Source organism: Pelecanus crispus, chromosome 13 (genome assembly GCF_030463565.1).
Source record: "Pelecanus crispus isolate bPelCri1 chromosome 13, bPelCri1.pri, whole genome shotgun sequence".
NCBI classification, from domain to species: Eukaryota; Metazoa; Chordata; class Aves; order Pelecaniformes; family Pelecanidae; genus Pelecanus; species Pelecanus crispus.
Window position 1 is genome coordinate 22,975,337 of NC_134655.1, and position 55,783 is coordinate 23,031,119.

General features: G+C 46.6%; 2 protein-coding genes across 2 annotated transcripts; both read right to left on the reverse strand.

Annotated features, from left to right (window-relative positions):
• Positions 1 to 2,527: 2,527 nt before the first annotated feature.
• Positions 2,528 to 5,419, reverse strand: LOC104024650 (TLR adapter interacting with SLC15A4 on the lysosome). The gene is made up of 2 exons (XM_009479733.2): positions 5,368 to 5,419; positions 2,528 to 3,498 (listed from the first exon to the last, which is right to left on the reverse strand). The coding sequence occupies exon 2, from the start codon at positions 3,449 to 3,451 to the stop codon at positions 2,528 to 2,530; it is 924 nt and encodes a 307-aa protein (XP_009478008.2). The 5' UTR covers positions 3,452 to 3,498; positions 5,368 to 5,419.
• An 11,378-nt stretch (positions 5,420 to 16,797) lies between these two features.
• SH3BGRL (SH3 domain binding glutamate rich protein like) lies at positions 16,798 to 52,249 on the reverse strand. The gene is made up of 4 exons (XM_075720659.1): positions 52,164 to 52,249; positions 25,614 to 25,799; positions 22,237 to 22,317; positions 16,798 to 17,135 (listed from the first exon to the last, which is right to left on the reverse strand). The coding sequence occupies exons 1-4, from the start codon at positions 52,206 to 52,208 to the stop codon at positions 17,103 to 17,105; spliced, it is 345 nt and encodes a 114-aa protein (XP_075576774.1). The 5' UTR covers positions 52,209 to 52,249; the 3' UTR covers positions 16,798 to 17,102.
• Between the last annotated feature and the right edge of the window lie 3,534 nt (positions 52,250 to 55,783).

The window sequence follows — 55,783 nt, forward strand, 5'->3', positions numbered from 1 at the left end:
TTCATCTGTCTGAAAATACCCATCCTACCACAATGCTATCATGGAAAAGTCTACCTCAGACTGCAGGCCACCTGCAAAAATAACAGAAAAGATTGCAAGTTGGGTATTCAAGATGAGAAACAAGAGCAGGAATCAGATTTTCAAAGGTAGCTGAGGGAAATGAATGTCCAGCTTTCAAGGCAGTTCCAGAGGAGCAGAGTGCCCAACTTCCTACAGCTCGAAAATCAAAGTATATAAAAAGCTGGGAAACACCTCAAAGCCAGGGGTATTCTCTCTGCTCAGATGCGGAATTGGCTCGATCATTAGAGAGGCTCATTCAGACCATCTATCAGACTGGGTAGCCTTGTCGGCCAATTATTTTTTTTGTGCTTTATATTGGAGCTTTGCTCTCAAATTTGAACATGCACACCCCATTAAACCCCACATGCTTGCACCTGAATGCGTTAGACATTACGGACAGAAACGCACCGAGCCATGCACTTAATAGTTAAGTTCCACCAATCCTACAAGACATTGCAAGGCATCAGAAATGGTTAAAAATCTGAAGCTACATGGAAGTTTTGTAGTTCCCTTTCCAGACTGACACCACGTGCAGTGACGCACGCAGCGGCAGTTGCACCCTCCTCCTCCTCCTCCTCCTCCTCCTCCTCCAAAAGAAGCCCCATGCCGCCAAGATGCAGTCTTTACATAGGTACAGCTTATTAAGGGTCTGGTACACTTTTTTCTGCTCATTTCCTTCTCCATATAGGCCAAACCAGGTACAATTTTAACTCTAAGCCCCATCGTACTGTTTCTATTACAGTAAATGCAACTAATTGATAAGCTAAATTACTTAAGAGCTTCAAGGTGACTCCCTGTGAATTCAGATTTTCTCAGTGTTCTGAGGCATCCTTTCAAGCCTACTGATGTTTTCGTTATAAATGCCAGCTCAGAGATGATTTTTAAAAAAGCCCAACACCTAAAGATGCTGGATTTAAAAAAAAAAAAAACCAAGCAAAAAACCCAACAAACGACTTTGATCTCTTCAAAGGACTGATCAGATGTCAAGGGCCTTGATTTACAAACGCAAATATGTTTGCATTTGATGTATTATTACCTAGAGATCACAAGATCCTTCATATTCTCTTAGAGGGTTGACAAAGATTTTAAAAAATGCATATTATGCAGCAGAGTTTAAGAGATTAAGACAAAGGCTTGGTTTACATTAGTTGTTTCAGAGCAAGTTTCACTGAGCAGCTCTGCCTTATAACTGATCCCATCCCTACGCATTGCGTGGCATCAGAAACTGGATAAAGTGATTCAACTAGCACGTTAACGTGCATTACAGAGCTTACAATTGTACAAACATATTTTGTGGCTAGATTTTTGGATTTGGATTTCATGATTGCAAACCCAGAACGGCGGGTGTGTCAAACCGTGCCCAGGCACAGTGCAAGTACAGAGGTGGCCTTGCCAGAAGGAAACTCCCGCAGACCAGGTAAGAGTCCAAGTTATCATTTTACACTGGTGACACATAATTTCCAGTTGAAACGCTTATGGAGAAGAAGTAATAGAAAAGGAAAAAAATGGGTTTGAAAGCTAAGTAACGAAATCTCCATATCAAAATCTGCATTTAAATTTCCAAACAAAAATGAAGAAAGCTTGCACTACCTTTTAGGGAACGCTGCAGTCATCCTAGCTTGCTGAGGTTGCAGGTGCTTCATCTCCAAGGAAATAAAGGCAGAGTCCATTTACTAAAAATGCAAATGGAACATAAAATAATAACATACTGACAGAAAGCTGAGTGGATTTCATCGTAAGAGGTAAGGATTTATTTGAAAGGAAAAAATTTTTTACAGAAAATGAAATACTTTTACACTTGATCAATGATTTCACCACTGTAACATAGTCCGCCTAGGCAGTACAAACATACTCATGCAATAATATCAACATCTTCATTCATGTTTCATGTCGACACATTTCCTATGTATAATAATATATACAAAATAATCCAGAGTCCCAAACACCTCCAGCTGCTGACAAGATTTTCAAACCAAAGAAATATTTTCTCAGCCACTGTGACCAAGCTTTGCAGGAGCAAAATTTGAACCTCAATGTCCAAAACTCGGGCTTCAACTTTATAGCCCAATCCAAAGTCCAGCAAAGACAACCTGACTCTTACTTACTGGCTGGATCAGTCTCTTAGATCAAAGTTTTACCAGCACACGTCTTCATTGATTTTTGTCGCAGGAGTAAATCCGATGGTATACAAGTACAATCACTGATACAGCCAGACTCTTAGGAGGAGGACATACACATTACACAAATATGGTTGTCCAGCATTTTAGAGAGAAATTAATTTCAAATTCTATATTAGAAAAAAGAAAACAGTGACCTTTACTTCCTCCCCTAACAAAGTATGGTTTAAGCGTTAAAATATTTATTTGAAAAAGTCTGTAGTGTGTAAATGTTTTCGTTTCCCAACCTAATCCTCAGAGGGAAATATTCATATCCAAATCATATTCATCTCCTCAGCTAAGCAGATCAGTCATGAGGTGAACTGCATCCTGCAGTTCTTCTTCACGCATATTGGGTTTGAGATTTGTAAGCTTGGAGTACTAAATTCAGAGCTATACCTATTGGTAGTGTTGCACAAACTAAACAGAGCTAAAGAGTGCAAGAGCACTTCTCTGGCTTTCGACGTTTCCATATTCTGCTCCTGGGATATCTGAAAGCTTATCTGATTCAGGTTATTCCTTATCAAACTGCAGGTGAGGAGGTTTGTTACAGAACCACACCTGGTCAAGTTTTCTTCAAAGAACTGTTTATAGAGCTCCGCCACTTTTGTTTCCATGTACTTGTTGAGCACGGAGTTTGAAAGAGGCTCCTCACAAAGCACGATACTCCTTTCTCCAGCGTCATCGCCAGGCAGGGACTTCATACTTGGCTTTTTGGGATGCTCCCATGGAGGGGACTGACCTAGAGGAATATCTATGGACAGTAAAACAGGGCCATTGGGAAGTTCATCACACACATGGTCCAAAACACAACCTGAATCACATGTATGGTCCCCCACACGGTCTCCCCCAATGTGTAAGTCAGGGTAGTTTTGATAAATGCTGTTGCATGACCAGGATCTATACAAATCCATCTGTTCAGGATGTTGTTCTCTTCTGGGGATATGTAAAGGTGGTGACACGGTTCCTTTAACAAGTGTTTTCTGATCTTCTGCAGGTACCTCTTCTATGGGTCTCCACTGAGGACTGCTCCCACGTTCCATTTTGCTACTTTTAGCAGAGATCTCATCAGGCTTCTCATGTCCATCAGCAAAGCCTTTAATTTTTGGGTTGTCGACAAGTTTCTGTCTCCAGATTCCCTCTTTATCCTTTGTGGATGCATGAGATTTGCGAGGCTTATCTTGATGACAGCTTTCCTTATACACAAGTCCAGTTAAGATGCCTTCTGCCAACATGATGACAAGTGTGAGTAACAGCCTAATCACCAGAGTCCCATGTAGTCCTGTGAGTGAAAGAAAGACAGGCAGAGTACCTCAAACTTATTTGGAAAAAGAGGAATAACAACAAAAAAAAATGAACAATGTGCTTTTTATAAAGACTGCCTGTGATTTTTCTTTTTCTCTAGAACATTTCTTTTTAGTAAACAGTAAACTCGGTGCTTTTCTACAATTTTAACCTCTACACCATGTCAACAAACAAACAAAAAAATCATTCTGAAGACATAGGAAGGGCATTAACCAGGTTCCTCATCTGTAATACCGCTTCTGCTCCTAGGTATCTCTTCTGCATTGTGGCTAGTTGAGACAGATCATACTTACGAGCTGTAAAACTCAGCAAAATTATTTTACTTGTCTATGTCACTACCATCAGTTGCATATCAACTTTTTCCACTGAAAGACAACAATTTCTAAGAACTAAAGAGGTGACATAGGAAGGAAATCACAATCAAATTCAGACTTAGAGGTTGATTCTGAATTGGCCTGAGCCCTCCTGGGAGATGCCAAGGAGCTTCAAGAAATGGTGATGGTTCTTGAAGTATAAGAAAACTGCATCCAAAATGCAGTTCACATAGACAAATGTTTTTAGAGTCCCTCTTAATGATGATTTTAAAAGATATAGTTAATTTGTCTTCCCCAATAGTGGTGAGGAGTAGTATGTTTGTGTATCTACACATGAATAATTAAAAGCTAGCCAGTATGTCCCAAAATAATCTCCTTCCTTATTATTCTCAAAATAATTCCTTTTCAATTCACCTACCATTAAAAATCAAAGGGAACCTTTCCATTTAGAGCCAAGTCTGACCTAAACTCACTAAGGAAAAGATCACCGCCACTCCGCTTATGGAGGAATGGGAAAGATGAACACAACAAAATCCCTCTCTTCTTCAAATGTCTTTTTAATCTCCGCATATTTCAAGTACCTTCACACACCTCTAGTGTGCTCATGGTTTGACATAGCGGGGAGAGGCAAAGGATGAGGCAGTTTTACTGAAGAGCACATAGTACATCTCCCAAAGAACGACATACCCCAAAAACTCTACTTACATCATGGAAAGTTAAGGCTTAGAACTTTTCACAGTGCTGGCAATTTACATCAGTAGTAATGCCATGCAGGTCCCTAGATAGCTAGGTCCCTAGATAGCTCTCCACACAAACAAAACCTCTGCAAATTTCATATGATATTTGATATATAACTGGAAAGATCCTCCTCACTGAACTCATTTGCTTCTAACTATCAGCAACCAAACCATAGACTCTGGCTTATTTGTTCTGCAATGAGACTTGATACGCTGGGTCACCATTTTTTTTGTTTCTTGGGGTTTTTTTTAATCCCCATACTCCTTCCAGAAAGCTATTCTAAAACTCCAATTACTTGAGAGATGGAAATTTTCGACTTCCCTCCTAAATTTAAACATTGCCACAGTACAACCATTTGCTTTTTTTTCTTTTTCGAGGTTCTTTTTTAGCTTAAGCTCCTGGTTACATTAGCATAACTGTTTATCTACAGAATCATTTACATATGCAAAAAGTAGGACAACATTTTCTTAAGGACTTAAGGGACTTAAGGAACCAAGTGCCATTTTCGAAAGAGACGAGAGTACTTGGCAGTCTACATCTTGCTGAAAGTCAATGGAATTTGGAATGCTGCATGCCTCGTTTGCTTCTGAAAAACAGGACACAGGTACCTAGATCCTCACACGCTAAAAAATGTTGCTGTATTGCTTTGAAAACGCTCATAGTGCTAATGTAAGAAGCTAAAATACGGTAACCTTAGCAATATTGCTCTCTTTCAAATAAAGTAAGTGGGTGCCTGCATTCTCGAACAAAGCGTAAGGAGAAAAAAAAAAAAAGCACAAAAAGCGCAGACTTACCAGTCCTAGTAGGGTAAGAGAAGCAGATAACTGCATAGCCCAGGACTCTCCTACTGCAGCTGCTGTAAGAGAACAGATTCTAACATACTCTTCTTCACTGCTGTCTGTGTGGAAAAAACATAACCCTGCAATACACATGATTTAGTTCCCCCTTTTTTTTTATTTTTTTCCCCTTTTTAAAACAGAAGTGATCCCACTGGAAAAGTGCACGGTTTTTGAATACAAAGTGACAGCAAATCTAAAAGAGGATGTTAAAAAAAAAAAAAGATAAAACATTGAGACATTTCTGACTGTGGTGCAATGCTGATGAGTTGCTAACTGCCGCAATACATCATTTAAAACCAAAGACTACTCAAGGATCAGGGTGCCTCTACTTCACCAGGCTGTTCAAAATTGAAACTGAATTCCACCAAACACTTCCATCTACAGAAGTTCAGTTTTGTACTATCATCCAGCTGACTTAGAGGCAATGGTATTTACATCATTTCCCCTTTGGGAACAGCTGAATTTACAGTCTTATGTCCTCCTTCAGGAAGGGAAGAAGTCGCCAACTTCATTTCATCAAGATTTTGATGAAATATCACTTGTCTATAAAACGCGGACATGAGCAGCTGCCTCTTTGAGAGCAGCAGCCATCAGACAGCTGCGGACAGTCTTGCTCGTCACTGATCAGAGACATTTTGGGCTCAGAAACTACCTGCGTCCCAATGGCACGGCAGAGGTGCCCCCACGGTGGTTTTAGCGTGTCCTTCGCACGCAGGCTGTAGCCGAGCTCGTGCACTGAGCCACACCACTCCCCCGGCACTAGATCCAGTCCATAGACAGCTTGAAGAGTTTTCTGTTGATGCCTTTTCTAAACTTCCCTTTCCTCAGAAGGTAAAAAAAAAAAAAAAAAGCTGAATCTCAACCTAGTACTAGACAAAAGCTCTTAGACGCTGTTTAGTGTTATGATAGGAGCGAGAAACAAATATAAAACAAAACTAGAGTGTAAAGATAACATTACAGCAACATAGTGATTGCAACCCATTATTCAACATGTTTTGGCAGTAAAATAATGATGTGCCTTAGAAATGAATTAATGTAAGGTTTGAAGTAGCTATGGCCATAGAGGTCCAGTGGAGCCGCTATAGAATTATAGAATTCTTCTTCTTCCCTCCTCATCACCTATATTTCAGAAAAGTCTTCAGTTTTTATGGAGGCAGAATGAAAGCTATTTTTATTCCTACTGAATTTAGATGAAACTCATTTCATATTTAAAGGCTGTTCAAAATTATTTTCAATCATCTTCCATGCCTAATTTCTGCACGGTAGATGTGGTCGTGAGTCTTGGAGGGGACCGAGCCTCAGAGGGCACAGGGTGGTTCAAATTCCACGTAGCCGTAAACCTTGCCTCCTTCGCGGAGCTTATAACCAGCGCCAGCAGCAGCAGCCGGGGCTTTTGTGCGGCAGTTTTGACAAAACGCAAAAGTAACAGAGAGAGGGAGAGGAAGAAATCAAGTCAGGTAATTAGTCTTTGATTAAAAACAAGTCACCTTTTATTTCGGTTGTACTCAGGTGTCAAATGCGTCAACATTCAAGGAAGTTAATAACTTTCAATCAATAAGATCTTAGTAAAAAACCCCCTTATAGTCACAGAATTAAAATCAGAACGAGACAAACCTGAAGTTGTTCCAGGAGCTGAAAACAGGCGGCAGGTAGAAGAAACAGTCAGCAAGACAAGTATGCCTGGATCCCGAGGCTAACCTTAAAGCAGAATGTGTAAAGAATGAAAGAGAAATTTGACCACATCATCCAGAGATGGAAAAAATTAAATAAGACAGCATGGTGTATTACCATACACAATTACCACGTTAACTAGAGAAAGATGTAAGCAAAGTCCCTTATTTCAGCCCAGACTATGTGTTTTATGCGTATATAAACGTGAAAAAGAAGTTGACTATATTAACTGGTTTGGGTTTGTTTCTTTGGGTTTTTTTTTTCCACTCACAGCTGTTGCAAGCCTTTTGTTTTCCATTTCAAGCACCAGCACCGCTTCAACAACCCCAGCTTCTGGGAGTTTCCCAGTACCTTCCTGCACAACAGCTCCTCGATTACCCGAACGTATCTGTGTTCCAGAACATATCCGTGTGTTCCAGAACATATCTGTGTGTTCCACAACATATCCGTGTTCCAGAACGTATCTGTGTGTTCCAGAACGTATCTGTGTTCCAGAATGTATCTGTGTTCCAGAACATATCCGTGTGTTCCAGAACATATCTGTGTGTTCCAGAGCATATCCATGTTCCAGAACGTATCTGTGTGTTCCAGAACGTATCTGTGTGTTCCAGAACATATCCGTGTTCCAGAACATATCTGTGTATTCCAGAACATATGTTTTCCAGAGCATGTCTGTGTGTTCCAGAACATATCTGTGTGTTCCAGAACATATGTGTGTGTTCCAGAACATATCTGTGTTCCAGAGCGTATCCATGTGTTCAAGAACGTATCTGTGTTCCAGAACGTATGTATTCCAGAACATATCCGTGTGTTCCAGAATGTATCTGTGTATTCCAGAACATATGTTTTCCAGAACATATCTGTGTGTTCCAGAACATATCTGTGTTCCAGAACATATGTGTGTGTTCCAGAACATACCCGTGTTCCAGAACGTATGTGTTCCAGAACACATCTGTGTGTTCCAGCACACATGTGTGTTCCAGAACATGTGTGTTCCAGAACACGTGTTCCAGAACATATGTGTGTTTTCCAGAACATGTGTGTTTTCCAGAACATATCCGTGTTTTCCAGAACATACCCGTGTTCCAGAACATATCCGTGTTCCAGAACATATGTCTGTGTTCCAGAACATACCCGTGTTCCAGAACATACCCGTGTTCCAGAACACATGTTCCAGAACACATCTGTGTGTTCCAGACCACATGTGTGTTCCAGAACATATCTGTGTTCCAGAACATATCTGTGTGTTCCAGAACACATCTTTGTGTTCCAGAACATAACCGTGTTTCAGAACATATGTGTGTTTTCCAGAACATACCCATGTTCCAGAACATATGTGTTCCAGAACACACGTTCCAGAACACATATGTGTGTTCCGGAACACATGTGTGTTCCAGAACACGTGTGTTCCAGAACATATGTGTGTTCCAGAACACACCTGTCTGTTCCAGAACGTATCCGTGTTCCAGAACATATCCATGTTCCAGAACATATGTGTGTTTTCCAGAACATATCTGTGTGTTCCAGAACATATCCGTGTTTTCCAGAACATATCCATGTTCCAGAACATATGTGTGTTTTCCAGAACATGTGTGTTTTCCAGAACATATCTGTGTTTTCCAGAACATATCCGCGTGTTCCAGAACATATGTGTGTTTTCCAGAACATATCTGTGTGTTCCAGAACATATCCGTGTTCCAGAACATGTGTTCCAAAACACACCTGTGTGTTCCAGAACATATCTGTGTGTTCCAGAACGCATCTGCATGTTCCAGAACATATCCGCGGGTTCCAGAACATATCCGTGTGTTCCAGAATGTATCTGTGTATTCCAGAACATATGTTTTCCAGAACATATCTGTGTGTTCCACAACATATCCGTGTTCCAGAACATGTGTGTTCCAAAACACATCTGTGTGTTCCAGAACATATCTGCGTGTTCCAGAACATATCCGTGTTTTCCAGAACATATCCATGTTCCAGAACATATGTGTGTTTTCCAGAACATATCTGTGTGTTCCAGCATATATGTGTGTTTTCCAGAACATATCCATGTTCCAGAACATATCTGTGTGTTCCAGAACATATCTGTGTGTTCCAAAACACATCTGTGTGTTCCAAAACACATCTGTGTGTTCCAAAACACATCTGTGTTCCAGAACGTATCCGTGTTCCAGAACGTATCCGTGTTCCAGAACATACCCGTGTTCCCGAGCACATCCGTGTGTTCCAGCCGGTCGGCGCCGCCTCCTCTGCCCGAACTCCTCCAAGCGTGCTGCCGTACGACACCGGACACGGCCAGGCCGCGCAGGGCCCGCACGAACCGGGCGCACCCCAGAGGGCTCTTTCTGCAGCTGGAAACGCGCCCACCGAGCTGGGCTGCTCCCGGGTTTTTTTTTAAAGCTAAAGAAGCCGAGCCGCCCCACCCAGCGGCGGGCGGGAGGGGCGGGGGGGGCGCAGGGGCGAAGGCAACCGGTGAGGCCTCACCCCGCGGCCCGGAGCGGGGCCCCCGGCGGCACCGCCGCAGCCGGCTCAGCTGCCCGGGGACGAACGCCGGTGCTGAGCGGAGAGGCGGCCTGGGCTGGGCGGAGCGGCGATGGGCGCTGCCAGAAGGGGTGCCGGGGGGCCGGGGGGCCGGGCCGCCTGACGGAGCGCAGGGCCGCCCGCCTCCCGCCGCCCCGGCGCCGCTCCCCTCAGCCCACCGCCCGCGAGCCCCGGAGGGGGCGGGCCCCCACGCTGACTGACAAGAGGAACGGCCAATGGGGAGGGCGGGAGCGGCTGGCCGCCGCCGCTGTGTGGCTGTTGGTGGCCGGGGCGGGAGCGGGCGCCCTGCGGGGCCGGGGCGGCGGGCGGCTGAGCGGCGGCGGGGCGAGCCCCGGCCCCGGCGGCGGCCCCTCGGGTGCTCGCCGGCCTCCCGCAGGGCGGGTGAGGCGGAGGCAGGCCGCAGGCGCTGGGCGCTAAGGGGCTGCGGGGCGCGTCGGCCGGGAGGGCCGGAGGAGGCGGGCGGCGGCGGCGGGGAGGGCGGAGGAAGGGCAGGGCGGAGGGCCTGGCCCCGCGGCCGGGCCCCTCCCGCCGCCCTCCAGAGCCGCAGCCGTAGAACCACGGAATCGCTTAGGTGGGAAAGAGCTCTGAGATCAGCCGAGGGGCTCGCAGGGGGCCCAGGGCCGCTGCCTGCCCTTGCTGGGATTTGCCACCCCCGGGCTCGGCCCTAGGGCTGCACGGAAGTTAATTGGGGGTTAATTGGCAGTTAATTTGGAGTTAACGCCACGTTCGTGGTTCTGAACCGTACACCCGATCGCGTTCGGTTGGTCTAAACAAAAAAATGACTTGCCCTCCGTGGTGGGAAAGGGCTCCAAAAGGAACTGAGGTCAGGTGGGAAGTACGCTGCATTTGACAGCATATTCACGATGTTGCTCCTTTCCTTTCTTTTAAGGATTTTTGAGGTGTTACACCAAGCAATTGAACATGAAGAAGTCTCCAAGTTCCTGAAGACGTCTTCAGCAGACAAACCTGTGAGAGAAGGAATTGCTGTATATAGGGCCTATTTTGATACCTCATGAATGCAACATACTAAATACAGGTATCTTGCACACTCGGAACGCTCAGAGTACTCAGTGCTTACTACGACACCGCGCTCAGCTCCTGCAGTAAGACAGCGATTTCTGTTTCATCGCCTGAAGCTGACTTTTAGAATCCTTTTTGCACTTCCCAAAGTCTTCCCAAAAGTTTACCAATACAGTTCAAAAGTGTTAATAATAAACTGTTCAAAATTGTTAATAAAGAACTTTTCAATCTAAAACATTCTACCAAGATCATAGAATGCTTTTGGGTTGGAAGGGACCTTGAGAGATCATCGAGCCCAACCCACAAATCACAGAATACTTCTGCAGGAAACTCACTAAAAGATAATTACTTGATAATTATTTACTTGTCGAGTGGGATTATTTTGTGTAGGTAAGGCTACCTGATCTATTCAGATGGGCTTCACGCATCAGCTTTTTTCTATGCCCAGTGTAATCCCTTTCCAGAACAGGTGCAGATGCTGTCATGAGCTCTGTGAGAAAGAGGGGGGAAAAAAGGAACGTGGAAGAAATGCAGTGCCAGTACTGGGATCTGGAATGGGCTATATGGATAACGAGCAATAAGTAAATGCTTTCATTTTCCCTTTACACTTTGAATCAGCTCAGTATCAGAGGCAGGAGATGAGGAGGGGAGATGTGATCACAGAATGCCTTGACCACAGAATGCCTCTAGGCCGTACCATGCACGCTTTCCCACTCTTGTGTTTGCATCACCAAAAAACCCCTGAAAAAGCAAGACTGGCGAAAGAGGAAAACACTAAGTCAGGAAACCTTAATGGCTTGTTCCCAGGTAATGAGTTGTCTCAGTTTCTTTTTAAATCGGCTATTAAAATTTTCTTACCATAATGGGGAAAACACAGGAGAAGATGAGGTCTGATAAAGTTCTTAACACAGGTTAGCCATCAGTCTGAATCTATGACGTTAATGGATTTAAGTCAGTCCTTTGATAAAAAGAATTATGTTGTTCTTGGGAAGTCATTTCTTGCATTTCTCAAATTGTGGGCCTGAGTGCACAAGACTAGCTAATACCTTTTTGTCACGTTAAAAAAAAAAAACAAAAAACCCCAAGACAGAACAGATCTTTATATACGGTACCTGTCTATCTATTTATATATATGTGCACACACATGCACACAGTCTCCTGCCAGTAACTGAGCTGCTCAGGAGCCACTCATTTACTCACCTACTTCTGCTGACTGCAACTGTACCTCAAGTTAACCCGTTCTGGGCTTTGTCGTTGTGCAGTTAACCCGAACGGACTCTCTGCGTGAAGCCTCTCCAATAAGGGACTAGCAGGCGCCCATCTCCACGAGGCACACCTCACGTTTGTATTGCAAGGCATGTCTGGAATTTGGAATATGTGCAACACGAGCTAAGGGTCTAAGCAGACTTTGCAGAATTTTCCATGACATACAAATTAAGAATATTACCTGAGAAATGAATAAAATCCCACAGTAACTGGTAGAAAAGTTTATTATTACAGCGCACACCGTTGTAACCTGAAACAGCAAGTTCAGTAAACATTATATGCGCACATGCAATTTGGTTTTTAAACAGATTTTTGAAAACTGTTGAGCTTTACATTCATGAGTAACAACTTGGTATTTTAAGACTTTTTATAAACAAGAAAACCAGAGATTTTTCTGGGTTATACAAGTGAAGTGTATATACAGGGAAAGTAAACGTGATTAATTATAATTAGAAGTGGCGTCGGAAGCCCCTTCTCTTACCTTACGTTATGGAGCATTTTTTAAGACGCTAAAGAAGGGCAAGTGAAGCGTGAGACAAGCAATAAACACCGTTAAAAGGTATCAATCTAATTGACGGCTCTCGGTTGTGCTTCCGATGTTCAGACAGAAAAAAGTTGATCCTATAAATGGCAAGCAAGCGGCCTTCTCGCAAACCACTCCTTAAGGAATTAAGTTACTGGTTTCCTTCAGAGGATGTGAATTGAAGTCTGGGATTTGGGCAAATCCCAGTGCAGTTTAGGGGCTGAGAACGCATCTTCTGTAGCTCTACAGAAGATATGCCAGGTGGTGCAAAACTCCAGCATGTAAAGCTTAAAAGAATGTACCTGCTGGATCTACCAGGCAAATAGAGAAGGTAAAAATGAATAGTTTTAGTTGAAAAATTTATCCTACGCCGCCCTCTGGCAACACAAATATTAAACAACCCAGTTGCCCTGCTGTGAGCAGCATAAAGCTAATTAATTACACGTTGCAAAAAAAGCAGCTGAGTCTGTTTGGCAAGCTCTACAGGCACGGGGTGAAGCCGTCTGCCCTGCCTGCTTTCAATTTGTAACTGCCTCGGGGAAAAAGCGGGAAAGCAGGTTAATTGGGAAGTGCGTTCAGTGCTCTCCTAAACCCCCCAAACCTCCCAAGTCTATTTTGTGTAGGTGTATCCCAAGTAATTAAAACCCATTAGCTGCAACAGGTGCGAGACGCAACGCAGCAGACTTGACGTGCGGCAGCAGCGGACGCGTTGGGTGCACTTCATTGTACGGATCCTGTACTTTTAAAATACAGCAGCGTTTTCACCTGAAAACTCCACTGCTTTCAACTTCCAGGACCACTCCAAACCGTGAACAAAACATGCAAACAAGTCAGTTGTGTGAGAAAGCATTCTAAAACAATTTTATTGCAATGATATAAGAGTGGTTAACATGCAGGCTAAATCCTCAGTGTCTGCCTTCTACATAGGGAAAAAAAAAAGAATAAATTCAGTTCTTGTGCCCATCATTAACCTAGCACAGGTACGGGAAACAGAAAAACGGCATCTGGGCAACGCGTTACTAGCACTCCTTAATTGATGCAAGACATCTGCATCAAAATGAAGGCCAGTTTTAGATGCAGTCCCACAACAAAGAAGTATTTTCGGTATTTTTCAGTTGGTGTTGGTGCCTTGTTCCCCGGACAAAGAAATAATTCAGTCTGTCTCAACAGAGCTTTCTGAGGAATGCTGACGCAGTTTGAACGCCACCACGTGCGAGGGGGGGGGACCAGACGAGGCAAGTGACTTTTGTTTCCTAGACTTTGCAATTTTCTTGACCATCAGAAACCGGGATTGACCTTGTTTCAGAATGTTTTGGGTCACCGAACTGACAGAATTTGGCAGTGACTTTCAATTACACCTCCTCCAAAATAATGACTGTAATTCAGAAAACTTACACCTTCCTTATACAGGAAACGCAGCAAATTGGCATGTGTATAGTGACTTGTGTGTCAAATGTCTTCACAAGACTTCACTTAAAATTCTTACGTACTTACTCAAAAACCTGACCACTACTTCAGACACAGAGAAAGATTATGCCAATATTAAGAAAGAAAAATCACCTCAGTTCAGACAGATGAAATCACAGTGAACAACAAAAATTGGACACTGGATTCAAAACATAACCTAACTTCCATCCCCAAAAGAGCTTAAAAAGAAATGTCACTAAATTGCAGTAATTACTGATAAAGCTTGTTAATGAAAAAGCACAAATGCGTGTGTTAATCTTGAAGGTAAGGCAACATTAATCTACCCCTATGCATTTTGAGACTGCTTGCATTTGTAAGGACAAGCTTCAAACTGACTCCCAGGCTCCCAAATCAGAAAAGGTAAAACATGAATTAAACATCATTGGAACTAACGTGGCTCCGTGCTAGATCCTGCTCACTCGGACGTCTGTGGAAGTTTCATCAGGAGCGCTCTACGTTTACTTTGTAAATGGAAGTTTTTACTTTTATCCTGTTCCTAATTTCAGACTTCAAAACCATGAAGTGTAAGCCATTTCAGAAAGTATTTAAAAAGCGCTGCACACCTTTTACAGCATCAATGTGAAATAACCGCATGGCGATAAGCTGCAGCCTTTGCTGCTCTGTACCACCTGTTTCTCATTCTTCATAAAGCAAAGAAAATCAAAACGTGTGTGTGCAGAGCTATTAGAATGATCCTCTAACTGTAGCAAGGACTAATTATCCTCCTTAATGTCTTTTGATGCTTTTGGGGAATAAGTACATTATGTGGCGCAAAATGCATTTGAAATTACCCACACAATTTTCAAACCTGTTTCTTATCCTTCAGGGCACTTGTAATTATTTGTATTTTTTTGCAGAATACAGCCAAGAAATACAGCCTATCTCATGAGCACTGGGAGAACACACAGGTTAATATTGCACAAGGTGAATTCACCAATACGAGACACTTTAATAGATCCGCAATTCCTGTTTACTATCTTCATGATACGGCAGTGACAATAGAAAAAAAGTATTTAAACCTTAAAAAAAAAAGTCTTGCTTAATTGCAATAGTTCTTGCTATTCAAGCGTTTATTTCCTCATTTGAAAAAAATACTATATGAATCTAATGACTACTTGAACATGCAGTAAGATGCCTAATACGGTAAGCGGCGTGAACTGGTATTTTTGTATAGAAACATTAAAGGCTTTCACCCTTACACAGGTAAGGAAATGCTGTTTCTGGCCGTTTTGGCTTATTTGCAACATTGCCTGGGAATTAGCGCCTACTTCACTGAGGTGCACCGCATCTTGCACACAGACACGCAGTCGAGTCGCGCTTAGGCAGCTGTGTGATGAACTTGCCAATGGAAAGGCTGTTCATTGCTCAAATCCCTTTTTCTTTGTCAAAAGAGCCCACACAGATCACTTAAATGAGAAACACATGGCATTATTTTTTTTTTTTATCATCTGTACAGTGTCTTACAATACAAATCTTAAATATCCATTCTACAAAAGAACAAAGACAACTTTCAAAAGTGACTACAATGGCTATACTACACGATACCACCTATAATTTCCTCTGGAATTAGAAAAGACACTGCAAAATGACTGTGTAATTCAGTAACATTGTTGAGGCAACTCAGGCACTACAGTTAGTATCTGACAAGGTTTTAGATGCTGTTGCTTGTTTTCCGTATTTTAAACAATTGGATCTCCAGGTATAACTCCATCTGCATTATTAGTACTAAAATAATTTCTTGAAGTTTACACAAAATGGATGAATAAAGCACCGGGTCCTGCACTTGGGGCACAACACCCCCATGCAACACTTGGGGAAGAGGGGCTGGAAAGCTGCCCGGCCGAAAAGGACCTGGGGGTGTTGGTCGACAGCGGCTGAACATGAGCCAGCAGTGTGCCCAGGTGGCCAAGAAGGCCAACAGCATCCTGGCTTGTATCAGGAATGGTGTGGCCAGCGGGAGCAGGGCAGGGATCGTCCCCCTGTACTCGGTGCTGGTGAGGCTGCACCTCAAATACTGTGCCCAGTTTTGGGCCCCTCACTACGAGAAGGACACTGAGGGGCTGGAGCGTGTCCAGAGAAGGGCAACGGAGCTGGGGAAGGGTCTGGAGCACAGGGCTGGTGGGGAGCGGCTGAGGGAGCTGGGGGTGTTTGGTCTGGAGAAGAGGAGGCTGAGGGGAGACCTCATCACTCTCTACGACTGCCTGACAGGAGGGGGCAGTGAGGTGGGTGTTGGGCTCTTCTACCAAGTAACAAGCGATAGGACGAGAGGAAATGGCCTCAAGTTGCGTCAGGGGAGGTTTAGACTGGACATTAGGAAAAAATTCTTTACTCAAAGAGCGGTCAAGCATTGGAACAGGCTACCCAGAGAGGTGGGGGAGTCCCCATCCCTGGAGCTGTTCGAAACACGGGCAGAGGTGGCACTTTGGGACATGGTTTAGTGGGCATGGGGGTGTTGGGGTGATGGTTAGACTGATATCTTAGAGGTTCTTTCCAACCTTAATGATTTGTCGTTTTGCCCATTAAAAAATAATCCAGCCACCAAGCCAGGAAACATGAAATTAGTTATTACTCTCCTCTTACTTGGTTTAGTGTGGACTTGGTAGTGTAGGTTAATGGTTGGGCTGGATGATCTTAAAGGTCTTTTCCAACCTAAACGATTTGATGATTCTATGAATTGCCAAGACAGTTTAAACTACGTGAAAATCATTCATAGAATCACAGAACGCTTTGGGTGGGAAGGGACCTTCAGAGCCCACCCAGCCCAGCCCCTGCAGTGCCAGGGACAGCTTTAACCAGCCCAGGGTGCTCAGAGCCCCGTCCAACCTGGCCTGGGATGGTTCCAGGGATGGGGCCTCCACCGCCTCTCTAGGCAACCTGTGCCAGTGCCTCACCACCCTTGTAAAAAATTTCTTTCTTATATCCAGTCTAAATCTCCCCTCCTTTAGTTTAAAACCTTTAGTTTAAAAATCATGTCTAATTGCTTCAGTTTCCTATGCTTCCAACCCTGTAATAATACACTCCGTGCTCTCCATGTTCACATTTTCATCTTGTGTTCAAATTTGCGTTATGTACGACGAATGCTGCAAGCACCAATCAAACGTTTGAAATCACATCTACATTTCTTGAAGCAGAGATGGTTGCGCTATTTTATAAAAAGCTGTGGAAATTCCCTTTACAGAACATTTAAGGCAGTTGAAATTCATGCTTGCTGCTTTGCCAGTGCTTCAGCTTCCTGAAACAGCAGAACAGAATTACACATATTAGTACTTTATGAAAGGCGACAACTTACACATGCCTGTGTTAGGCACCAACATATGACATAAAAAAATTGCAGCCATACACGATTAAGAATTGAGCAGCACTGAACCCAACTCAAGAAAAGAGTCCCCACTGCCTACGATAACATTATAAAACAAGTCCCATAGGGTGGTGGCTTTAACTCCAATTCTAAGCTAGCTCAAGTAGGACCTGCAGGAATATTCCAACCTGTGGCAAAGACCAGTTTTGACCACAGAAGTTTAAAACAAAGGAAGAGCAGATATAATGAGTTATCCCTGATTTCATGTTAGGACACAAGAACTATTTAGAGATCTAAGATTATTTGAAGAACTATGGTTAAATGGAAAAGGAATTCTTAATTAATGAAAGTCTCCACATCAAAAAAAAAAAAAAAAGGAAAAAAAAAAAAGAGGTCTCAGCAGAGATGTAATTCACTTTCTGAACTAAACCCCACCAAATGACCAACAGCCAGCATTTAGCTTTTGCCTTCCAGAAGGGTGATCAGAGCAGCCTGCGAGTCCTTCATCAGACACAGCTCGGAGCCGCTCCAGCAGCAGACCCACCTGTGAGCTCCATCCCGGGGCCGGCAGCAGGTCCATCCTGGCAGCGGCACTGCCCCGTAAGCCCAGCTCCCCGCTGCGGGGGGAACCGCACCAGTGGGGACGTGCTCCTGCCTACCACCTGCTCTCCGTGCCCAGGGCTCCCCACCCACGCCTCTTCGAGGGACCTGGCACGGATCGGGTGCCCTTTGGCAACAGGAAAACATCCCCATGAAGCTGCTGAGATGAAGGAACAGCTGAAGCAGTTTAGCAGACGTACCAGCTAACCTCAAACAATTCTCAGCGTGTTTCAGAAGGAACATTAAAAAACAACAGCCTGCATTTTTCAGTCATCTTTCAGCCCCCGTAAAGTGGTCACAAATGGGAACAGAATCATAGAATCATAGAATGCTTTGGGTTGGAAGGGACCTTCAGAGCCCACCCAGCCCAGCCCCTGCAGTGCCAGGGACAGCTTTAACCAGAGCAGGGTGCTCACAGCCCCGTCCAGCCTGGCCTGGGATGGTTCCAGGGATGGGGCATCCACTGCCTCTCTGGGCAACCTGTGCCAGTGCCTCACCACCCTCAGTGTAAAAAACTTCTTTCTAATGTCTAGTCTAAATCTATTCTTCTTTAGTTTAAATCCGTTATTCCTTGTCCTGTCACAACAGGCCTTATTAAAAAGATTCTCCCCATCTTTCCTGTAGGCCCCTTTTAAGTATTGGAAGGTCGCAATAAGGTCTCCTCGCAGCCTTCTCTTCTCCAGGCTGAACAATCCCAACTCTTTCAGCCTGGCCTCATAGGAGAGGGGCTCCAGCCCTCGGATCATTTTGGTGGCCCTCTTCTGGACCTGCTCCAGCAGGTCCATGTCCTTCTTGTGCCGAGGGCCCAGAGCTGGGCGCAGTACTCCAGGTGGGGTCTGCCCAGAGCGGAGCAGAGGGGCAGAATCCCCTCCCTCGCCCTGCTGCCCACGCTGCTGGGGATGCAGCCCAGGATGGGGTTGGCTTTCTGGGCTGCCAGCGCACATTGCCGGCTCGTGTCCAGCTTTTCATCCACCAGCACCCCCAAGTCCTTCTCCGCAGGGCTGCTCTCAATCCCTTCATCCCCCAACCTGTGCTGATACCGGGGGTGGCCCCGTCCCAGGTGCAGGACCTTGCACTTGGCCTTGCTGAACCTCATGAGGGTCACACAGGCCCACCTCTCCAGCCTGTCCAGGTTCCTCTGGGTGACATCTCATCCTTCTGGTGTGTCAACGGCACCACTCAGCTTGGTGTTGTCTGCAAACTTGCTGAGGGTGCACAGCAAAAGGAACGCAAAAGGATTTTTTTTTCTGAAGATGGTTTCTACAAGTGTACTTTTGAGTGAAGATTAATTTAATTAACTGTTTAGCAGCAACATGGCCTACAGAAAGATGAACAGTCACAGCGCTCTCACTGCAGCACTTCAGGGTGGACAGCATGGTTTATTTTAAAGGAAAAAGTTCGACATCTGCTAACTTCAACTTTTTTGTAATGGAGTTGTTTGCTTTGGGGACTGCGTAAAAATACTGAAGATAACAGGCTCAACAATATCATTGTTAACATGAGCCAGTATGCTAAACAAATAAAAAACACGAGGAGAAAGAAGGGAATTTCCAAGAAGCCTGTAAGACTTGTAAGAGAGGGGACACAGTGGGTGACCCCAGCCCGCAGGGCAGGAAGTACCACGCATATCTCCGTTATCTCAGACGTGGTGGATCACTCTGGTTTTCCTGGCTATCTGCCCAAGCGCCTCGCATCGTGCTGCCTTTTAACGCAGGGGCGTGGGAACAGCCTTGCTCGGAGCGCTGGCTCAGGTCTGACTGCGCTCTGCTCCTCTGGCCGCACGTCGCGGGTCAAAGAGCGGAGCCAGGACGTCACCGTGCAGCCATGCTGCTCGTGCGAGGGCATCCTATCAAGTTCACGGCAGAAAAGGCAGGTGAAGAACGGAGGAAAGTTTAAAAAGGGCTACAAAGCCCTGGGGGGGGGGGGGGAAGGTGTTTGATATTCTCTAAAAGACAAGTGATTCTTTGAATGGTAACAAAGAGGAGATGGTTCCCTTGGCTTTGTAACAGCTCCATTAACCAGTCGTGGGCACTACAGAAGTGACAGTTAGCTTTTTTCCCCTTTTTCCGGGCCAGAAAATGGAGGACAAAGTACTTCTCTTCAAAACAGGCAGTGGTAAGCTGGAGAGGATTCCTGGTATTTCCTTCATCCCCAGGAAAGCAGGTACAGGTAACTCGGAGAACATGCCAACGTATTCATCTTGAAGGTGAAACTCCACTTCCTTGGGCGTGGTCCTGCAAGTTACCTGGGAAAGACTCAGCTTTTCAGATTTGACGCTATCCCTCTTCCATACTTGTCCTTATTTCTCCCTCAAGGCCCCTCACTGAGCATGCCCTCAGTCCTTAAATAATTAATCACAGCCTTTAACTCACCGAATCCTCTCCCTTTAAAACCCCTATTGCTTGAAGTGAGGATATTTAAGATAAATTGAATGCCATCCTTTCCCAGGGTTTGTAGGTCCACCTGTACTCTCAGTGCCCAAAGTGCAAACCAAAGCACCAGGGCTCAGCAAATAATTACTTGCATTTCCCATGCTCACTTCTGGGTCCTTCTTGTTTAGCATTAATACTGGAACTTTCTGTTCAGAGTCAAACAACTTTCCAGATCTCTCATGACGACATTTAATGGAGGTTTGCTGTCAAGGTCCTCTCTCGCGTTAGCACACAGGTCGATCCCAGACTCCTTCCATTTTGTGTAGCAGCCTATGCAGATGCAATGTCACTAACTACAGTATCCTATCCAAGCTGCATGCAGCTGAGCTGTAAATGCCAATTTCTGCATCCACAAATCAGTGTCTCTCCTCAGCAGCAGGCAGTCAGCTCGATCTGACATCATGTAATTGTGGGACGATACCAAAAGCCAACCCAACAGCAGAATGCACTGGGTACAAGGTCACTTATGCAGAGGTTATCTTCATCGGCTCAAATGCACCTCCCCGGCTGTAGCAAGCAATATGAAAATTCAGCAGAGTACAAATGCATTGTGCTTCTCCCTTTTAAAACTCACCTTTTCCTTAAAAAACACCCCTTAGGACAGAATTGGAGCAACTAATAGCCATGCAGATTGCTTATGCAATCTGGCAGATTAAGTCAGCAGCGATGTTCATAAACATTACAGAGACAGATGACCTGATTTGTTACGGCAGCAACTGCTCTCCAGTACCACTGCACTTCCCAAATCTCGGCCGTGAGGGGAAACACACGGGCTCTCCTGCGTCCCATGGTCTCAGGGCTGCTTTCTCACTCCTTGGCTCCATCCTGCATACTCTTTTGTGCAGCGCTGCGCAGACGTTCCAAGAAACTTAAATAAGATTTATGTGACCATCACACTGCGTGCAGGCCAGCCTCCTGACACCGGTGACGCTGGGGCATGTATCGCAGGTTTTGCTCTCTGCAATTCTCTGTATGAGGCAGAGTTTTTCCTCGCTACACCATTCACATCAGCGGAGCTACCACTAGAAATTACTTTGGCTCCCAAAACTGTTTCAATCTCACCCACAATTTGTAATGCTTAATACTGATGGATCATCATCCACCTTTAAAATTAGGTCTCTTAGTGATGTGCACAGCATGACCTTCAACTCTTACATGAATAAAGTTGAAAGGAAACGGCTTGTTTATTCATTGGAAGAAGAAAGCTGGAAGTGACCTGGAGGATCCTGCTGCTGTCAAGTGAAATGTCTCAAGCAGGCTTGTCCTATCCTATCAAAATCAAAAGAAGTCCAGCCCATTGCATCCGCAAAGCAGCAACCCAGTTTGTAATTGGCAAAGGAAAACAAGGCTTCAGATAACAAGCTGGAGGAAAAAATTACTCTGAAGCAAGACCACATTATTTCAAAACCAGCGACTCTGGTTTCAAGGTATTTTCTAGCACAAATATCTCATCAAAACTTCACAGGAATTAAGTTTTGCCACGGAATTGAAATAATTCTTTGGTTTTGTGACAATTTTTTTCAGCTAGATTTCTTGTGCATTCTTCAGTGCAAATATTAACTACTCTTTCACTTGTTCCCAGAGTGTACTAAAAAAAAAAAAAAATTCCAATGGTAAGAGACAGTTATTCCTAGTGAAGAACTTGGCCCAGCTCTTCTTTCCAAAGCAACAAAAGCTTTTCCATTAACTTAAAAAAGAGCAGGGTGGCTCTGCAGTGAGGATACCAAAAGAGCATCTGTGCTGAACACGGAGTTTTTGTGGTAGAAGGAGGGGGAGGAAGATGCCTCCAGGGAACAAAGCATCCTCCAAATAAACCAGCACATAACGACAGCGTGTTGCTGTGATGTTGAAGCCTGAAAGTCAGTCTCTGGCGAGTGAATATCAGACCAGCAGGTGTATTGACTGAGGCAACCACAGAACATGTAAATGATCCTACTATGAGCAGAGAAGAACAAGGTGTAAAATACAGGTTGTGGTTTACCGTGAGAAACGTACACACCTACCTTTGAACCAGGTGGCGCAGTCAAGCCTAAAAACGCATATACCGCGTTGTTCTCTCGAGCTTCAAAGAAAGCTTCATAGTCCTTCACCAGGGGAGTCCGGGGAGGGGAGCGGAAACAAAAGACAGAAGTATGAATCGTCAGGAAAAAAAAAAAAAAATCACAGCTCAATTCAGTGTGTTACCCAACCCGCACCAAGCAAACTGCTTCCTGTGGCTGAATGTAAAATTCAGAGCATCACCTCAGGTATTTATCGTTAGCATGGATACTATAGAAATTGTACCGTCTGAAAAGTGACAAGCTGGGGATTCCAGTATCTGTAGCAACAAGATGCTGCTGTGAGGTGCTTCCGCCTTTCCCAGAGGGCCAGCCTCCACAGCAAGGCAGCTGTCACCACCTGGCACGGATGTCCCTCCCGCAGGAACGGGCTGAGCCCGCACCTTGTCACCAGAAACGCTGACGCCCACAGGCACCATTGCTAATAACTGGTGAGCAATGGCAACTGTGCAACCGTGGGCGTTAACTCTTCAACCTGTTAAAAGTTAAACTGAAAGCTGTAAGCTGAGAGTACATCCCTTCCCATCATGTTTCCCATGAATGATTAGTCTACGCAAATGAAGGGAATCAGGTGGCACTGTTCATTGTACTCACAGCGCACTACAGTTGCTCTAAATATACACGCGGCAGCTTCCCAGGAAAATTAAGGTAAAAAACAATGAAATAATAAAAGAAATACCAGTGCTTCCTTCTCTGCCCTTTTTTATATTTGAGGCAGAACGCAGTGCTGTACAGAGTACAAACAGCACAGCTTAGTTGTCTGCTAAGTTAGGAAAGAGCAAGCAAAAAGCCCACAGTGTGGCTCAGCAACAGCAGTTGCCAAACACCGACCAAATGCACCCAGAAGATTTGTGCAAGTCCACCATCGTCCGAGTTACCACATACTTCCCTCACTCCGATTTCCAAACTTGGCACGTATCTGTCCTATGACTTTCCTTCTCTCCCTTTTCAACTGAAGCAACAGTCCCAGCTTTCTCCAGCTTTCCTGGGGAATGCGTTGGTGCAGGAGTCCTGGCTGAGACAGCCAAGGCAAGGCAGCAGCGCAGAGCAGGCTCAGGCTGGGGCTGAAGTCAGGGAGAGAGCTGCCATTAAGGGCAGGCTGCTTCGCATGCTTGTCTGGCTGGTAGGGAAAAGCCTAAGAAATGGGAAACGCTGTCTGAACACAACAGGGTGTTCAGAGCAGGGGCAGCTCCAACAAGAGGCTGTTGCAGCTGGAACAGAAGAAAGTACGGGGAACAGAGGATTCAAGCTGCCTAGAGATCAGGGATGTCAAATTACTCTTCGATTTGTACATGTAGCATTCGGGTGCTGGTTTGATAAAAATGTGTATGATTATGTTAAAGCCTCCCAGAAGCCCTTCTGTTGACAGTACTGGGGCTGCTTGATAACAAAGGGGTTGTTTATCTTGCTAGTGCATAGTCCGGCAGCCTGCATCTACCAGGAAAGGAATGCCTGTGACTAAGGAGCAGGGTTCATGCCAACTCGCACGGCATCTACAGTTACAGCCTTTCTGCTGTGCACAGGCCAATAAAAGTCAATTTGCTCACTCCTCTGCCAGTTCTGCTGCATCAGATGAAACAAACAGGGAAGTTCATGCCTGAGATGCATCAGATAAAGACATAAAGAGGTTCAAATGTGTGGACATAGAATTAACTTTTACCTTCCTGAAAGCTGAACTGTAGTAACTTGAATCCAGCTACACAAATTGACCGAACTTTGGAAGTTGAAAGTGACATCAAACCAAAATTTTGGGGATGAAATACAGCCATAGCAAGAACTGGTCTGAAGCATCTATACCCCTCTCCCCAAAATTACTGTATACAGAACTGTCATGGGTTGCAGCTGGGGATACATTAGAAGCATCTCTGATAAGCAAGCATCCAGACCTAGGTGCACACACCTTTCTCTCCCCCCGTCCCACACTACTGAATAGCAAAGCCCTGTTCTGCTGCACAGCTACAGCAATGCAGCAGAAATCTGGCAACATTTCACTGATAAAGGACAGCTGCACAGCATCCCTAAAGCTCTGGTACACCAAGGGAGAAAGGTGATACTGTTGCAACCAGACTTCCTACTGGTACAGAAATATTTGCCTCTTTTTGTTTGTTTGTTTTTAAAGAGATAACTGAACAGAGATTTTCAACTCTTTGCGACTGGCCCCTTCTCAGCTTTCAGCTGCAGACGACTATTGATCATTACATTTGTCGCTCCAAACCAACCTTTTTCTATGTCAAAACCACAGTCAGTAAAATTTTGAGCGCCAAGCGGTACATTAGCTCACTGTGGATATTGTTTCAAGTTCTGCTTTTATTACAAGCAAGAAATCCTTGGCGCATTGAGAATGATTTCTTTCAGTAGCCACAGAATTGCCTCACAAAGGTCCAGAACTGGCAGGTTCTGACTTACAGACTTGGCAGGTCAGGACCAGGCTGCAAAATAACTTAGAAACCAAGACACGGCACCAGAGGAATGCATACTGTGAGCTCTTTTCAGAAGATATTAAGTTTTAAAAATAAAATTAACAGTTAATCTAATAATCATTCGAGCACAGCCTGCTGCGTAGAAGTGCTGCAGGGCAACTTACTTTTGATCAAGCATTAAAATAATGACAAGTAGAAATTGTATTTGCAGTATGAGTTTTCATCTGTTCAAGACGTTGGAGTAAACGGACCGCAACAGCCTTCATTTTGCAAGCAGTACACAAAAACGGATCCCAAGAAGGATCAGAAAATTGATTTATGGTCATGGCAGACATCACGGCATACAAGCACTTATTTTGGAAGATGAACAGACTACAGAGCTATCTGCGCTCCACATATTGGCAAACCCCGTGTAGACAGCACAGATCTCTGAACTTGCTACAGAACATAAGGTTGATGCAACAGCGCCAGATTTCTGTGAAGTGTTAGTTCACAATCATGGTGAACGTGAGAATTAAAAAAAAGCTGTAAACTTTCAGAACCGTAAGAGGGGGGAAAAAAAACCTACAGGGAAAAAAAATATATATACACTGCGAGGTGGTGGTAGGCTCATTCCAGTAAGTAGCACAATGATCTGAGAATCAGCAGGTCCAAATTTTAATCTCTCCTCTATGGCGAAACTGGAATATTCATGAATCAATTATTATTAAAAGACCAAGAGGAGGCGTAAATGTCTAAGACCTTCCACGCCCTTCCCAGTTTGCACACTTGACTGTACAGCCGGCCAAGTCCTTTCTTGCTGATCAGAACAGCGAAGTACAGACTACGGCAGCGAGCAAGAGGACCGGGAGGAGAAGATTCTATGATTCTGTGAAGAGATGGAGGCCTGGAGCCGTGCCTTACCCCGAGGTACCGGCTGTCGTTGAAGAGCCGGGGCGGCAAGGGGTTCCCGCTTGCTGGCCGGCTGTCTTCAGGGACGTTCTCGCGCATCCATTTCCGATTCTCCTCATTGGCGGCGATATCCTTTTCCTCAAATTCAATTTTGTTGGCTTCCAAGAAACCTAACACATCTTGTTGCTGCTTTTTAATCTGTCACAAAAGAGGGGGAGGGGAGAGAAAGCAAACAAAATCAGTCAAACCATTTCTGCTGCTGCCAATCATGCAATGCCAGGGTTCAATGCAGAAACAAGGGGATACAAAACAGGTTGAAAATGGAAGCAGTAAGAAAATTCTTAGAATAAGAGAGTATCTTCTAAAGAGTCCTATCTGAGCCTTGACTTGGCTCCTATATAATTGAACAGGCTGAATTCTAAGGACACTGTCCCTATACACATGTGAGCGTGGCGAACCTTAAAGGTCTCCAACCAAAAGCAAAGGTGCAAGCAGTCCCCTTGCAGAGGCTGTGTTGTCCAGGCCTTACAATTAATTCGAGGGAACGTTGTTTTTTCAGGTGCAGCACAGTTTGCTGGAGGGACATCTGAGGTACAACCTGCTTCCTTCGTGTCCCTGGAAGCACAGCCTGAACCCGCCCTTCCCAGAGTCCAGGTTTTTGTCCTCCTCATGTAGGCTATGCACCTCGCTGCCGACAGAGATCTCATAAAGTCATCAGTAACAGTAAGATCTCAAAGCCATTTTGGCTTGTGGTTTTTTGGATAAAATAAAATCCCCTCTTTTGCTCTGCTCCGGGTTTCAGCGGCGGCAGGTATGGCCTCTGGAGAGCTGCAACCCTGCGTCCCCCGTCCTTGCTCGTCTCGAGGAGAAGTTTCGGGGCAGCCAACTGCACAGGCTGGATGAGATCCCACACCTGATGCAGCCCGTCCCCTGCGTACTCGCACAGCACCCAAGTGAAAAGCGGGATCTGCGCGGCAAAGGCTGTGCTGGCTTTTGACAGGAAAGGTGGGTTTCATTACTGTCATGTACGAATTATTGACTTCCCGATAAAGAGATCTTCTGCTTACGCTCTGTTCTTCCTCTGCATGACTCTACCACCATAAAGGAAATTACAACCATACGCATCCTGGCAAACAATAAAAAAATGGGATTTAATAGGAAATTTGTCCTCTTCAAATTATTCCCTTCGCTACAAAACCAGTCCAAGGCCTGGCTTTAACCTAATTAGCTGAGTGCAACAAAAGCAGCTCCTCATACAGATGTTGCACTGCTTCTAATTCAGGTCAGCCACCAGCTTCCCCGAGCAGCCTCTCCATATACGGCGAAGGGAACCCAGGCAGCTCCCGGCCCGCAGCGCCGAGGTCAGGGCAGAGCCAGCCGAGAGCCAAATATGGTGCCTGTGCCCCCGGCTCGAGCTGCCCCGGGAGCCGGAGGGAGGGCGCGAGGTTTTAGTGTAGGAAAAGTGCTGCTCCGCAAGGGTGCGGTTTGGGAGAGCAGAGCCCAGCGTCTCCAAAGAGGAGACTGCCATGCCTCGGTAGCCTTTAAGCATCCATCGACTCGCTCCGCAGCGGCTCCTCTGGAGCCATCGCTGCTGGCTGCGTGACAATCCATGACAGGGAACCAGTCCAGGCTGAACTACATCTTGGGTGGGGTGGTTTGGTTTTAAAAAAAACCTGGCTGGACAGATGTCCCTCTGCATCTAGCTCAGTGTAGTGCAAAGGGACCAAGCCTGCTCTCCCGATGGAGGAAAAACGTGCTCCCAGCTTCAGCGGGGAAGCCGCCTGCCCAGGGCTGCAGCCAACGTAATTCCTCCCAACATGTCAGCAGAGGAGCCGCTGAACTCGATTAGCGAGCACCCTTGTACCCTTAACCAGCAGAATATTGCTGGGCATTAGCCACTTTTCATCATGGCTAAAAATAAATGAAAATGGACAAGTTAATACCAGCCTGAGGAAATAATTCATGTTACAGGCTGTATAGAAAAACATTTCTCAGCAGACTCGAATCCACTGCTAAGAGATTTCTTCGCTTGCCTTTAATAACAGGGGTCACAGCAGGAGGGAGCAGTTGGGGGAAGTTTTTCCCCATCGTGCCATACAGCTCAGAGGGAAGAAAAAAAAAAAAAAAAAAAAAAAAGAGAGCACTTCCTTCACAAACTATTCTGTAGGACTCAAATAAGGGAAAGGTCTTTGTAATTGTAAACTCCTCTGCCAGCGGTCAGTATCTAAGGCAACATGCTGACCCGGGAATAAGTGGAAATTTTTTTCCCTGAACTAGTTATATTTTAATTAACCATTTCCCAACAGTTGTTAATTACAGATTCAGCCAGTTTTCATTAGTCTCAGGTCCTTAACTTGTCCAAAATCTGCTGCTTAGTGGGAACACACTCTGAGATGTCCCAGAATTTTTAAGAAAACCAAGTTTTTACCCAATCTACTATTAAACCATGTAAAGCAAGAGCTCTTAAGTTTGACAGTAATTAGCATTTTGATCTCCTGAGAAGCCTCCTTAGTTTTTAAATCAGTTTTACTATTAGATTGCCTCCTAGCCATCCACACGTCCTCACACTGCTCTCAGCATCTCAGCTCGGTCTCACAGCACAGCCCCTTCCCAGGCAGGCTCCGCACATCCAGTCCCTTCGTGCAGCACCCGGTCTGACAGGGCCGGACTGTCGCAGCCATTAAGATGCTTCTTTACATGAAGAAAATGCCTCTGGCTACCCTATGTCACCATTATTTCACATGATGAACTTTAAATAGAGTTTTCCTCTTTGACATACGTATGCAAAACCTCTCTCTGAACGCTGCCGCACTGTCTGTTTTGCTGTCTTTTCACTCATTCTCCCAGCTTCATGGAGCAAGGACATTCTCTGGGTTCTTTTTTCAGCTACAGGTAGCACAACCAGATCCCAAGTTCACGACCGCGGCTCCGAAGGGCTATCACAGCAGATAACCCTCTCTGGTTGTTTATGAAGAGCTAGTGAAGCTGGAAATGTATTTTTTCTGCTAGAAAAGGCACCGTGTGGAAGGCAAGCTTGGTCTCCGTGTGGCGCTCAGTCCGTCTGTGGTCAAAGGAGGTAATTCTCTAAAGAACTGTAAGGAAAAGCAAGGAGCTGGTGGTGATGCATGAGTAGTATTAGTTTGAAACCCTAGTTTTCTGGCCAAAGGAAAAAAAAACAAGTTGGAAGATTAAAAGGCGATGTCTTCCTCCCAGCTCCTCAGACAAGTCTTCCAAGCACGGTGACAAGCACTTACACAGGAGCATTAAATGCTCCAGAGAAACACGGCACCAACCGCTGGGCAGAGCAGACACCGAGCTGCCGGATCGCATTATTTTATGGGATTTTATTTAGAAAACTTCTATTAATCTCAGGCACTGGAATACCACCAGGAGGGAAGTGCCTAAAATAGAGCAAGAGACGCCTGCTGCTGCTTCAGGGTATTTTGTCTTACTCGAAAGGGCACGCACTCTCCTCAGGACAAGAGCCTGGAAGATGGTTCCTGCTGCCCATGTTTGGGAAGGAGCGAGGAGCCTTTCTTCAGGATGCGCCTGTCAACACGCAGCACTCGCTTCCCAAAAAAACCCTCTCTCAGTTGCCTAACCGGGCACGGACACCGGCCAGCGCCCTTCCAGATACCGCATCTCGTCCTACGCAAACAACTGTCATGTCTAAAGCTATTTTGGCCTGTTAGCTGCACCTAACCGCAGTTTGCAAACACGAAAATCTTTGTTTATACTGAGTGCTCCTGACAGATTTTGCAGGGCAGAGAGTGCCAGTGGAGAGCCGAGAACGTGCATACAGTCAGCGCAGGAGCCGGGGAGCCGAGAGCAACGCCGCTGTGGCAGGGTCCTGAGGCTGCGGGACCAGGCACTGGAGAGGCAGAAGGACTCGTGGATAGATACAAAAAGCACAAGAACAACAGAGAAATCATGTACAGGGATGGGCAGACAGCTGCAAGGACGGAAAGAGGCTGTGGGGAGGAGAGGATGGGAATGAGCACAATGGATGGAGACAGGGGGATAATCCCAGGGATGGATGTGGGATGGAGATAGAGGGATGGAAGGAGAAGGGGTGGGGTGGGGAGCAGCAGAAGGCAGCACTGCCGAGAGGAAGGCCGCATCCTGCTGGAGCTCACCGCTGCCCTGCTCGGGGAAACACGGATGCCCTCGTGAAAGCCAGTTTTGCTCACAGACGGCTTTACCCCCCACCCCCAGAAACACGCACCTGGCTTCTTAGCCTGAACACACCGACTCACGCTTCTCGGGGCATTCTTGGGGGAAAAAAACAGCTAAAATTACTCAAGTGAGTGGAAACGTCATCCTTTTTGCTGACATTCCTAAGATAACGTTGAAAGGAAACATTTAACCGAATGGATCTATTTTCACTTGGGTTTGGCTTTCACTGTCTGTTCCAAAGACAGAAATAGCTTTACAGCAAGTGCTTGGAGCTTAAGCAAAGTCTCGCCACCAACCTATAATCTTCACCATACAAAATCTGCACAAGCAACATTAGAAGCTCATGCTTCCAGCAGGCTTTTTCTTTTTTAAGATACCCTCGTGTATCAAGATTCTCTTCCTTCCCAGTTACAAGCCAATCACGAAACATTAAGCTTTCAGCAGAGCATGCGCGTAGAGTACCGCAATGAAAATGAGTAGTTTAGCATTATTGTCCCTCACTTGAATACACATCAGAAGTTAAATTTACTGTTCTAAGATCTAACTCGCATCGGTGGATGACGTCAGTAATGCAAGAGAAACCACATCCGAGCTGCCAAGAGTAGAGACGGGTGACATTTTCCAACAAATCACAGTCCAGGTTAAATGGAGCTTTAACTCCAAAATGGGCAAAAAACTTTCCAGAAAATGCCGCAACATTTGAGACTCAATACTTTTTTTCTCCTCCAAATCTCTACTCATGGGGAGGAGTGGGGGGAACCCAAATGAAAACACACTCGGCTAAAAGACAGTAAACAGAAAGGGGGCCAGTGCGATGCTGCAGGACCTTGGTCCAGCGAGCAGGCAACGCTCCATCCCCAGCCCCGGCCAGCACCCTAAACTGGCTGCCCAACAGCCAGCCCCTGCTAGCACTGCCCCGCTGCAAGGAAACGGTTGTTTTAAAGGCTTTATTGAAATGAACTTCAAAGAAATTTCCATCTTATTTCATATACCCAGGCATACACATACAAAAGAACAGTCTCGTTTACACTGCTGGCCAAGAGGGGTTTGGGGTTGTTCTTTTTTTTAAAGCCTTGCCATTTTTTCAGTTTATAAATAAATTCGTTGTTGGACAACAGACATGTTTTGGAAATCTATTTATGGACCACTGGAACCCAAAGTAAGTTTACAATTTTGATCACACAACAAACTTCTCCCTGCTGAGAACGCGGCTGCAGCTCTGCCGTTCTGGCACTCGGCATTCTCCTCCGTTCCTGTGGGTCCTGTGTCCTGACCTCCACGTAAAAGAAAAAAACACAGATTTACACCCCTCCCCCCCAAAAGATGCGATTAAATGGCTCATACATTGTTGTGAGGATTTAAAAGAACTTTAAAGAGATTTCCTCCAAAGTTCCTGGCCAGGGTTGTATCGTCGCTTACAGCCTCCAGCTCCTGCCGAACGCGTGGCCGGAGCTGCCTCTCCCAGCCTGGCAGCTGAGAGCCAGCACCAGGACAACAGAGAAGCAACACCTTACAGCGCATCTAGATCTTGCACAGTCTCAATTTAGTTTAAAGATAAAACCAGCTTTAAAAGGTTTTTTTTTTTACCATTTCCAATTCCAGCCTTCTGGGTTCTAGATAAGGAAAAGCAACTCCATCTTTAAAGCAGTTTCCTTTTAAGCCACTGATGATTTTAAACAAGCTGTTTCATCGTTAGGGAGCAATTCTTTAAATCACAGGGGATATCAGCTTCGTGCAGAATAGCGAAAAGGTTCAAATCCCCAGATGATGCTCCCGTTTGCAGCCAGACTTGTAACCATCAGTTCTTCAAATGGTTCAGTACCTTTTGAAGACTGATAAGCTCAAATTTAAACAGCGACCAGGAAAAGCGCAGCAAATCTTCAGCAAAGTCCAGCGGCAGCCAGCAGCGCCGTCCTTTCGCTCACTGCGGCCGAGGTGAAAATCCCCAGAAAGTGGTTTTCTTTGGAGGGAGCGGGGCAGCAGGAGGAATGCCGTGCTGCTGCCAAGACAAATTAACTTGCTGCAGGGCGTCCTGCAGGCTGACCTGCGCACCATGCCCCAGCCCGCTCCCGCTGCGGCTCCGAGGCCGTGCAAGAAAGCCAAATGGCTGGCTAAAACCACCCGCCGGGCATCAGTCTTGCCTCCGGGGTTGTGCAGGGGCACTGCTACGCAGCCCGAGAAGTCAGCTACTGAGGCAAAGAGAAATAAAGCTAAATACGTCCCTTAGCAGCAGTGTTTATTCTCTAGGTTCCACTGTCAGTGACTTTAGGACTTGACCACCTCCGCCGCTGTGGCTGGCTAACGCTATGGCTGTTCACCGCCACGTTTTGGAATTAAAAAATAAAAGTTGGGTGGGGGTTTTTTTTGTTACATTTCTCATCTAATTTCTAAAATGCCTTCCTCGCGAGTTGCTAATGCGGAAGCTAATACTTGCAAATTAGCTGCAAAACACTTATGATTTTGCCTCCCAGTGCAACATAATTTGTAGGAGTTGAACAGCACAGCAGCTCAGCTATGGATTTAAATGTCACGGATTCCTGACGGCCCCCCTAAGCCTGTTCTCCACCCCCAGGACACTACAGCAGGACTCCCTTCAGAGACAAAACACCTCCAAGCAGGCTCGGTCCTGGCCTCCATCAGAGTTTTCTATGGTTTTACCATAATATTCAAGGAGCCAGGGTTTTTTTCTATAAAGCGTTTTTGTTATTTTTACTCATATGAACAAGCCAGATTCTTTTTCCCCCGTATTAGCTTAAAATTCCGTTGGTGCTGGTGGCCACCCTCTGCTGTAAATGCCGGTCAAAGGGTGGGAAACTTGTAGGGACCTACAGCCATGGCCTGTTGGATCCGAGCTTCGCAGGCTGGCGCCGAGGGGCTGTCTCCCAGCGGTTCACGTCTCACTTTTACTTCTCTCTGCCTGGTAGAACATCTACCTATTTTTAGGGCTGGGCAATTATCATTACACAACTCAAACCACTTCTTTGTTCTGGCTATTTTAAGCTGAGCATTACACATAGTAATGGCATCATTCCCTCTCCCAACGCTTGGTTTCTGGTCTGTAAGGAATGAGATTGAGGATAAATACAGCAAAACCATCATGAACTTATGTGACCTAAATCAAACACAGGAGGCTAGAAAAGCTCACGCTGTACTTGTACTCTTTTTTTTTTTTATTTTGCAGAAATTAGGCAGTGTCCAGATGGGCTCCATATGTACTTCCCCCTCCCTCCAGGGCCCTTTGGGAAAGCCATGGCATATCAACATGTATCCTGCATAGCTGCTACAGCAGCCCTCTCTTGATGTGGTTTGCCCCCAACAACTTAGAAGTTGTTCATTTGGCCGGGGTTCTCCCCACCCGGCGCCCAGCGACCAGGCTGCATCAGCACCACGTGCCAGCCCGAGAGCCGGGGCAGGAGGGAACGGGCTCCAGCGCAGCGAGAGCAGCAACCCCATTCCCACTCCTCACGCGTGGTTCTGGAAGATGCTTTTTAGAAGCGGGAAGAAGTCCCGGGGTGAAAGGACGCAAAAGGACCACCACTCAAGAGCAAGGTCGGGGGAGAAATCCAGGCTCCTGAAAGGTTTTTGGCAACCTAACCTGGAGGTTGCATCACGTCTGGAAGCACAAGGTCTGCCTGCAACGGGGCATTATCCAGGCATAAGGGACCACACCACAGATCAGATTATGCAGCACAAGCCAAGAATACAGCTAGAACAAAGGACAAAGTCTGTACTTCCCAAACCAAGACCACAACTTGCTCCAGAAACCGTAGAAAGTTACATAAATGGAAAAGCTGATTCATGAGAACAAAAATAAAAGCTTCTCTTACGGATTATAATGCCGTTGTAAGTGCGCCCATTCAATAAACCAGGACCTAAAAATTTGTTAAATCCCACACCAGCAAAACCCAAGTCAAAAGATCCTACTGCATTCAACAAGTTTTCTTCCTCCCAGAAGAACCAAACATGAAAGTTGATGTCACCTCCATGTACTGAAGTCCTCAGGATTATCAACAGTGCCCAACATGGGCCCAACTCCCACTCACTTTTATTTACCCTTTGACACAGACTGCAAAAAGAATAAAATCCCCAGTGGGAGTTTGGCTTTTAATCCCCTTTAGGCTGCTTTGGAAAGTTCAGCCAGTAACACAGGCCTGGCTCCTCTGTTTGGTACAGCCCAGCAAAGCAGCCAGCTGAGCAGGTTCCTAATTGCTATGTCGCTGACTTGCTATTGAAGTTCAAGGAATTAGTTAAGAAAAAATAAGAAACCTTTTCTCTCTTGCTCCAAAGGAAAGAATAAAGTAATATAATCATCATTTGGAAGATACTAATTTAGAAAACTAATCTCAGCCTAATTCTCTTCAGAAGGAGAACACTAAATACAGGATCTCACGCATTCATTCACTCACGCTGCAAACAGCATCGAGAGTTGAAGTAACCCGCGCAGGCTGACTGCTTCCGAAAGGCTGCTGAGCTGCCCGCTCCTTCCTCGCCTTGGTCAGTGCCCAGCACCCAGCACCCAGCTGGACGGTGCCGTGGCACTGCGTACGTGCATACGTGCACCGCGCACGTGTATACGCCTGCACGTCGGACAGCACACGCTGCGCGCGCTCAAGGCAAGGACTTTTGTGCCACGTAAAGGATGATACGTGTTTAGGAAAGGTAACGGTGTAAAGACCACTAAAGCCTGGTTTCCATCACCATCCATCACAGCGTTACTTCCCAAGAGGGCTTTCTTACCCAGGGGAGATCCAGGTGAGTCCCCAGTGTCACACCACGTCAGGCGGAGGTGCAAATACAGTGCCGTGAACAGCGTGCAAGGCGAGTTGAATGAACGTGGAAAGAAACTGCTCAGAAACAGGATTCCAAAGGCTCTTTACAGTTACACTACATGGTGATCTGGGGTATTTGTCACTTGGTACCTACAAAAGTAGACATCTCCTAGCAAAACTCAAGGCTGGAGTACATTAAGCAACACCTTAACGGTGTTGTGGGCATAATCACACGAGCAGTTGACAGAGGCCACTCGATACGAAGCTCACCTTTGTTAGTGTTGCATGATACCAACAGTCAAAAATATTCGGACTCAAATGGCATTGATTCTTTCATTTAAACATACAGAGGATTCGAGTGTAATGTTGCAGCAGGATTTTTGAACGTCGCTAGTTTTATGTCAGACATGCAATACAGCCAATTCTACTGAAGCTCCAGTACAGTCAAATTCTACTAAGAAAGATACTAAAAGGCCATAAATAGGTCAGAACCGACTTGCTGTGTCACATCGAACGTCCGTTTAGCCTCTTTCCTCCAGCAGCGGCCAAAAGCAGATTCCTTTACCCATTAGTTAAGCACGAGGACAAGTAACATTTCCTTATTTCTATCTTCTCAGCCTCTGGCAAACAGCAGTAGCAGCACTGCCTAATGAAGGCTTGATTACTTTTTAATGTGTTTCAAGTTTACTTTCTACAAAGGCACCTTAAGGATGAACGTATTATCATGGCTTAAGTCAAATTCTGCTCTTAACAAATAACAGCCAAGCACCAGGGGAGTGGGAGGGGTGAATCCACTCATCCTTTTATACCCGCTTGTCAAGGACTATCGTGGTGCTACCAGGTTTCTAACACAGAACATCTTATCGTTGGCAACACCTGAAGACAACGTGTGAAAGTACCACTTAATGAACCTCAGGTTTTGTTCCAGTACATGAAAATGGTTCTCCATCAGGTGAAAACCCACCTCTTTTCCTGCTGAACCCACCAAATTCAGAAGCAAATCTTTCTTTTGACTGCAAGGAAAAGGAAGGCGACATTGTGCATTCTCCTTTACCTCTTCTCCTTACTAGCCACTCCCCAATATTTTTTTTCAGTCACTCATTTAGCATTTCTTGGCCTGCCAAGGCTCATGCTGCACTGGCAGCATCCTACTTGTTTTGCCCAAGAGTCCAGCTCAGCCACAAGCCTACTAGCCAGATGCACAAAACTCACAAAAGCATTCTGGATGGCCGTGCAGATCAGATGCAACATGACTTTAGTCAGGATATCTGTTTCCTCACCCAAAAGAAAAAAAAAAATTAAACATCCCTCTACTGGCTGCTTTAGATGCCCTTCTTAATTCTGTAAAGTGCTTAAAAAGAGTCACTATTGCCAAACCAGTTATGCAGAAGTCAGGCTGCCAACACTCTTCTCCACGGCAGCCCCTGCCTGTTAAAAGACTAGAAGCATAGAAGTAATACAAAACATTATTTCAAGGTTTTATCACAAATCTGGATCAACTCGTGCTACAATAAACATGCATTTTTCTCTTGTGCTTCACTTCTTAAGGAAAGGGTTTCCCTAGCTACCTGTGGATCCTCAGCTGGAAACACATTCAGGGTTCATCCTGGAGGAAGGAGCTACGTGGTTAAAACTGAGAAGTCCAACACGCAGGAGTTAATTTACTGTTGTGATCTGGTTCAGATAACCAAAGATACTCGCTCCATGTGTGCTCATCTTTGCTTATAAGCACTGTGCCCAACACACTGGCTCACACTGACAATCAGGTTATGAACTGTTGGGGGGAAAAAGAACCACTATACGTTACACGACTCAAAAGTGATTTGCTTCTAAACCCAAGGGGAAGAAAATAAGGATCTCTGTGTAGTCCACATCGCGGACCTCAGCAGCCTGGATCTACTAAACCCTGTGCAGCACTACTTTTCGATCGGCAGGGAAGTGCCATTCCTACAGAAAGCTTTACATCTGGCCAGCGACGGATACTAGTGACTAAAGCGCAACAACTAAAAAGCCTCGGCTGTGCCAGGGGTCTGAATGGCTCCCACCCCGCACCGTGCGATTCAGACAAAGATGCATATACAATATGAACACTTACCATATATTATCTGGATTTTTAAACTGTGATGCTCTTGGCATGCCAATACCCCTGAGCACGTTACTGCACTGGCTGACGTACAGTGCCTGTGCGGACCATCAGTCACCTCTCCAAACACAGACCCCTCCGTACAGCAAGAGATTAGCTTTTTGTTTGTTTGGGTTTGGTGTTTCATTTTGTTTTAAAGTTATGTGAAAAGTGACAGCAACGCCCAACAGGATTATTTGTCTGCATTTCAAAAATAAACAAACCCCACACAGCCAAAACTTCCATTTTCAGGGATATTAATGCAAGATTTTAACATTTAAAATCTCTTTCCATCATCAGCCAAAAACCAGAGACACTTGCTCATGGGATGGCAGCAAGCCTTTTTACACTCTGTATTTCCACGCAGATGAAACACAGGAACCCCAGCAGTTGGGCAAGGGAGGAGTTAAAACCCAAGAAGTCGCAAGAAGGGGCTGGCAGCACCGGAGCTGTTACTACAAGAGGCACCAAACCTCACTATGTGCACGCTTTTTGTAGACAACCTAACAGTCTGATCCCAGAAAACCAGGGAATGCAAATGAAGCTTCCAACTGCCGAACACTGGGCGAAGCGTTTCCGATCTGGAGAGGTGTCAGACCTCCACTCGTCCTCTCTCAAAAGGAGGGATCCGTGCTCGATTTAAAACAGGGGGGATGCCTGACTACTGCTTAACTCTGCTCACGCTGGGCTTCAGGCCCCCGCGGCCCCGGGAGGAGCGATGAGCAGCACGATTATCCCCTCCCTTCACATGCCTTCTGCAGCCAGCCCCACCGGGAGCCCTGTTTGATTAAGGATGAACTCTGTCCTCCAAGCAGCCTGGTGTCTCCGGGCACTGGCTGGCAGCAGCTTGAAACTCGTACGCCCAGACCTCTGCAGCATCAAACGCCCGCCCGTCCTCGCGCAGGGGCTCTGCCCAGGCTGCTCCCAAACCTCACCTCCTCCAGCGCTGGGGATGGGGATGGTTATCCAGGAGGGTCCATCGGGGAAGCACAGCTCGTCGCTGGGACCGTATACATTCAACCTGCATAAATCAGGGTTACGGAAAGAGCCAGTCTCCTTGAACTCCAAAGGCTTGTCCGCGAGCATGTATTCGCCCCTTCCTGCACCAGCGTATGCTACATGGAGGCCTGAGCCGGAAAAAACTCTTCCAGTCGCACAGCAGTATTGTTTTTCGGGGCCTCAGCCCAGCTCAGGGTGCTGACACGTGGGTACTTGTGCCATCACAAGGAAAGGCACAGGGCAGGGAAGGAAGCGAGCCAGGGGATGCAGGACTGCCTCTCCCAGCAGCAATACCGACTGAAAGCGTCTATCAAACCATGGCCTCAGGCCATTCCTGTCTCAGGCCTTCGCTTCATTCAGCAACAGGAAGGATTTGCAAGTGCAAATATTCACATATCAGGATTTTTTCTGGTTTCTTTAGTGACTAGACTACTGAAGTTAGCCAAAATAAACGTATCTTGCAAAATCAAGGTTCCAGACCTAAGCCTCCCCTTATCTTGCTTTAGAAGAGAATGTAAAGAAACACTGATGTATCGCAAAGCCATAGCTTTAACCACGCGCACCGACACCGTCCACGAACCATGGCAGCACCCAGAATTGTCATAATCAAAAGGAAAACAGTACCATTACAATACAAAATAAATTGACCCTTGGCAATTCTTTAAGTCAATTTTGTGGCATTTGACTTTCATAAGCCTGAAAAGTGCTCATCTGGTCCAAAACCAACAGAGAGACAGCTTCCTACTGCGGGAATACAGGCTCCATTATCTCGGTTATCCGTTAACAAAGCATAAGCAGCAGCAGAATATGAACTCCTCATTTATTACGCACAGTTGTTTTCTGCAGCAGACTTGGAGCTTGGCAGGCTGTATTTCCCTGGACGTCTAATGTGTGCCTAGTCACAGCATCCAAACTCTGCGCAGGGTTAAATAAAAACAAACACATCCGCTCCTCCCAAAAACCAGTATAAAACTAAGGTAACTCCTGAACATCACAAACACGAGAGCGGCAGGAAAAGCAGACAAAGGAACCAAACGCACATTGCATTATCCTGCGGCGATCACCAGGCTTCCAAGACTACTGGGGCGGGGGGGGAGAAGGAATTGCAAACCCCAGCGCCCGCTTAACAAAAACTGCCCCAGGGTGTGGAATGAATGGTGTATCGGCCAGAGCATCTCCAGCAACTCCACTGAACTGAGCAAGGTTTATGGTTAGCTGGAAAACAGAAATCTATCAACAAACCTGTTGTCACAGCTTCTGAATTTTCCGTCATCAATCATTACTGATGTTCATAGAGTTAGCTGTCTGGCCCAGCTCAGGCAGAACAGCGAACTGCAAGCTTCCCGAAACCTTGTGTAGCGCTCCCGCTTGTGCACCAACAAAGCCGTTCGGGGTAGTGCCGGTACCCAGTCCTGCGCTTGGGGCATCCCCGCAGGGAGGAGATGCCGTCCCACCACCGCCGGACCGGGAGCAGCCCCACAGCCCCCCGCTCCCCGGCCGCCAGCCAGCACGTGGGCTCTGTCACCGCATCATGTCCCCTTCCCCAGGCAGTGCCAGCCGGGTTAGCCATGACGGACGGTGAGGTTGGTTGTGCTCATCCCCTCCCTCGGCCCTGGGATGCTGAATGGGCAACTCGGAGAGGCCCTGAGCAGAGGGCAGCCTCCAGCAACAGCCTCTTCTCCTGGCATGACCGGTCAGCATACCGCCGGTGCCTCTACAGCCTCAGCATCTCACCTTCATCTCTCTGCTGTACTCCTTTATCTGAGGCATGAAACAGTCTTAGGAAACGGGAGCTTACGCTATGTGGAAGAAAAAAAAAGTTCTTAAGTCTAAGCTACCTCTGTCACAGACTCCTTGAACAATTCTGAATGCACCCTTTGCCTCGCAGAGCTTCCTTTCCTAAGCTGGTAGTCAGCAGGAATAATTATTTTTTTCAAATCACTGCTTATTTATTTTGTTATTTGAGTTAGGGATTGTTTCTGGCTGTTTTCTACAAACAGTATCAAACACACCGCAGCCCAGCCTCACAGACAGGCTTTACACACTGACTATAACGCAATTTAACACACAGAAGACTGATCTCCAACAAGATAATCAGGGTTAGTGTCACATGAGACACAGAAAACTCTCTGGAGCATGACATACTCCTAGACATTCAAAAGTTCTCAATGTGGCTGAGAAAAAGAGGGGGGAAAGGCACTGAGGGTGCCACTGAAAACCTGACTACTTGCTCTAGAAGCTTTAAAAAGGGCTTTAGTCCTGAAAGTCTGTACCTCGCCAGCGTCGTCAGGTTCCGAGTCTGTGTTTTTCAGCCAGCCTCCCTCTGAAAGCCAGAAGAATTATTCCCTCCTTTATCTTCATTTTCACAGAGAGCTCCAGGACAGGTCTTAGTCGTCCATACAACGTTGGCAGCAACTGCACCCTGTGAGAACTGCTGGCTGTCGTGTTACAGCAGCACAGGTCCCACCTCGTCCCGCCCTGGCACTCCAGTCTGCACAGCACTCGGCCAATACTTGCCGGGGAAGTGGCCTGAGGAGACAGCCTTAGCTCCACACGCACCACAGACAGCGGAATCATAGAATCATCGAACCGTTTAGGTTGGAAAAGACCTTTAAGATCATCCAGTCCAACCATTAACCTAACACTACCAAGTCCACACTAAACCAATCAAGGGTAGACTAGACCAAACCACGTCCCAAAGTGCTACGCCTGCCCATTTTTTGAACGCTTCCAGGGATGGGAGCGCTGCAGCGCGGGGTGGTTATCGAAACAGCTGCTCATGTAATTGTTTTTCAGAATCTGTAGATTGATGCTGGTGATGAGGACCCCTGCACGGCAAAGAGAGTAGAGAAGAAAAACATTTTTTTGTTTTGTTCAACAGAGGAGAGCTGAGCTCTGGTTACAAAAGGAGTTAAAGGCACAAACAGGTATTGCACGAGGCTCCTGTGGTTTGCCATAAAAAGGTGGTTTACTTCCTGTATGGTTTAGCACCCAAAGAGACTTAAATTAACTGGCAAGACTAAAAGTTTACAGCATTAATTGCTGCTTCACTGCCTTTATACTGCCAGGCATTTATTACCTTTAAATAAAAAACTACTTTAAGAAGAAATACAATATGACCTCAGGGATCCTACGCTAAATCCAGGTGCTTCTGTTCTGTATTACTTTCTGTTGTCGAAGAACTCCTAGACATTATTTAGCAAAAGAGTCTTTTTGATGACTGCTATTCTAAAACTAAACCAAGTAAGTTTTTCAAGAGAGGAAAGCTTTTTTTCCCCTGGACTAAAATACCTAAATAACATAATACAAAGGAAGAAGGGATTAAGAGAAAAGCTATGCATTAAATACAAGTTTTCCTCCTCTTTCCAAAAAGAGTCAGGCTATATTGAGACAGAACAGCAGGTCAGCACAGCCACACCAAAGCACCCCAGAGAGGAAAGGTTCAGCAGAGAACAGTCTGTATCGACACCAGCTTTCTGACCAGTTACCTTGCCTGGGTGACACTTCAAGCGTGTATCATCCTGGGGGCCCCAGATCCCCTCTGTATTTTAGTGCAGACTTGGACAAAATATTGTGACTTCAGAAACTGTGTCTTTAAGGGGGGGGAGATAAACAGAAAGCTCCCAAGAATTGGCCACGCTGCAGTTTCTAATTCTTTTGGTAGCTGAAGCAATACAAGAGTTGGCCAATTTCTGCTTGCAATAGTCAGGAAGGCCAGCACCTGGGGGTTTGCTCTCAAAAGGACTTCTCAGGAGACATCCTGAAGTCACTCTTTAGAGGAATTGAAAAAAATGGAGCATTTTCCAACACAGTAAGGTCCTTCCCATCAACAAGCTATTCTCACACTGCACCCCGAAGGGAAGTGCCACCTTCCAGCCTGGACCAAGGGCACTAATCCGGATGCTGCCCAGGCCTCGGTGGCAGGGACGGCCACTGACAGAGCCATGACCTGGAGGCCACTTTGCAACCACCCGCTGCCTTTTCTAAGTGTTTTTAGATCACTCTTGTCTGTCACCATGGTATCTGCCTTTTTTTTTTTTTTGTTTAAAACCACAAGCTTCCTTCTGCCTCCGTGCAAGCTAGCATCCGCATACCAGGATCAGAAACTAAGACAAATACACACTGCATTTTATTTTGTAAAAGATTAAGTCCCCCAGCTGTTTTAGGATGGAGTTCTCCAGGCTTGGGCAAGCAGCCAAAATAGCTTCATTCCCCTGATGTTCTTCAGTCTCAGCCTAATGCTCGACGGCTGGCAGTGTGAGGTGATGGCTATCCTAATGCCTTCCAAGCTGCTCATTTTGGTCCCAAAACATTATACGGAAGACATAGGTGTCTGTCCAGCTGCTCCTCAGTTTATACAGGTGTAAATTACTGGAAGGAACATTCCCTGAGACAGCCTTATGGGCCTACTTTGATCTTTTCACAGCATGCACAACTCAAACCTCAGTCCTCTGCGGGTGCAACAGAGGCTTTCACAGCTCCCCCCCCGGTACGTTTTCATGTGATGAAAGGAAACAGAAATTTAGAGAAAGATTGCTCAAGCACAAAGGTTTCATGGACTTGGCCAACAGAACCATGAGACTTGCTTATCTGCAGAACAGGGTGGAAAGGAATTTCCAGTTCTTAATCAGGATTATCAGGTCACTAACAAGTAAGTTTGCAAACCTGTCTCTTTTTTACCTTTCTATTTCTACTCACATATATTGTATTTCCTGCCTGGGGGTGGGGGGAAATCCTATATCTATTATCCATAAATCAGCTTCACTTCATTTCTATCCAAGTCCAGTGAGAATGTTTTGGGATACATTTTTAATTCATTCACGGAGTTATTCTGCTCCTCTCCCATTCTGCCAGTTGCTCTGCAGCTGCTGCTCTGGCCGAGTACATTTCCAACATGTGCACAGGAATGATCCTGGATAAGCGGCATTAAGTATTTCCTAAGGAGTAAAATCTTGTCCTGCTGTAGTCCATGGCACAACTCCCAGTGCCATTAGCACAGCCAAAGGTTCATCCCATGAGGTGGATACAGATGTGCTGTTTAAACCTGCCTGGAAACCACCACTCTCATAAAAATGTGGTTTTATGTGGAAGCTATCATTATTTTCCCCAGAGGCTGCCTGTTTTCTGTTTACATTAGGCTTTGCCAGTTTATTTTGACCTCTGCCTAAGGCAGGAGGGGTTCTGATATGCCTACCTTATTGCCTAGGTCTGAACATGACGTACGCCAGCATCTGCTGTTCATGCTGCCAAATCTTGTTGGCTTTGGAATCACCTGCCGTATCGCCAAATGCCGATGCTTCGTACGTAAGAAATGCTGAGATTGTGACCAGCGATGAGGTGCACGAGGAGCGGCCACACTTGCTCCTGCAAGCTCTCGTTCACCTCTCCCTGTCCGCCCAAGAGCCCAGGAAAACATCGTGACGTTTCGGCTTTAATGGAAACCCTTCCCCAGTCACACCCGAGCACGACGGCCAACGCAAACCTTGCGCAGCGAGGCTGTACGTCACCCGGCACAGCTGGCTTCATGCTGACTCCCCCAGTTACCAACACCCCAATCCCAATCTGGATCCCAAGGTGTGTTTCATTGCACGTAAAACAGAAGATCTAATGGCGAGTCTTCCCTATGCAAAGCCTTACTCAATGCCCAAACCTTGAGATTTCAGCGTTTATGTCTCAACAGAAAGCTTTGAGCCTGCCAGCATCTACTGCATAACAAATAGCTTCATACAACATTTCTTACAGCCTCGTCCCCGGCTCCTGAACTGAACTGCAGTTGTTCAGAGGGAAACCAAAAGAATTCTTATCAACTTCTGCTCCCCGCCCCCCCGACCCAGTTTCTAAGATACAGGGGACAAACACAGTTAAAAGTTCCTCTCGTATCTACAGTCTCTCACAGCATCTCAGAGTTTGCAAAGCAGAGAGATTTAAAGATTTCAGTCGCATTGGTACGTCTGAATATAAAACAGATACAGACTCTGTTGACATTTCAGAGGAAATTTCTAGTTACACCTAAACATCCAGAGCCTTCTAACACTTTTACAATTGCAGGCATTTGTAATAGCTACCAAGTTAAAACCAAACCAACACATCCCAAACATACACATACATCCTTTATTCTTTTCCATCAAACATTCTTCCTGGACAACCTGTTCTTAAATTTTTAAATGCAAACTGTTAACATAATTTGGGAGCAGAGCCAACCTCACCCAAGAACAGAAGAACAGCTTTACTGGGTTAGATCCAACACTTGTCTACCCCAATATCCTGTCTCCACCGGCCACAGATCCCAGGCAAGAGCACGACAACAGATTGAGCGCAGAGGGCTCCACCACATCATACTTTCCCAGACTCCAATAATCCGCAGTTTTGAGTCAGAGGTGTAGTAATTATGTTTAATAGCCCTTAATAGACTTTCCCCCTTAATTTGTCTCACTGCTTCCTGAGCCCGTGCAATTTTTGCCATACACGACGTTGTCTGGAAGTGAGTTTCTCCATTAAACTGCATGTTGTCAAACAAAGTACTTCATTTATTCTGAACCTGCCACCTGCTAGTCTCACTCGCTCTCCCCCAGTTGTTCCATTAGGAAAAGTTATGAATAATCACTTCCTATTTATTCCCCCATGCCCGACATGATTTTATCACTTTTCATACTTTTTCAGCTCTTTCTCAGCTGTAGAATTCTACCTCATTTGGTTATTCCTCGTACAGCGTTAACCTCACCCTACCCAGTAGCTTTTCTAACTTTTTAATGTTGTTTAAAGACAACTGTTCCAGTCCATTATAGATACAGATGTGCCACAGATTTATACAGTGGCATTGGTTTTTTACCTTTGCTCTCTCCCATCCTAAAAATTCCTTTTTGTTTGCTTCTTATGATCACTACCATGGTAGTTTTGTAGAATAACCTAGTACAGCCCCAAGACCTCTCTGCTGAACAGTATCGGTTGGTTTAAACCTCACTCTTGCACAGGACGACGATTGTTTCTTCCCACTTTCCCACCCGGGACAGGTGCAGGAGGCTGCTCTTGCACTGCGCATCCCCACTTCACCACAGCCCCGTCACCTCACTCTTTCTCCGGATTGTTTAGGGTACAGCACAGATCTCTGTAGGTTCTCCTTGTATCTTCTGCATATTGCGAAAGCTGCCTATATATTCCAAAGTCTTGATTGTTATCTGGTTTATATAACTGGTGTGTAATCAATTATATAAGCCAAAAGGGAAAAAAAAAAATCCTTTCCTCTTATCCCACAGCAGCTTAGTTTCTTTATGAAAAAAAGATTTTTTAACCTGGCCAAAGCGGGTCCAAAACTTTCTGGAAGCGCAGGGATTCAATATTAAGAGATAACCCTTATTCGTACGCCCAGTGGGTGCTCCAGGGAACTCAGCTGTGAGGCACGGTTTTTTTCTCCGACAGTGCATTGATTCCTTCCCCCCGGTCCGTCTCTGTCCACGTGTCTGCTGGGAAAGAGTCTAACAAAGAATAACATCAATTTGTCCAGCATGGGAAGATAGCTTGTAGCTTCCAGATTCCCCTGAGATCCTTTTTTAAACCACTCCTGCCTTTGGCTCCTTTCTTCACTCTGACACCACAGTGATTCAAACAATAGGTCCCTCGACAGGTAATAGTTAAAATTTTACGCTCAAGCGCCTTGAGAATTTAAAGCAAGGCAATATTCGCATATGGAATAAAGAGCCCAAATAAAACTAAACTTCAGATAGCTAATTAAAGAAATCAAGTCACCACATCCACTTCTCGCAGGGGAAACTAAGCCCGACAGGCAGAAGCTGTAAGTCAGGATGCGAAGACTGCTTCAGCCGTATCCAGACAGCATTCACTTTGATGCTAACCCTTCACATTTTCTGCTGGTGGCTTAAACCTCGGTCTCACTTTACTCCCTTCCGAATTTCAGAAAACAGGCCTTAACAGTCAGCTGGAGGTGCTGTCCTGGAAAGGACGTGCTCCTGGACGGAGGCTTTTTTCTGGGACATGTAATAGTAGATAAGCGTTACAATTAAAACTCTTTCAGGCTTGATCAAATATCTGACCAACAAAAGTACTTCAATCATAAACTGAAGGTCTCCCCTGAATATGGCTGGGGTTAAACAAATGTCATTAACGCTGTATTTTCATGTTTGAGTAGAAATGTTCTTGAATAGCATAATATTGATAGAAGCTGTGGATGTGGTTCAGGTTTCCAGATCCCCGATCAGTGCCAAGAACTAAGATCAGCAGTTCCAGGGCAGCAGCGCAAGGGCTGGGGAGCACGAAGAGCAGCTACGTAAGGCAGAGCTCATCTGTCTCTGGCTGTGACAATGACGCATCCTTAGCTCTTCTTTTTATCATATAGGGGAATATTTTAGTTCTGTTTTGAGCTTGAGCAGATGAAATCTATCAATGTTTGTTTACTTCCATTCGTCTCCTCTCTCCTCAATTCCTCCTCTTCTGGGAGGAATAGGAATAACCTTGCAGAGACTCTTGGTTTTGGCATCCTCTTCTCGTTACACGCGTGCCAATTCACTGACTTCTATAGGAATTTTCTGAGTGTAACTTTAATGCCTCGGGACAAGAAAAGTTACTTGCTCAACTCTACAAATATTTATTAAAAAAGCACAAGTGCTTAGCACTGACGTGACACTGTATGGGTCCTATCTCAAGAAGCGCTGAGGCTCAGGGTTCAAGCAAAGCCAGTGCAAGCCGGCAACATTCGTCTTCTTCTTCCCAAAGTCAGCCTTCTGTCCCCAAGCAGTGCCCGAGGAAGACATCATCCTGATGCCCCATGTCAAAATAAGCAGCATTACCTGCATGTACAATCTACAGATATTCTCAGCAAAAGGCCTTTCCCAGCCTTAACTGTGGCATATAATCTCCCATCTTTCTCATGCTGTCAGAAAACTGTTTTTGTTTAAGCCCAGTAGAATGTTTTTTATTTTGATGTATTAAAACTATCACAACAACTGCAGCCAATTTAATCTCTGGCTCTATTAAAAAATTGAATGTAGTATTTTAAGAAAAATATTTGACTTATCTAGAGTTTGGAACAATGACTTTAAAAAAAAACAACCCACAAGGCAGATGGAACGCATCGTAGCTAACTGCCTCCCTAGATTCGCGTTACATATTTTGTCTTCCACCCCGAGAGCTCTAATTCAGAACAATTCATACCATTTTATTGAGAGAGATTAAGTCTGGTTAACACCGGGTATCCAAAAAAGTACTTCATGCATATTATGCTTACACAAGAGACGGGTTTAAAAATCAATACCAGGCCTACTAACAAGCCAGTTCTCACACACAGTATATAAACTGCGTGAGCTAAGTATCACAAAAACACAGACACACTTGTGAGATTGTTTTTAAAACTACAGGTGCAGCTTATTTTCCCAATAATGCATGGTTTTACCTAAACTTGCACCACATTACAAGACTCTTTATAAAAGATTCATGTCATTATTTTCTTCTCATATTAACTGCACCAATATGCAGCGCCATTCGGACCAAGGGAAGTTGATGAGCAGCTCCGGAACGTCTGCTGCCACTGCTCGGGGCTGCCGGCATGACAAATGTGACCGTGTGCATCCGGGCTTCGACCACACGTTTGCAACCTTGAACGCGACTACAGAACAAAGCACACTTATTATACACACTGATAAGAACACCGGATGCAAAGAACCACCCTGCTGTAGCTGCGTTTGCCCCCAGCAAGGCTCGGCACAGAGCCACCTCCTGCTACGGCCCCGGGGTGTTCACGCAGCAAAGCGCCAGCCGCTTAGAAACCTCAAAGCGGCCAAACGGCACAGAAACAGAAAGCACGCAGACTTTACTCTTCTAAGGATGGCAATATTTGCATGTATTGTGATAAGCAGAGGAAGAAGGCCCTAGAGGGCCTTAAATGCAAAATATACTTTTTTTTTTTTGTACCATCTCCATCTCTCCATGTATTACTTCACTGGGGTTGCTTCAGAAGGATGGAGCGGCTTCGCCAGCCTTCCCGAAGCCCTGAGCTGTTGAACAGGGACAAGAGCGGGTGGCTACACACAACTCTGCTCGTTTCCAGTCGCTCTTCTCCAAAGCTCTTCTCCCTCAGTTGCAACCGGGAACGCTCTCGAAAGCGCTTGCCACCGGCTACATATCCCCAGCAGCACCAGAAAGTGCTCCTGTGCCTTACTGGGTTATGTGGGGGGAAAGAAAAGAGTAATTGCGAGCAAACATTTGCTGTCCAGACCACAGGCTGCTTCCCTCTTCATTTCCCGGTGGGTGGGGAGGAGAAGACCTAGATCCTTTCCCAAGCAAGAAAACAATACAAGAAAAACATGAAAATCCCCCCACATCCCGAACTTTGTGAATGAAAAAATAAACTGAAATTTCCTTTCCTCTCTAAAACCATCCCTAAACAGTGGTGAGTCTGATGTGTAACATGGGACTCTGACACGGATTCTGGAGTTCATCTCTCATTTTTGCCGTGTCTGCAGTCGCAGTAGGAGGCAAGGAAGGAAAACCACCCACACAGCCATCAAAACAAGTGAGGGGGGAGAGCTCAGAGAGATGGAAGCACGGGCTGTAGACCACAGAGACAAAGTTCCTGGCTCGGAGGAGCGGTCTGGACACCAGGGATTCGATGCAGCAGTTTCCACGGCCCGCAGGGCTGGCAGCGGCACACGGGAGAGCTCAGCCCACCATCTCCAGTGCCCGGCACTTCACTTCCACAGCCACAGCCTCCAAGTTTCATCCATACTCCTGGAGCTTGTGGGGGGGACGTCGGATGAACGAACACAAATCTCTCGGACAAAGTCCGTAGTCAAGACCAGTGCAGTTGTTGGCAACAACTGCACACTTGTAAGACTGAGAAGAATTTAAACAGCTGGCTCCTTTCAACACGAGATCAATAAAACTGGTAACCCAACTGCCTTCAGGAAGACGCACACAAGTGCTTCTGGTGCCGCAGGAAAGCCGGGGTGATCTCTTACCCAAAAAAGAACAAAATACCCAAGCACTAACAGAGAAAATCACAGACTGGACTTGTGCAATTCAGCTTCTTCCCTCCTTGCACCCTTTTTCTTCCAGGGGCAAGAGTCTAACTACTCTCTGTCCTCTCCTCCTTTCGTCTCTGGAAGGATTTGAATAGAAGTCTACAGTCAAATCACTCTCACAGCCTGCGCAGTCCCTGCTCGAGTCAACGCTTGGGTGCTTCTGAATGCGGCATTTGCGTCTGTCATTTTACGTTCGGAGCCTCCAACGCTGTCTCATACCCAGTAACACTGTTCTGTTCACTTCAACTGTATGTCACGCAGAAAGACTCCCGGACAGAAGTTACACAGGCATATTCCCACGTTTGGTGTCTCCAGCTCATCTACATAATTACAGTCCCCCGTACATCCTTGCCCCAGCCCACGACTCACCAGTACAGCATTCACACTGAGAAAGATTAAAGAGACAGGGCAACTTTCCATACAAGACTTCCAAATACAGCAGGAAACTGGTGCTGTAGCTATTACATTACGATTTCTGAAGTGAAATTCAAACAGGAGGCCAGACCAAGACTGCAAGCATCATATTTTGGCCGACTCCTTAATTATAAACTGCCGGTATATTCAGTTATCTCTGCTTATGAGAACCATGGCAACAAACCACTCCAACCCAAAGTCACCTTTACCATAGAGAGCATAAAGCAAACCCCATGATCGAGTACAAATACAGGACTTTGCAACCAGTGAAACACACCAAAGATAACGCTGAGCACTAACTCCTCGTGCTGCAAAACCCATCAAGGGGCAGCCCGCAGTCACACTTTCGGCTGTAACGCCCATGCCCGGACTCTGAATGACACACGTACATGGGAATTAAGCAAACTTCACCAGAAATCCCTTGAACCATACTTGTAAAACGCCTTTGCTTAGACACAAGCTTCATACAATATTTTTTCCTCACAGATACATACTACTGAACATAAACTTCATGGAGAAGAGTGCCTTGGGGAAACATTTTATATACTATGGTGTGGCAAATTCTACTGCATAACGAAGTATGGCTTTGCCAATAAAAGACCACAAAATTTGGGCACCCTCCAAGACTCACAGCCCCAGGCTGTGAGGTGTGAAGCAACCTCAACCCCTTTTCCCTTCAGTGGGAGACGATGCTTTCCGGAGTCTCACAAAAGCTTCACGAACTTGCAGGAACAGGGCAGTCGTTTTCTAGGAAGGAGGAGGTTTTATACTTATTTCTGGTTTGCTTCTACTCAAGCAAATTAGCCTTTTAAAAAGGGAAATAACACAGTGCCGGGCGTCACTGACAGTACAAAGGCAACTTAGCAGGAGTGAGAGCCCTTACAGGGCTGATGTTAGCCAGTTCAGTTACTTTGCTGGAAACAGCTTTGACTCTGTTCCACCTCTCTGTAGCAACCTCCTCTGATGTGGATTTTCCATTCCCGGAGTGGGTTATTTCAAATTCAGCACCTGGAAAGGCTCCTCTGGTCCTCCAAGCAAAGCCTGTCTCACCAAGGGCTTAAGACCCACAAAAACAACTCATTCCCATCGAGCACATTTCCCTCCAGATAGGTGCCTCTCTGTCTTACTTTAGGTTGAAACATCCATTAAAATTCTTATACTAGAAAGAAAACAGCCACCCCGTGAGGTACTCGGCTGATCCCTGCCAACAGAAACACCCTCGGTGTACTCAGTAAACCAAGAAGGTGCAAGTCCTGCTCATTACCGCAAGATTACTTGAGCTGCGCTAGCTTTAGACACAGGCATGAGTGTATATATGTGTGTATATACACACACGTGTCATAAAACTGGCAATTTATGTGCACGTTACGCTCAAATTCCACAAAAACAGACTACGCTATATTCAAATTCCACAGTCAAGGATGCACAAAGGCGCCTAAAAGGCAGCAGTAAGTCAGAATCGAGCCTTGTAACGCGCACGATCCACGCAAGGACGAGACAGCGTCGCAGAAACCATGAAGCTAATAATTAAAAACCTCATTTAAAAACAGGAAAACACAGTCAGGATTGAGATCAGTGGTTGCACCCCTGGAGCTCAGTATCACCACACAGACAGAAATCGATAACTGCCATTAAGAGGTCACTGATAAAAATCTATAGCAACCGAATCAGTCAACTTGAAACCTATTAACAGCTGTGTTGGAAAGAAAGAATTACTTTTTCAGTTTGCTAATGACCGCTTCTTTCCTTCCAGATGATCATTGTGAATAAACCCAGCAGAAATCCCTTTGGACCGCCCCCCCCGTTAAGAATGAACTCCTCAGGATTTCAAGACACTCTCCAGATCAGCATCAGATAATCATCTGCTTTTCACCGTCAGCATCGACATCAAGATTAACAAAAATGACATGGGAAGAGGGCGACAGCAGGGACACCCAAGGCACACGCTCCTGTGCCATCTGCACTCCATCACTCCAGGGCTCAGCTGCTGTCATTACAGCCAAGCGAGGGGCTACAGCATCACAGCCATCAACAGCAAAGCTCACCAACGTGGTCTTTTATCTGCTGAAGACCGTAGATCGGTGACCGCACTCAACCGGAGAAGGAGAATTCAGTGAGGGTTTTTTTTAATCTTCTGTACATCGCTGTCCTCTGAAAGCGTGGGAACCTGCACCTGAAGTACACAGCCTAGCAGTGACACGAAAGGTCAGCGCAGAGGCACAGCTTAGTCTCGACTTGCAGTAAAAGTCACTGATCATTAACTGCAATAGCTGGCATTTTCTAAGTCTCTGGCATTTTGTAGTTCTGCAGCACATTCATACCAAGCGCAAACAAAATCCCCTGGATTTTAGACTCGGAGCATCTTTTCACACAGATCAAACAGAAATCGGACGATCTTGAGGACACGACCGCTCAGAGTACATCTGAACCTAGGCACCAACCTGCAATATTTCTGTTTATTTTCCTTTTGAAAAACCCAGGCTTCTGACCGAGCTCTGCTGACAATGCACTGGGGCTGTAAGAAGCGAAACCCAGTATTCCCACACAGCAAGAAACTGCAGCTACTGGGACAGCAGCCGCACATGCCTACCATCATCAATGATTTGATATCAGCAGGATAAACTCAGCCAAACCGAATACTGACACGGTGGGTGACACAATTGAGAAATAAACTTCAAGAACAACAACAAAAGAAAAAAAAAAAAAAAGGACAAACAGGAAAACAAACCCCAAACGTTGTTGGGATTTGCTGTCCCAGCGCAGGATGAGGGGTGCGAAGGCGCTGTCACCCACTCGGACCCGCTCAAGCCAGCCCGGCCGCGGGCGTGGGAGCGGCAGGCAGAACTCACAGAAGCAGCAGCTGCAAAATCGCGAAGGAAATGGCATTTTCTTCTCGACGGCCAGCTGCAGCACACGCATCTCCCTGCAAGATGCTTCCCTCGGTCCGCCCAGCCCGGCTGCCCCAGCCTCTGCCCGGGCGAGGGGAGCCGAGGGGACCCCGCCGCCGGCCCGGCCCCCCGCCCCGCTACAACTTTCCCGGGGCGTCCCTTACCGCCGTGGAGCCGGAGGAGGAGGCGATGTAGACCTTGATGACCATGCTGGGAGCCGAGGCGGCGGCGGGATGCGGAGCCGGGCGGGTGGGTGTGTGCGGGCGGCTCGGCTCGGCTCGGCTCGGCTCGGCTCGGCGCGGCTCGGCGCGGCTCGGCGGGGCTGGGGCTGGGGCTGAGGCGGCGGCCGGGGGGCGGGAGGGAGGCGGCGGGCGGCCTCGCCCCGCCTCGCCGCGCTCACTGGGCTGCCGGCCCAGCAGTCACCGCCGCCCGGCCCGGAAGAGGGCACAATGCTTAAAAAAATATTAAAAAAAAAAAAAATTTAAAAAAAAAAAAAAAAAAAAGAAGAAAGAAAGGGGCGGGCGAGTTCTCGACGAAGCACGCGAGACGTGCGGGGGAGGCGGCGCCCGCGCCATGGTGGCGGGAAGCCCCGCTGAGGCGAGGCGGGGGCCCGGGCCCAGGGAAGGGGGTGCGGAGCGGCGGGGCGGCCCCCCCCGCCCTGCGGGGAGGCAGGCGGGGACCACGGGGGACCGCCACGGCCGGGGCCGGGGCCGGGGCCGGGGCCGCCTCCCCTCGTTCCCCTCACAGCCGGGGCCGCTTCCCCTCGTTCCCCTCACGGCCGGGGCCGGGGCCGGGGCCGCTTCCCCTCACGGCCGGGGCCGGCTCCCCTCGTTCCCCTCACGGCCGGGGCCGGCTCCCCTCGTTCCCCTCACGGCCGGGGCCGCCTCCCCTCACGGCCGGGGCCGCCTCCCCTCGTTCCCCTCACGGCCGGGGCCGCCTCCCCTCGTTCCCCTCACGGCCGGGGCCGCCTCCCCTCACGGCCGCCGGGCCGGGAACGAGCGAGCCGACCGGTCCCTGGGCTCCGCCGCTGCCGCTCGCCAGCCTTGCCCAGCTGCCCCTCGACCCTGGACGCGCCATCTCCTTCGGGCGGGCCGGGGTGCCCGGTCCTGGCCCCTCGGGGGGAGCAGCCGGCGGCCCCTCGCTGCCCCAGGGAGGCTGGGGCCCGGCTGCGGCTGCCCCCGCGCCGGCTCCCGTTGCCTTGGCCCGTCGGGGACGGACAGAATGCGGGATGGGTAGATGCTACGGGGCCGTGATACTTAGAATTAAGCATTTCCTTTGAAAATCTGTTCAGCATGAAGGTTGCTGCCCCAGTGACGTGTCGGCCCGTGCCAAAAGACTGGGCGTCCAGCGGAGTTCTTCGCCTTCCCATAGTTACTGCGTCTTCCATGCTGTCCCGGTTTCGGCTGGGATAGAGGTAATTTTCTTCCTAGCAGCTGGTGTGGTGCTGCGTTTTGGATTTAGTAGGAGAAGAATGCTGGTAACACGCTGATGGTTTAGTTGGTGCTGAGCAGTGCTGACACTAGGCAAGGGCTTTTCAGCTTCCCATGCTCTGCCAGGCACACAAGGAGCTGGGAGGGGGCACAGCCAGAAGAGTTGATCCCAACTGCCCCAAGGGCCATTCCATACCATCCGGCGTCATGGGCAGTATAGAAACTGGGGGGGTTGGCCGGGGAGCAGCGATCGCTGCTGGGAACTGGCTGGGCATCGGTCGGCGGGTGGTGAGCGATTGCATTGTGCATCACTTGCTTTGTATATCATAATTATCATTATTATATTATTATTATCATTACTATTTTACTTTATTTCAATGATTAAACTGTTCTTATCACAACCCAGGACTTTTCTCACTCTTCCTCCTCCGATTCTCTCCCCCATCCCAGCGGGGCAGGGGCAGTGAGCGAGCGGCTGCGTGGTGCTGAGCTGCTGCCTGGGGCTGAACCACGACACACGCAAATAAAGCATCGCAGAGAGACCTCTCGGCACCGCTGCCGCGGGTCTGCCCGTGCCCGAGCTGGGCACTGCGCTTCCCTTCCCTCGCCCGCTCCCACACGCGCCGTGGCCGGGGACTTTTTGCTCTGCCTGGGTGCTGGGGCTGGGCAAATGGCCCAAAGCACCGCAGTTCCCCGCACGCTATTGCATCGTTTCTATTAATTAGGACCGCCGGATGAGACCTCGAAGAGTTCTTAATTGTTACAGTCACAGCGACGTGTTATTTAGGGGAATTTATATTCAGCACCTGCCTTCTGCTTGCCTCTGGTACTCCAAATATTGCCTTATAAACATTTTATTATACATCCTGATAGTAATTTCACAGCAAATGGAAAATACGGTGATAAACAGCAAGCTGAAATTTTGCCACCTACAAGCTAAGGTGAAAGAAAGGTGTTTGTTCTGCTGTTGGCAAAAAGCGGGGAGGTATTTCTGAAATGATTTTTCCAAACAAAATAAGCCTTCCTGTTTCAAATTATCGGATGTTTTTTTCAAACCACAGACGTGATTTTTAAAAAAGCCTGGTGAATTAAAGTCTATCGAATTGAGTCACCTTTATCCGTTTTATTTATTTGCCGATAGTAAGAGGAAAGAGAACTGATTTGAAGATGGCACGCCTAATTTTGATATTGTGATGCTTATCTGGACCTTTGAGACTGCCATGAGATGCGTGTCTGTTTTGAAAATGCAATAAACCCAAATTTATTTAGGATGGTGGTACACAATAAAAATTCCCTGGTTCCGGGAATTTCGAAAGTTAATAAGCGGTGTACTTTTTAATCTCCTTAAAACAAATGGTGTTAAGTCCAGGAGATTAAAATTCCTCAAGGCGTGTTTCTCCAGATGTGTTTGTGCAGCCCCCTTCGCAGCTGTTTGGGAAATGCACGGATAATTCCCCGTTTCCTCCGACGCGCCATGCTACGTGCCGGTCCGTAACCTGATTCCTGGCAAGGAACGCGAGAGGTTAAAACCGCGGCTTATCAGAAAGAATGAAAAAAAGCAGGTGGAGAACGGGATGGATGGGTTTATTTGAACTTTGGGCTCACTTGTCATTCTGCTGGCTGGCCGCCGGCTCTCTGGCCAGCTCTCCTCGCCTCGCCTCCTCGGAACGCGCTTCAGCTCCTCGGAGCTGAAATGCTTCTGGAGTGAGCTGCACCTTGTCTTTGCCTACTAAAAAAACCCTGGTATAATCATTACCCTCCAAAGTGCACTTTAGAAGGCATTTTATCTTCATGAAAGAAGATTTATTAAGTTAAGAGCAATACATGAATTGGGTATTATCGAAACGACTAGGTTTCCTTGACTCATAATAGTAAATTTTCTACTTTATTGGCAGAAGAGCGCAACGTTTTCTGTTCCCAGGCTACTCATGTAAAATCCACGGTATTATTTTTGTTTTCACTATTAAACCGTTGTGAAGTGTTTAATTACCCTTCTCAAGGTAGACCAAAACCTCGAACGAAATGAACCAATTGATATCACGCCTCTAAGAAGAAAAATCTCCTGTTCTGGTGCAGCCGACACGACAGTATGTATGGAATATTGAGCGACCATCGTTGCCTCCTCGACGCCTTTGTGCGCTGGCAGTAGCGTGGGTTTGTACAAGGCCATCTTGTCAGGCCGCGTCTTTTATTACCGTCTCCTTTCACTAGAAGGAAAACTAAACAGTTGAATTGTGGTTTATATCATTTTATATATTACGAAGCAGCGATACTGAGTAAGCGGCAGCACCGGCGCTGGTTTCAGCAGCAGCAGGGGTGTAAGCGCTGCCCGACGCGGAGCCCAATGGTTTGCC

What these genes read in the sequence shown, in the direction of transcription:
- LOC104024650 (XM_009479733.2), bottom strand. Translation starts at nt 3,451, where the DNA reads ATGTTGGCAGAAGGCATCTTAACTGGACTTGTGTATAAGGAAAGCTGT.
- SH3BGRL (XM_075720659.1), bottom strand. Translation starts at nt 52,208, where the DNA reads ATGGTCATCAAGGTCTACATCGCCTCCTCCTCCGGCTCCACGGCG. An exon ending in ACGACAGCCGGTACCTCGGG is followed by an intron (nt 22,318 to 25,613) that starts GTAAGGCACGGC and finishes CCCCTGGTGAAG; the next exon opens with GACTATGAAGCTTTCTTTGA. An exon ending in CTGCGCCACCTGGTTCAAAG is followed by an intron (nt 17,136 to 22,236) that starts GTAGGTGTGTAC and finishes CTGCTGTTTCAG; the next exon opens with GAAGCTGAAGCACTGGCAAA.